At 41.9% G+C, this 70546-nt stretch overlaps 6 protein-coding genes across 10 annotated transcripts in view; 2 read left to right on the top strand and 4 right to left on the bottom strand.

Annotated features, from left to right (window-relative positions):
- Positions 1–12113: 12113 nt before the first annotated feature.
- Positions 12114–15335, bottom strand: ociad2 (OCIA domain containing 2). The gene is made up of 7 exons (XM_068725505.1): positions 15155–15335; positions 14989–15073; positions 13701–13754; positions 13537–13584; positions 13181–13304; positions 12572–12646; positions 12114–12440 (listed from the first exon to the last, which is right to left on the bottom strand). Exons 1-6 carry the CDS (start codon positions 15239–15241, stop codon positions 12574–12576), a joined length of 471 nt encoding a protein of 156 aa, XP_068581606.1. The 5' UTR covers positions 15242–15335; the 3' UTR covers positions 12114–12440; positions 12572–12573.
- A 2622-nt stretch (positions 15336–17957) lies between these two features.
- dcun1d4 (DCN1, defective in cullin neddylation 1, domain containing 4 (S. cerevisiae)) lies at positions 17958–24946 on the top strand. Of its 4 annotated transcripts, none has more exons than XM_068725262.1 (11): positions 17958–18030; positions 19450–19520; positions 19685–19724; positions 19834–19921; positions 20027–20115; positions 20203–20273; positions 20840–20931; positions 21043–21151; positions 21968–22072; positions 22757–22859; positions 22976–24946. In XM_068725262.1, exons 1-11 carry the CDS (start codon positions 18012–18014, stop codon positions 23029–23031), a joined length of 843 nt encoding a protein of 280 aa, XP_068581363.1. In that variant the 5' UTR covers positions 17958–18011; the 3' UTR covers positions 23032–24946. The 4 variants fall into 4 exon arrangements, with proteins under 4 accessions (XP_068581363.1, XP_068581364.1, XP_068581366.1 ...); XM_068725265.1 differs by lacking the exon at positions 17958–18030 and adding an exon at positions 19117–19276; XM_068725263.1 differs by lacking the exon at positions 19450–19520 and having other exon boundaries at positions 18012–18030.
- Positions 24947–25058: 112 nt separating this feature from the next.
- Positions 25059–32012, bottom strand: LOC137883689 (treacle protein-like). The gene has a single exon (XM_068725261.1). It carries the CDS (start codon positions 31075–31077, stop codon positions 25390–25392), a length of 5688 nt encoding a protein of 1895 aa, XP_068581362.1. The 5' UTR covers positions 31078–32012; the 3' UTR covers positions 25059–25389.
- Positions 32013–37375: 5363 nt separating this feature from the next.
- Positions 37376–43644, bottom strand: sgcb (sarcoglycan, beta (dystrophin-associated glycoprotein)). The gene is made up of 6 exons (XM_068725474.1): positions 43563–43644; positions 42005–42214; positions 41685–41870; positions 41341–41532; positions 39886–40017; positions 37376–39751 (listed from the first exon to the last, which is right to left on the bottom strand). Exons 1-6 carry the CDS (start codon positions 43575–43577, stop codon positions 39551–39553), a joined length of 936 nt encoding a protein of 311 aa, XP_068581575.1. The 5' UTR covers positions 43578–43644; the 3' UTR covers positions 37376–39550.
- A 1347-nt stretch (positions 43645–44991) lies between these two features.
- Positions 44992–52626, top strand: spata18 (spermatogenesis associated 18). The gene is made up of 12 exons (XM_068725391.1): positions 44992–45078; positions 45997–46102; positions 46660–46775; positions 47002–47108; positions 47379–47474; positions 48101–48235; positions 48330–48561; positions 48910–49068; positions 49199–49374; positions 50224–50347; positions 50569–50637; positions 50839–52626. Exons 1-12 carry the CDS (start codon positions 44992–44994, stop codon positions 50893–50895), a joined length of 1464 nt encoding a protein of 487 aa, XP_068581492.1. The 3' UTR covers positions 50896–52626.
- Positions 52627–64604: 11978 nt separating this feature from the next.
- usp46 (ubiquitin specific peptidase 46) overlaps positions 64605–70546 on the bottom strand; it is a 12040-nt gene continuing 6098 nt past the window's right edge. Inside the window, exons 6-10 of one of the 2 annotated variants that reach the window (XR_011104604.1) lie at positions 70527–70546; positions 70217–70414; positions 69707–69785; positions 65653–69589; positions 64605–65460 (exon numbers count right to left, since the gene is read on the bottom strand). The exon at positions 70527–70546 is cut by the window's right edge and continues 64 nt beyond it. Coding sequence is in view for 1 of the 2 variants with exons in the window: in XM_068725400.1 (XP_068581501.1) it covers positions 69488–69589; positions 69707–69785; positions 70217–70414; positions 70527–70546 (399 nt within the window). In the remaining variant the exon portion in view is untranslated. Of the gene's footprint in view, positions 69590–69706; positions 69786–70216; positions 70415–70526 lie in introns of both variants that reach the window. The other variant, XM_068725400.1, reaches the window with a different exon arrangement.

The following is a 70546-nucleotide window of genomic DNA, read 5'->3' on the forward strand; positions in this document are numbered from 1 at the left end:
TTTCTGACGCTGCAACTTTTACCTGTCTGCTCACCCTGGAAGCAAAAACAGACGTGCCACTTTTTTTTTTTTTTTTTGTCATGATGTCATCGGGAGTGTGAGGGGGGGGCGTGGCGTACTTTTTTTTTTCAGTGCCAAGCACACTATCTTGGGGTGGAACTAAGAAACATGTTCCACAGGAGATAACACAAGTCCGGGGCACTCGGCCAATCACAACAGAGACGAGGCGGAGGGGGCCACACCCTGCCGAGAAGGAGGAGGAGGAGGAGGAGGAGGAAGATTGACAGGCGGTGAAGGAAGTGGGGAAAGCTCTGGCTCGCCTGTGTTTACCGATAGCCTCTTATCGTCACCGCGGTGTCGTTACCAGTTTAGCGTTCACGCAAACACAAACGCTCCTTTGCCTTCTCGCTCACTCCCTCCTACAACACAAGAGCTCCACTCCCCTCGCTGTTACTTCTTCTGTTGTGAGGAGAAGCAGAATAATCAAAAGCGGCCTGAGATACGAGGTGATGACAGACTGCTGCGCTCTACTCGGCTGCACAGCTTCTACCTGCAGCAAACTCAAACCCTTCCAAGTATCCCGAGCGAGCTGGACTGCGCCGTGCTGACGCTGCCTGAAGAAATCATTACCGCTACAGCACCAACACAACCGGTCCTCAACAGCAACACAACGGCGTAACACTCCGCTAAAACCAAAAAGAGGACTGAAGCAGCGGCGTGCGGCAAACATCCTTTGAGATAAAAAAAGCCGTTTCTGCAGAGTTATTGTTACCGATGCACCAGAATAACAATAAAAAAAAAAAAAAACAGCACAATACTTGTTCTATCTGGCTCCAATTAACACTCCATTAAACATTTTTTTGTATTAATATTGAACCGAGTGGCTGTAAAGGGGACGTCAGTGCTGCAGAATGAAAGGAAAGCTTTTAAGCACTATTGTTGGATCTGTGGGCCCCCACACACACACACACACACACACACACACACACACACAGTATGAATGTTTTAGATACCCATTAGACAATTAGATGCTGATAGTTGCATGGGGACTACAGATGAAAAAATAGGCCTCTTGGCATTTACAGGGATGTTTTATTAATGTGCGTTGTCCCTAACCAAATAAACCAATAAATGGGTTGACGTCGCTTTGCTCCACACGGTTTAAAAACCTCATAATGCAGGTTTAGAACGAAAGGAACAAAATGAAGACGTGAAGATATAGAAGTTAAAAAGTTACTTTGTGCTTTAGCTTAGCAAGTGTAGTCAACACATTATCTAAAGTGACTGTAACGTGACGCCAGATCAAAGGTCTGTCCAGTTTGTGCTTAGCTGTTGTTTATTATATTATGCATTTAAGTTGGCATGAGCAGCGTTAACAGCAGAATCTAATAAGATCTCAAAGAGAACTTTAGTCTTTAGTATTTCTGATGCACGTCGTGCATAGATGAGTATTTCTGAGTGTGAAGATACTCAGGCATTAATGCGTTGTGTGTTGGACCAGTAAGTGCGTCACGTGAAGGAGTTGCTTACAGATTCTACTGCGGCGTGTGGGGATCTCTGTGAGATGATGAAACTGTTTTCAGTATAGAAGAGCTTTTCTTTTCCTATGTGGTGTCTCAAAACACCACCCAGTCCTCGAGTCATTTCAACTGTGTGTGTGTGTGTGTGTGTGTGTGTGTGTGTGTGTGTGTGTGTGTGTGTGTGTGTTTTGCTTTTATCCAAAGCTTGCCTGCAGAGTAAGCACACATAGTGGAAGATTGCAATGATAAAATGCAGTGCAGCAGTTTTGCTAGAACTCCGCCCTCTAGAGGCCATCTGGCAGAAAGCACAGCAGGATGCACTAAGTGTTGAAATCTACTGACAAGTCCAAAATCACTGGGAAAAAAAGAAAACGCTCAGCAAGATTTGATGGCAAACCACCAGAGAGCTTGTTCAAGCTACTCTGATAACTCATAAAATGTGATTAATCTACTGTTAAATTAAGTCTAAACCTTTACAATCTACACAGAAAGTAGCTAATAAACAGGAAACAGCATTAAGCTCCAAAGAGGAGAGAGAGAGAGAGAGTCAGAGACAGAGTCAGAGAGAGAGAGAGAGAGACAGTCAGAGTGAGACAGAGAATCAGAGAGACAGAGAGTCAGAGTGAGAGAGAGTCAGAGAGAGAGAGAGAGAGAGAGTCAGAGAGAGAGAGAGAGTCAGAGTGAGAGAGAGTCAGAGAGAGAGAGTCAGAAAGAGAGTCAGAGAGAGAGAAACAGAGAGAGAGAAACAGAGAGAGAGAGTCAGAGAGAGAGAGAGAGAGAGAGAGAGAGAGAGAGAGAGAGAGTCAGAGAGAAAGAGAGTCAGAGTGAGAGAGAGAGAGTCAGAGAGACAGAGAGTCAGAGTGAGTGAGAGTCAGAATGAGAGAGTCAGAGTGAGAGAGTCAGAGAGAGAGAGAGAGAGAGAGAGAGAGTCAGAGAGACAGAGAGTCAGAGTGAGAGACTCAGAGAGAGAGTCAGAGTGAGAGAGAGTCAAAGTGAGAGAGAGTCAGAGAGAGAGTCAGAGAAAGAGAGTCAGAGAGAGTCAGAGTGAGTCAAAGTGAGAGAGTCAGAGAGAGAGAGAGAGAGAGAGTCAGAGAGCGAGAGAGAGAGAGAGAGTCAGAGTGAGAGAGAGTCAGAGAGAGAGAGTCAGAAAGAGTCAGACTGAGAGAGAGTCAGAGAGATAGAGAGTCAGAGTGAGAGAGTCAGAGAGAGAGAGTCAGAGTGAGAGAGTCAGAGAGAGAGAGTCAGAGAGAGTCAGAGTGGGAGAGAGTCAAAGTGAGAGAGTCAGAGTGAGAGAGTCAGAGAGAGAGAGTCAGAGAGAGTCAGAGTGGGAGAGAGTCAAAGTGAGAGAGTCAGAGTGAGAGAGTCAGAGTGGGAGAGAGTCAAAGTGAGAGAGTCAGAGTGAGAGAGAGTCAAAGTGAGAGAGAGTCAGAGAGAGAGAGTCAGAGAGAGTCAGAGTGAGAGAGAGTCAGAGTGAGAGAGTCAGAGAGAGAGAGTCAGAGAGAGTCAGAGTGGGAGAGAGTCAAAGTGAGAGAGTCAGAGTGAGAGAGTCAGAGAGAGAGAGTCAGAGTGAGAGAAACAGAGAGAGAGAGACGACTGATGAGGCACAGAGATAGCCATCACCCTAACCCAGCACCACAATGGTCGGTGGAGCAGCTGTGGGTTAGTGTGGTTTAGTGTGGACCAGGTCCGTCATCAGAACAATACTCCAGCACAGGAGGCCTCAGATCACAATCACACCAGGAATGTGGAAGAGGAAGCTGTGGGAACAATGTGCAGCGTTCCAGTTCCAGCACACCCGCCTGCCTCTCGCCTCGTTCTGCTTTCAAGCGGCAGAAAACAGGAAAACTCTGTTGGGCTGTGGCCCAGAAGTCAGAGTAAACAGGTCGAGGTCTGTGTCACTTAAGATGAGGATCCAAACAATGCTGCACTGCCCTCTAGTGGTGCAAACAGACATCACACTCAAGAATACTACCCTGTCTTCATGTGCATAAATGTATTTTGACTACGGCTTGCTCTCCTTAACTATTGCGCCGTCTATAAACTATAACACCTATATATTCATTATACTATGGAAACACAATTAAAAAGTCCAGTATTAATGTATTTTGTATTTGTTTTTCTTATAGTTCTGGTAGGTTTTAGAGGTTTACGTCGATAAGGTTCCAACAGTCACATGTTCACTTATGCTCACGTCAGGAACCCGTCCGTCAACATCTGTCGGCTTTCTTCTGCAAACAAAGCCGGTCCGGCTGGTTCTGGCCGGTCCTGACTGACAGTCAGCCCTGAAGAATGTGAGAATGTGACCGGACCAGAACCTCAAATCACAACTATCCTCTCGTTGGTTTTGTTGACCACGTCACCATTCTGAGACGACGGCTACCGGACGCCACAGAGAAACAGTACTTAGAGGAACACACCGGTCCAAAACCAGACGGTTCTACACATGGAAGAATATTGATTATCGTCGAAAAATAATGCTGCTAAAAATGGAATCATGCAGCTCTTCTTTATAGAGCTGCATCGACTAATCGATGAGCCGAGAATCAAATTAAGAAAAATAAAAATCGGCAACTATTTTAATGACCTTTTAAGTCATTTTAACTAATTTTTCATGCAAAATAGGCAGAAAATGTTGTTTACAGCCTCACAAATATGGACATTTTGAGTTTTTCTCTGTTTTTCTCATTATGAAGTGAATATCTAGGACTTATCTTGGACTGGAACGGACATTATTTACTATTCTATGGACCAAACGTTTAGTCTAGAAAACAATCGGCTAATCGCCCTGTGTTGTTTTTACATTCAGAACTAATATATAATATATTTTATAGAATAAACCAGCCGGAGCTCTGCCCAATCACCTGAGTCTGGGTTCACACAGAGCTCACTGATCCGACACAAACACGCTCTCTCTGCTCGCCTATAAATACACACACACACACACACACACACACACACACACACACACACACACACACACACACACACACACACACACACACACACACACACACACTGTAACAGGAATTACTTCAAAGCTTTCGGCCTCTATGGAGATTAGGGCGGTACTAGTTCACGGCTTCTTTTTTATTCATTCTCTCTGTTTAAACTCGTCATTTCTGCACAGTTGAAGAGAAAGATGAAGCTTCACTGAGTGTTTCCAACCATCATTAAGCGGAGGAGAGAGACGGGTTGAAGCGAGGATACCGCTTACAAACAGCACCAACGTTAACTGCAGAGCGTCCACATGTCAACGTTTAGAAGATAAAGATGGACGCCATCGATCCACGGCTGTCCTCAACCGAAGACGTTTTAGTCGACTGATCGATGAGTTGATTTTAAAGTCGACAGATCTAAACTTCTACCAGAGATGTGCTCCTTAATGTCCTGGAAGATTAGTACATAAAACCAGGACATTTATTGACAGAACACAAGTGAAGCCGTCTGAGCGGAGCGTCGGCACAAAAAACGCCGATACCTTTCTATTTTTGGCAAAAAGAAAAACAAAGAGATTAAATCCAACACCCTGTTCTTTCCCACACTGCTTAGCTCGCGGTCTCAGTAAAACCCTAAAGCCTCACGGCACGGCGGAACACCACCCACTTAACCCCCGTGTGACGCACCTTAAGGCCATAGAGCGATGTGGTGGGGGGGGGGGTGGGGGGGAGGGCCGCCGCTGGAAGGAGACGGGAGGGTCCTCAAAGTTCACTGCACAAGAATCTGGAAACAAGAGAGAGAGAGAGAGAAAAATAGTCTTTAACGAGAAAACAGAGAGAAAGCGCTCTTTGACCACAGAACAGCAACATAAACAATGTACCTTTCAATACATTCAGACATTTCTACATTTGTTCAGCAGTGACCGATACGACTCTTGCTCCCAGGTGATAGGTGGACGGTTGGCCTCGGACTGTGACGGGATTAAAAGCACATCCTGAGCAGAGTAATAATCTGAAGATTACCCGCTGCGTCCAAAGAGGCCGTTACGTAAACGACCAGAGCCTCCGAAACTCAACTTTCCCTCTCGTTAATCGTCACGGCGACTGGAAGAGAAGCTCCTTTTATAGTCGGGTAATCTCACATCCAGCCACGAGATCGTCTCGTTACCGTCCGTCTCGCTGCAGAATGAACATTAACTAAAAAAGGCGGTTTTATTAGCGCCGCTTTAATACCAATAAAAGTATCAGAGATGCCTCTGATACAGCACCAGGTATCAGCAGGTCTGGGAGTCTATGCACCGATCAGATATGAGCTTTTATCATTCATCAGCATATTTACGCTTCATGGGAAACAGCATCAAGATGCGTCACTTGCTACCTGATCCGTACTGTACATGTGCAAACTAGCACGACACACCTGCGATTTAAAAAAACACTCTTCAGCACAGAACCGCTCGGCTCAATAACAGAGTGACATTATGACCCGGTGAACTTATTTTGTTGTCGACGCATCGGCCGACACGCAAACTCAGAAGCGGCAACAGGAAGGACTGAACGGTGTCTGAACTTCTCTACGTAGCTTACAGAACATAAATATGATCCAGGGTCAGGATTAGACCGTCATAAATACACAAAACCGAACCGTTATCAAACTGTAGTCAAACAAAAAAGGAAGGAAGGAAGGAAGGAAGGAAGGACAAGCCACCGAGTCACACAGCAGCCGAACAGAGAAGTAGATGTGTGAGAACCTCGACTCACACCGAGGACAGACGGTGAGAAAAGGTCAGCGTCGATGAAGTCAAAACAAAACCGAACTAAAGAGAAAAGAAAGAGCTCCGCGGCGCTAAAGTCTCGACACACAGCGACTCACGTACCTTCATCCACTCACCACAAAACACAGCGGAAGATGCAAATCGCTCACTTCTCACACTGACAGACGGTGTGAATAACACATCTGGCTTCCTGTTCCAACTCAGCGACTCCAAAAAAGAAAAAAGAAAAAAAAAAAAACTGTGACCACAGCAAAAGCCAAACCCTGAGCACATCCTGAACGCTGAAGCAAATACAGCCGCATAATGAGCCGCTGCTCTATATTTAGGCTCTCAAACATACATGTCACATCTCAACGTGGATCATTTGTCCACCAAATCCATCCATTACTAGTCTGAATATTGTACATTTTTTGGTGTAACTGCAACACGGGAGACGGGCTAAAAGGTCACGGGAGCAGAAGTGATCTCATCAATGGTTAACTTGACTTCATCCAATATCACCCTGCAACTTCCAGCACACAGTGAGGATGCTGCAAACAGGAGGCCGAGAGTCCATCCAGGAAATAAGAGGCCTGACGAAAGCAGAGATTGTCCCGTGTCCCCCAGCAGCAGCCTGCCGCCGCCCTGTGACCGGTCCCCTTCACAAAAGGAACCAAAAGGGACGTCCGACGCGATGCACTCGTCCTGAAGAATCTGGAGCGGCTTAAAGTCAGAAACGGGCCCGTGCGCTTCGGTAAAGCGGACAAAAAAGGAGGGAAGAGCCTATATCTGGCTCCCTCCAACCCAAAATGACAGGCCTGGCCCGGTTCTAATCACTACCTCTGGAGCGGAAACATTACCGGCTTCTTCCGAACCGGGGAGGACAAAAAAGGGAAGTGCAGCATAACAAAAGTTTCAACAGACATTCCTCTCGTCTTCAACTCGCTGCGATTGACGTCTGCTGCACAAATAGGACAATGTGAAGCGGCATTGTCCCGTCAGCGGGATCTAAAAACGAGACGTGAAGCGCCGGAGGCTCAGCCGAGGCCGTCCTGAGGGCAAAGACGGGGTGGTTTCTTTTGGCGAAGGCAGACCCAAACATCAATTATGCTCCAAAACCTCTCTCCCAAAGCCACGGGTAATCTTCCTCAGCAGGGCTCAATTATAGGCTATTTCTAGCTCGACTCCGTCCGTATCGCGCGCTGCATTACGCCGAAGTCTTTCAACTGAATCAATGAAAACAATGCCTCAGCCGCGTACATCGGGGTGAGGTATGTCGTGCTTTAAATTACACCGCACTGGGTTAGCTTCATGAACAACCATACAACTCCTTTTAATGTCTGGAGGCATCGTGGAACGACTTCACTGCTTTCAATCATTTACCAACTCGTGAATATTCTGATCGTCACCGGTTCACGGGGAATTTCCCCAAAAAACAGAATGAAAGGCCACAGCGACGCTGCGGAATCTCAATCCTCCAGAGATTAAAAACAACGTGTGTTAAATGTTCAAAGTGACTCTTGAGATGGGTGCTGGCAAAAGGAGAAGTTGGTTGAAGAACGATATTTAAATAAAAACGGCAAAAGATTTTCAGCCAAATTGATGTTCCACTCCCTCAAAGTATTATTTGCTCAGTTGTCCAGTTAATAATTCAGCAGAGTGCACACACACACACACACACACACACACACACACACACACACACACACACACACACACACACACACACACACACACACACACACACACACACACACACACACACACTGGATCCAACTGGTCAGTCCAGATAAGAGGTCATCTTATTACTGGCCAAATAAGTGAAAGCTCAGATCCTCCGACACAGAGACCTCAGAGGCCAAACAAGGATTTCCTTTCTGAGCTTTTTTCACGTGGAACGGGGTCGACTGCTGCGGGGTCAAAGGGCGTCGAAGCAGGTGTGGATATTTCTGCTTAGTCTAAAGACCTTTTAGAGACGGACACCACCTCTCCAACTGACCCTTTAGAAGTCAGGGAGAACCAAATGTTTAGGTTAGGAAAAGGAAAGAAAATGAACATAACTAAATAAAACTGAGTGTGCAAACCGCTGGTAGTAAGACACCAAAAACCTGTCAGTTGATAAACTACAAGACCTGAAAACAATCAACAAACTGAGCTGTTTTTGTATTACATAATATGTTCGTAGTCACCACTGAAATGCTGAGTTAGCAGTTAATCCTTGCAGTGTGTGTGTGTGTGTGTGTGTGTGTGTGTGTGTGTGTGTGTGGTGGGGGGGGCTTAGTGAGGGGCCACAGTGGGGCCGTTTTACACAGCGTGGTTTTTCATCCCCCGTGCTCCTCGATGCCATTAATGTCCGACCAGATTAAACCAAACACCCTAATTCACTGGAATTATGCCCCAGATAATCTCAAATGGATAGCTATGGGGGGGGGGGGGGGGGGGGGATTCCCTCTAGTTTGAGCACAAATCAGAGAATACACTACATCTGTACTGTCATCACAGGCTTATGCTGGCTGGGACGACGACGGAGGATCAGCCAGTTGCACAGATCCGACGTTCTAGCACCACGAGGTCTTCTTGTGTGTATAAGATGCTTAAACGATGTGCTCCACCTCCAGCACTGCACATGCAGACCGACCAGATTCCTCTCCGTCTGTATCCAAAGTGCCACAGCACTGCGTCTCCACAGACAGACGAAACAGACGCCTCATTGTGTGTCAGATGCACTCCAAAACGAGGAGAATGAAGTCCTCAGAAGGAATGCTGGCTAGATGCGAGGCTTGACAGTTCTCTCACTGTTGTTCCACTGCATGAAAAAAAAAAAAAAAAAAAAACACACCACCATGCTTTGGGCATGTTATGTCTTAAAGTACCTTTAAATATATTTTAAAAAAAATACACTAAAAGTTGTCTGCTCTAGAAGATTTAAACAAATAAATAACTGCTGTTTTGTGCCCCTAGACAAATAGTGCATAAAAACAACACAAGGGTCACTGAGTTTAACGTGTTTTAACATAACGTTACAGTATTTTGTTGACGCTTTTACTGTCTGACATGACTAGTTTATATCACCAAGACACACACACACACACGCACGCACGCACGCACGCACGTACACACACACACACACACACACACACACACAGAGAACTAGCTAAAGTTAAACATATGAAGACAACCACACAACACTCAAAATCAGTGCAATATAAATACACTGTGCAATACTACAATTACTCTGTCTGTATATATAATATTGTAGTTATTGTGTATTTTGTACTATTTAATATTCTTAACTGTTTTATTACTTATTTATGATACTTGTTTTGATCTTGTTTTCTTTTACGATGCCTCTTGTTTGCACTATCCACTCTGCTGCTGTGTTCCTGTAAATCAATAAAGGATTATCTCATCTCATCTTATCTTATAACGTCCATCATGGTAGCTTTTAGCTAGCGGCTAGCCTGGTGTTGATACTGCAAATGTTGAGCAGAAGGCTAACCAGCTAGCTAGCAGCACCCAGCCAGTTGTCAACTAACTACCGTTGTAGTTCGACATGCTAAAGTATGATAGCAAGGCTAACAGCACAAGCTACGCTACTTGGCAGCGTTACAAGTATAACTGACAACAGGAATTCTGAAGCGGTAGCTAGGCGAGTAGCTTCTGTTAGCATGCTACGGCTGCTAATTTAGTTGGGAAAAAAAGCTAACGTTAACGGTAAAGTTAAATCACGCGAGCCAACGTTAACTACGTTAACTACGTTAGTTAACTACGTTAGATAGCAAACCGCCGTGTCCTCAGTTATACTTTGATATTCGCATAAAAGATGACGTTACTCACAACTTTTTTTTGTTTCCTCTCTCTCTCGCTCTCTCTCTTTCTCGCTCTCTCTCCTCTTTTTAGTTGAGCTAGGTAGCTTAGCTTAGCTTGCAGACGTTTCTTTTCATTTTGCCGAACAAGCTTGATGAACGTCCTGGTCCTAGTCCTCCTCCATGGGAAGGATTTTGCGTAGTGGTGACGTTTTTTTTTTTTTTGTTTTTTTTTCTCTCTCTCTCTCTCTCTCTCTCTCTCTCTCTCTCTCTCTCTCTCTCTCTCTCTCGCTCAGTGTGTAGTATGGAAGCCCTGTGAGGACAAAATAAAGATCCTGTAAGTCATTATAATGAGACACTATCTCAAAATAATGACTTAGCATCTCATTATTATGACTTACTATCTCATAATAATGAGATGCTAAGTCAGTATTATGAGATGCTAAGTCATTATTATGAGATGCTAAGTCAGTATTATGAGATACTAAGTCATTATTATGAGATGCTAAGTCAGTATTATGAGATGCTAAGTCATTATTATGAGATGCTAAGTCAGTATTATGAGATGCTAAGTCATTATTATGAGATGCTAAGTCAGTATTATGAGATGCTAAGTCAGTATTATGAGATGCTAAGTCATAATTATGAGATGCTAAGTCATTATTTTGAGATACTAAGTCATTATTTTGAGTTACCAAGTCATAATTATGAGATACTAAGTCATAATAATGAAATACAGGATCTTTATTTTTTCCTCACAGTGCACTAATGGGCTTCCATACTTCGGTGTTGAGGAGAAGCTAGTCCCGCCTCCTTTTCGTTGTGATTGGCTCTAAGGGTGTACGCCCATATAAAACACAGCTTTCTATTCAGCATAGAAGTGCCAATCAAAAGGGACACACGACCTGTTGATTGGATGACGTCTTGGCCCCTCCCCCCCCTTCCCGCCCCCAACAGTGACGTTCACAAAGGGTGCGCTTTTTTATCCTGACAAGCGTACACCGGAACATGTACTAGGGAGGCGGGTACTCGGAGGTAAGAGCTAAATCCGCCTTAGAGAGAAAAACATGGCGGATATAAGGACTTTTATTAAGTAAACATTATTTAAGCACCACTTATAAACTGCGGAGGACTAAAGCTGACATAAATAATAAATGAATAAATAAATAACTCAATAAATAGATAAACTAACAACGAAAGAAAGGTAGAAATAAAAACCTAAATTATAAAAAATAAATATACTTAATTTAAAAATGAATAAATATGCACAGAAACAGAATAAATAAATAAAATGTGTTTATTTGAATACATAAGGGAATGAATAAATAGCAAAGAGAAAATATTTAATTGGAGAATAATTAAATATAGAAATAAATTATTCCAAAAATAAGTAATTTGTCAAATAAATAAATACACTTTATTATTATTATTTCTATTTCTGGGCATATTTATTTCTTTTAAAATCAACCTGCACATTTATTTGATAATTAAGGCTTTTATTTCTACATTCAATTTATTTACTTAAATTTAATCACGTATCTATTATACTGTCAACTTTAGTCCTCCATAATAAACACTACATTGTTAAAAATGCTAAAAGTGTTGAAAAACAAAAGTTTTGAGAATAAATACTTCATCTACACACATTATTACACCTTATTATAATGTATGACTTATTATTATCGCTTTCAAATAAATTGTCATGAAGGAACGTATGTCTAAATAAGACCTATAGAAACCAGGTCAATACAAATATTAATATTCAGGCTGCTCTTCTGTCAAATCACAAACCCAGTATGTTCAAACATAGATCTGTTGTGTCATATCTTAGGGCTAACAAAGCTTCTTAATATTTGTTAGTTGGATGATTCGACACCTAAAAAGAAACGTGTTCCCTAAGAAGACGTTAAACATATGAGAATAGAATCATATGTTAAGTCTCCATCACTGAAACAGAGATGGTGATCCTGGTTAAACACATATGCTTTTGATTTCTTCATTAGTCACTATAAGCAAATATGAGAAAACATAGAATGATTGTAATTTCCTACGTTTTTATGTTGGTTTGGCAGGTAAACAAAACAAAACAAAACAAACTGCTTAAAATGTAAAAGGCAAAATTTATTGTGTTTGGTCGTTGTTGCAAAAGTATATTGAAGCTGATGATGAAACCAAATGTCCTTGATTCCCTTTGCTCCACTTCATTTAAGAGACTTTGTATTCCTGCAGATGAAACCGGATCTCTGACTGAAAGGAAAGTAGCTCCCCCTAGTGGACATGTTGTGCATGGTTTCTCCTGGATGAATATGATGTGCAATATATCAAAATATACTTTGGACTAATTATAAGCATTATTTAAAAAGACACAGAAAAGCTGCAGCTGACGGATCCACGCTGACCGTCGGTCCTTCGGTGTTTCTGATGAGACTGAAACATGAAGGGGAATAAACACAGAGCACATCCAGGTGACTTTAACACGATTATGTCAATAAACAAAAACAATCAGAGCTCACATGTATCCGTTTGTAAATCGCTCCGTCAGCATGTGATCAGCTCACCTTTAGCTTGTCACTTCTTCTGCAGGTGCAGCTGGAGCTTTCTTCTTGCATTCTTCACACACGTGGTGACAGGACCTGTTGGGACGACGTTCTGCTCAGTGATCCAGAGTCATTGTAAATGATGAGCACAAACACGACACACGACGCTTATTTATCGTTTGTGTTTTATTTTTTGTGTCTCATTTTACTTCATTTTGTTTGTCGGTTTGATGCCTCGAGTAAAAATAAAAAATAAAAAATAAATAATAAATGTTTTTCTGTTCTTTTGTGTATAAAATGTTTTTATTTATGTGAAAACTAATAAACAAAGTGGAAAGAAAATTCATATATCTGGTCAAATGTGAGTAAACTCTGTACAAATTTATGTTGTATTAAAGTCATGTATCTGTACATAGTACTACATGTAGTACATGTACTACTATGTAGCACAAAACTACTTTTAAAAAAAAAAAAACTGCACGCCTCTTTCATATGAATTCAGATATATTGTGAATATTTGAATTGTAGTTTTATGTGTGCGTTTAATGATTGTTTGTATTTGTTTTACCTGCAGTGAAGCGGACTGTGACTGTGATTTTCTGGGCGTCTTAGTGTCAGTGTGTTCTGTACCTGTGTCCAGGACGAGACCAGGGACCAAATCCTGGTCGGTCCTCAAGACCGAGACCCTGAAACTTGCTCCGACAAGTTCCAACGTACGAAGCTTTCCCCACCGCGTAACCAAGGATACCAGCAACTACAGCACAACAAACGTGTGATTAGAGGCCGAAGACGCTACAGGTTAAAACATATATATATCATATACACACACACACACACACACACACACACACACACACACACACACACACACACACACACACACACACACCACCATGAAACGTCACCAGCTCATCACTCACATTAAGACGGGTCTTTAGAATATACGAGTAGCATTAGAAAGTCGTTAAATACTGGATGATACACACCTGCTAGTTTTGGAAAAGGACCAAATCTCTTTGATGAATTCCAAATGCCTGCATGGAAACTAAAAGTCAAACTTAAACCAAAATGAGGATATTTATACAAAACACTGCTTTCTTTCCATGCGTCCCAACGACGCGACGGGAGACCTGGGTTTGATCGTCTTCACCTTTGTAGAGGAGCCCACCGGTGACGGCCATGCTGCCCGCAGAGAGAGGAAGAGCTGAGGACAGAGGACACAAGTCACTGAGGACAGACGCCGAGCAAAGATCAAGACCAAAACGCGTTCACTTCCTGTCACCATCGATCCCGTTTGAGGTTTTAAATCTGACTGAACTTTGACCCGTGAAGTATGAAAGCTCAACATTTCGTCTGAAGGACTGTTTTGCCGCTTCATGTTTACACGACTGCTCAGTGAGAGACGTCCTGCAGCAGCTGCACGGCGGACGAAGCTCAAACAATTAAGTGCTGACAAAAAGACGTGAATCACCGACAGTCACAGTATTCCACACGTGCTGCAGCGGTGGGATTAGATCTTTGTGGGTGTGAACACAAATACTAAACCTCTTGTTGGTTTTGCAGCTCGTTGGAGCTGCAAAACTTCTCTTCTTCTTCTCTTCTTTTTTATTTTTCTGTAGACTCGGGTTGAACTCGGGACGCTCCCTGTCTCACTTAGAACTAGACCTCATCAGTGAGACACTACAGGCAAAAATATTGTTTGACATGCACTGATTATTTGACTTCCATAACTCGTCTTCTTTCAGACTAGAGGAAATAAAACATTTATTTTACTTCTTTGTTTGTTTACGTCTGTAGATTTCTACTAAATTCACCAAAAGTTACCATCACATAATGCCTCATTTGAATATTTAAACATCACATTTCAGTAAACTTGTAATACACTAAACACTGGTGTTGATGTGAGTGATGAAGTGGTGAAGTTTGATGGTGATATCTACTAGTTCATGTTGTGACCCTCTTCACCTGGAGCACTTTGACCGTCGCCATCTTGGTTTTTGACCAAGGGTCGAGCAACCAAACGCTGAATAACACGTGTTTTTAGGTGACCAAAAATATAAAAATTAACCGTCATAAAACGCTCTGGTAGAGACCTGTCAATCAGCGTGTAGCCCCGCCCCTAAAGCATCCCCTGCTTTATGGTCTGTTTGACTCTAAATGGAGCATAATGTACTAAATGAACATCATGCTGTATTGAAGAAGACTGTAAACTAGAGATTGAGACCATAAACTCATGTTTACAATGTTTACTGAGGGAATAAATCAAGAGAGAAGTAGAGTCATTTTAGACTAGACTTCTATACAACCAGAGGAGTCGCCCCCTGGTGGACACTAGAGAGAATGCACGTGGACTCCACTTTTTTACACATCTGATGGTTTGACTGTTTTTTCTACAACGATCAATAAGAAGTATTTCTGGAGATATTAAAAGAGAATACCTCTGTACCAGAAGCTTTCCTCGTGGCACTCCTTCCACACCTTTCTCAGGTCTTCTCTGTGGACGTGACGGTCCCCCGAGGGACACTGTAAAAACACACACGGGACAGGGTTCAGGTCTCATTTCGTCACGGAGGTTCAGCGATGGTCCACAGCGGTGACTCTCACCTTCCACCCTCCTTTCTCTGGACCAGCCGCCGCCACCGCCGCCGGTTCGTCTCCTCCCGTCTTCACGGTGATCGTCTCGGAGCTCATGATGCAATAAAAGCTTCCAGCTACGTTTTATTTAACCCGGACCAGAAGTGCGCAACTTTCTCTGGCTCGTATGCTTCCTGTGTCTCTCTGTCTTATCACGCTGGTTGTAATAGCTCCTCCCTTTTTTTATAAGCCGGCCCCAATAAAGAAACACACTAGAGCCTCTGGCCATTTAAAAAAAAAACAACTTCTAAAATATAGAATTTTGCAGAAAAAATGCACAATATTTACAATTTAAAGGGAAAGTGAAAAACAGTGACGCACAAAGATGTTTTCTTTGTCCCATCATGAAGCTGCAGCGTTCAGGTCAGGTTCAGCTCTGTACAGCCTCCCACACCTGCAGTCAGACACACCTGTGTTTGTGGAGGTGATTCCTTTGTGTTGTTTCACTGAGTATGTGGAGTATAGTATCATAAACAACATTCCACTCTACCTGTGCAAACAAGCGTGACCGTGACATTAGAATCAGTCAGTCACTGTGGAAATGTTTATTGTAACACGTCCTGTAGTTTACTGTACTTGCAAACGTAAATATTTGATCTAGTTACATTAAATAACAATTAAATGAAATATAAAAGTGCGTAATAGACATGTAATCGTTGTAGCTAAGAGGACAAAGGAGTGCTGAATATGTTACTTCATTAGAAGTTTATTCCCAGGAGATAAAGGTCAGGTTATTAGACGTTAGATCAAAGAAAGGTTTATCACCACTGATAAAAACATGATATCAGAAACACATTACATAATCATTGATTTGATCATTTCAGCAGGACTACTCTTCTTTCACTAAATGTAGAAATTCCACTTTCATGTTAAGTATTAAATATTAATTACATTTTTTTCTTTTATATCAAAAAAACAGTAAGAAGTATGAACATGTAGTCAAAGCTCCGCCTCTTTAAATCAGGTTAAAGAACGACTTATTGATAATTATAACAACAATAACAACACCACTGCTTTTACTACTTCTTCTACTACGTCTAATAAAAATAATAATAATCTTTATTCATACGGAACTTTGTGCAAAGTTACAAAGTGCTTTACATGACCGACATAAAATACGTAATAAATATAAATAGTGTGATATAAAAAATAAAAAAGCAATAACATTAAGAAATAAGATATGTTGGAAATAAACTGATGTGCTTGCTTTAATAAAAACTTAAAAAATTATATAAGAGAAGTGATTTTATATAATCACTAGATATAATTTAACTATATATATATATGTATATATACATTTATTTTTACTATTAACACTTTAAAAATATAATTATAATGTATAATATAAATATATATATATATACTTTTTAAATAAATTAAATGTAAACCACATTTTGATGTTTCATTTTTACCTGTTTTACTTAAGATTTCATTAAACTTTTATATTTTTTCTTTTTGCAAAATGAACCAAAACACTGACAGCGAGGAAGATCTTTGGTAGATAATAATGAGAATAAATATGAAACAAAAATGAAATCAAACCCTCGAAACAAAAAATAAATCTGGTTTAATATAACACTATATATATATATATATATATATATATATATATATATATATATATATAACACTATTACTAAACTTGTTTACAGGATATTTAGTCAATATATATCTACAGAGGAAACCAGGAAGCAACAACTCTGAATATAAATACTATTGACTACAGATACAAATGCAGTATAAAGTATTATATTTCCCTCTGAGATGTAGTAGAGTACAAGTATCAACTAAGTTTAAATACAAGTAGTACATTCCACCACTTTAAATCAACTGCTGCTGCTATTATTATTATTATTATTATTATTGTAAAAATAAACGGTGGCTCTGATCAGTTATTGCGGCGATATTCTCAGGAGGCGGTTTGTCCGGATCCACCTTGAAGGCAACACGAGTGAAAACGGTTGCGTTCAGGGCCTTTTTTTCATAAGCTCGTCAATTTATGTTCTTAGTCAAATATTAAAAACAATATTACAATATAATATTGTATTATATAATATATATGTATTTTATATATAATAATACAATATTATAAATATATCATAAATATATATAGTATATAATAATTAATTATATTAGTTAAACAATATTATAATTCATCTTAATGTTTCTGATATTTAAAAGCAAAACAAACGTATCTGCAGCTGAAAGTGTCCGTTTGATTTGAGTCATATCACGGATGTCTAGTCACCTGACAAGCGAGTGTTCACGGCGGATAAACTTTAAAGCTTTTTGGGGGACAGGACCAACTGAACACATCGCAGACGTCTCATCAACCTTTGGTTGGGCAACGTTGCTCCCCACATCGTCACGAAACGAAACGTAACTCACGTTAAATCAAACGCACCGCCACTAACCTCCGCCCGGCTGAGTTGACACTGAACGAACCCAAACAGCGGGTTCACAAGGGGGCGGTTACCCTCGTGACTGAAGGGACCAATCAGATTCCATCGTGGGCTGGGTTTCCAGCTTGCACGAGGAAACTCTGGTGTGTTACGTGTTCGTAAAAAAAAACCCCCTCTCTACACCAATCAAAAACGGAGCTCGCGCAGCCTGTTTGGGGAGCTCCGACCAATCAGACGCTCGTATGGGAGGGGCTTATCCTCCTGTCTTCCGCCTCCTCGTGACACGACAGCTCGAGTAGCCAATCGACGGCAACTGGAGGCGGAGACCGCGTGCAATCGTCGTCAGTGGGCGTGGTTTACGCGCGCAAGGCCCGCCTATTGGCCGGTCTCTGGACTTCCCACAGACAGTTGTATGTTTCATAAAAATGCACTCTGATGCGGCAAGTAAGTAGTAACCTTACAGAGGCTTGTTGTTTTTTTTTTACTGCATTAAATTGCGAAAAACCCTCGCGGACGCTACAGAGCTTTAACCGGAGAGACAAACAAGCCGCGTGGTTATTTCCTCAAACCTACTTTCTGCAGCATTTAGGAGGAGAAGCGGATGAATTCCGTGCTGGTTTAGTGGCCCCCTTTGTATTTGCCAGTGCTTTTTCTTGGGCGACAACAAAGGGAGGATAGCGGGTGTAAATCCAGCTGTTTTTTTGCACATGCAGGAGGTTTTGTTTGACTCGTTATTTATTGTGTTTGTGCAGCGTTAGCGGTGCACTAGTGCACTAGTTAAACCCACAAGGGCTCCTTTTTGTTTAATGCTAATCGGCCGCGTTGTGGTGTTTATATTCATCACCACTGAGGACGCACTGTGCGGGTTTCCACTCCAACTTTAAAGGACGAGCGGAATGTTGCTGCATATCGGGGACATTTTCCTGGTCAGCTGCGGACTGTTACAGAGATTGAGAATTGTGACGCAGTTGTGTAAAAACATCTTTCAGTGCTGCATCGCTGTCGGGCTTTGCGGCACCAACTCCAAGCTGCTGCTGCACACTAAAAAGGCGTCTGCGCAACGGGTTGTGCGCCAGCAGCCATATGATGATAGATTTTTTTTTTAAAGACGATGTAAAATGCATTCAATCAGTTGGAGTAAAAAAAAAAAAAAAAAAAATGTTGCTACAAAATAGTTGTTTTGTCAAAAGCTTGGGAGTTGTAGTCCAGCTTCCAACCGGAGCTCAGGCTTCAGCGGGCTCTTCTTTAGCGGAAGTGGACTACAACTCCCACACGCCCAACTCTCCAGATACTTTGTAAACTCTGTGCAAGTTGCGCGTCTGCACGGCTATTTTAGGTATGCAGCTCGTGCTATCTGCTCAGCTGCGCGCGTGTGTGTGTATATGTGTGTGTGTGTGTGTGTGTGTGTGTGTGTGTGTGTGTGTGTGTGTGTGTGTGTGTGTGTGTGTGTGTATGTTGTTTTTCCTAGAAATAAATAGAAAGCATCGGGATTTGATGACAGCTCTCGAGGAGGAGATGGGAGAGTGGGGGGGGGGATGCATAGATGACATTTGACGACCAAGGTAGCACGCGCGTCCACGTATGCTCGAGCTCGCGTGTCTTTTCTAGGAATGCAGAGAGTCACTCCCTCATTTTTTATTTTTTCCTGTCGGTAATTTTTTCTCTCTCTTAAAGTAGAAATCACACTGAAGTAAGTTGGAAGAGTGGATTATTGATTACTGGCACATTAAAATAATAAAAACTCCTAGGGTTCTTGACGATGATGTCACCTCCTTCTCCTTCTTGTTGTTGGGAGTCTTAAGTGGGAGCAGCAGGCTGTGAGTTGTGCTGTAGTTTGATTATTTCTCTCTCTTGTGGAAATAGATTTACAGCTGAATTCCCACTTGACCACACTGGCCAGCATCCATAAGATCCACCACACCTTGCACAGGCTGGTAAATACACACTGGCAGCTTGTGTATTTTATATATATAAATATATATATATAAATATATATATATATATATATATATATATACATCTATGTGTGTGTGTGTGTGTGTTTTAGATGCGAGTGTGTACGCGTGTGTCCTGCTCATGTGGCTTCTTGTTTTGATAGAACCTGACGGAAGACGTTGGACAGGATAGCCACCCCTCAGGTAACGTCAGGACTTTGTCTTTTCTGTATATTTATATCTATAGATGTATATTTGTGTATATATATATATATATATATTTATGCATGTATTGCTTCTAATTCTTCCCCAGCGTGTTGCTCCAGAGCCATGCCTCCGAGGAAAAAGAGGAGACCCTCTGCAGGAGATGACATGTCGGCCAAGAAAAGTCGCCAAGACAGGTGTGACTGTTTTTAAATTATTAAAGAGGTTAAATGTGTGCGTGAATACTTGCAAAGACATAGTAGTACATTTAAAAAAAAAAAACCTCTCTTCTTCCTCTGCAGTGTTTTCAGGAAACACGAAACGCCACAAATCCGCGAGGAGGAGACGTTTGCCAGTAAAAGATGCCTGGAGTGGTTCTATGAATACGCAGGTGAGAGGGTGTTTTAAAGGCGTCGTGATACGTCGTGATACGTCGTGATACGTCGACGTGTCGTCACACCTGTGTCGTCTGAAACAGGCTGCGATGACGTGGTGGGTCCAGAGGGGATGGAGAAGTTCTGTGAGGACATCGGAGTGGAGCCGGAGAACGTGAGCACGTCTATCTCTTCTATCTCTATTCATTTAAACATCCTTTTTTTTGGGGGGGGGTGGGGGGGGAGTGGCTTTTCTCATCACTTAGTTTTTATAATTAATAATCAGGTCACTACTTATTTAACCGTCTGCTCTCTCACTGGAGCCAGTGTGAAGTTTGTCCACTCTGGGCTTCTGTAGAAACTAGGGGCGAGTGTCATTAGGGTCTTATCGATACTAGTACTCTTATTGGTTCTTTTTTTTATTATATTCGTGAGGAAAAAAAGACAATTAAGAACAACGTTTCCTTCTCTCTGATCATGATGTGAGTCTCATGCTGTACTGAGAGGAGACAAAGACACAAAGAGACAGACGAGGACGTCTCACTCTGGAACTAAAAGTACCGACAGCAGAACCGATAACTTAATCACTACTAACGGGTTTTTACTGGTTTTAGCTCAGAGTTCCAGGGACTCCCTTTGTAGATGTAAATGTTTTTTTCTAAATAAAACACTGAGATCCTTAGTCTCAGGTGACTAAAACACCGTTGTGAATATTCTATGTATTATATGTGTGTGTACCAGGTGGTGATGCTGGTTCTGGCCTGGAAGCTGGATGCTCAGAGTATGGGCTACTTCACCCTGCAGGAGTGGCTGAGAGGAATGGGCTCGCTGCAGTACGTCGCACGCCGACTCGATCGAAAAGGAATTCTTCGTTTGCGTGAGTTTTTTGTTTTTTCATAGCGAAGTGTAGATTCTGTCTGAAGCGTCTTCTCTGCTGTCGTCAGGTGCGACTCCACCGAGAGGCTGAGGAACTCGCTCGACTACCTGAGGTCTGTCCTGAACGACAGCACCAGTTTTAAGCTCATCTATAGATACGCCTTTGACTTCGCTCGGGTGAGTCGAGCTAAGACTCTCTCTCTCTCAATCTCTCAATCTCTCACTCACTCACACACAGTTATGAAACATTGGGATTGGGTATTGGCGAGTCTTACTGATCCGTTATCACGTTATCGTGTCTTTTAGCAGCTCGTTCACGCTACACAAGTGTCTCTAGCTACCCGATCCGAACGTCCTGAGCGGTACCGAGCGTGAAGACTCTCACCAGAGATTGACGCACTCGTTAGCCACTTCCATCATCGGCCGTGGACTGACCGAACGCAGAGTTAGCCAAGAGCTAGCAACACGTCAGCAAGCCGGCAATATTTTACGCTGGAATATCTCACCAAAAAGCCTCCAAATCACAAATTTGCCTTTTTTTTTTTAAAGGGCTTTACAATCTGTCAAACATACGACCTCCTCTGTTCCCGTTGGAGGAAAAACTCCTTTTTTTTAACGAGGAGGAATAAAAGTTTACGGCTGATAAAGGAAGGTCATCCAAACTAGAAAACCCAGCCAGTGTTTCAGACTCTTTACCAACGAAAGAAGCTAACGAAAGAAGCTAACGAAAGAAGCTAACGAAAGAGTTTCAGTCAGCAACAGGTCTCCCTCCAAAGCTCTTGATCTAATGAGGTCAAGAACATTTGGAACGCTCTTATCAACAGTCCACAGTGACTGAAGAACAGCAGCTCTGTTGTAGTGAATGAAAACATATTTTAGTAACGGTAGCGGTGTGTGTTTTTTTTTGAGGGGGGGTTAACGTAGAAGGTCATGATGTCACTAGACTGGTCGACGAGTTTTCATGACGCTGTGGACGTTTTTTTGATCGGACAGGAAAAGGATCAGAGGAGTTTGGACTTGAACACCGCCAAGTGCATGCTGGGTCTTCTTCTGGGGAAGACGTGGCCTCTGTTTCCTGTGTTTAATCAGTTTCTAGAGGTAAGAGTCTCATGTGTGGTCGTGTGTAGAAACACATTGTTTTAGGGGAAGTTTACTTGTCGCTATTTTTGCGACCTTAACATTTTTTTTTTTTTTTGTGAATGTAGACACGCAGACGACGGCGCTTTACGGTGCTGGAAATCCAAAATACGCCCCAAAGCACCTTGAATAAATTAATGAAACAACGGCTGCTGGCATTTTCCACGCATTTCTTTTTTTAGACTAAGCCCCGCCCCCTCGCTGCTACTCCGTCAAGCTGTCAGAGCTACGTTACCATGGAGCCCACACTGTAACTAACTGAAAAAACGTCTTTTTGTGAAAAGGATTTTCAGAGAGCAGCAGACACAGAGTCACAAGTAGAATCATTTTCCCATGGACGTCTATACAATCTGACTTCTTTTAGCAACCAGAGGAGTCGCCTCCTGCTGGCCAGCAGAGAGAATGCACGTTTTAAGACGCTTCCTCATCGGGTTCACATTTTTATCTAAAGACTAAATCTAAAATAGCTGCTAAAATGAACACCGCTATGGAGCAGAACCGAATAGTTGTCTGATGCTACGCTATGATTGGCTAGTCGGCGTTCGAGGGGCGGGACATGACGCGAAGGGGTGGATTCCTATTGGATCAGGGTAGTTGAAACTAAAAAGGTTATTTACGTAATTCATTTGTTTTACTGTTCCTCAGCAATCCAAGTACAAAGTCATCAACAAGGACCAATGGTGCAATGTTTTAGAGTTCAGCAGGACAATCAACCTGGACCTCAGCAACTACGACGAGGACGGTGCCTGTGAGTGCGCACGCACGCACACACACACACACACACACACACACACACACACACACACACACACACACACACACACACACACACAGTTTTCTAATGTGGTCTCGTTCTTCCGTCAGGGCCAGTTTTGTTGGACGAGTTTGTGGAATGGTACAAGGAGAGACAGATGTCATAGGTCCAGAGAGGAAAAACAACAACGACGAAAAACACAACTGTGACAACAAACGACTATGAGAATCAACAACCAACAAGTAAACAATACAACAATGGTAAAGCAGTGACTGTGGGCGCTTCCTGGTTGAGGGGGGGTGCATGCCGCCCAGAGCGCGGAGGCGGAGTCATGTCCCCTACCGAAGTTGCATAGAAGCTTGCAGCAATCATCCCCCCCCTTCGGGTGGCATTGCTCTCTCTCACTGTGACTTGTCATATTGCTGTGTGTGTTTGGATAACATGAGAGGGAGGAGGGAGGAGGGAGGGGGGGGGGGGGGGGACCGACCAGTCCTCACCCCGTTAGAAAAAAAAACAAAAAACATTCATGCAGTGGGTGGGGGAGGGGGGGGGGGGGGGGGGTCACTTTGACTCCGGGCACATTTTGAATAATATGAATGATGGACGTGGAACTTTTTTTTTTTTTTTTTTTGGACAGATGGTCGTATGTTTAAGTTCTTCGAGAAGCACACTGTGTCAAATAGCGGTTGATCGCAGGTTCTCTGGTTGCCTGCGCTGTTTACTTTAACTTGTGCCAGTGATTCGTTCTATTTTCTCCCCCTCCTGCTGTTTTCTGCTCCAGCTAATGCTAACAGTTTGCTAACCCCCCCCCCCTCCCTCCTCCTCCAGACCTCATAACACCAAACAAATCAGCATTGCTGCTTACTAACTCTTATCACAGTACAGCGGTGAGCCACTCGCGCTCCGGTCAGCGTTTATTGGCCTCGTGCGTCTACGTTGTGTAGGTAAGAGTATTATTGTGCCTCGAAACATGGAAGTCACTTTGTGTGTCCCACACACGTACCAACAAACCCAAATGTGTATATAAATATATCTATATACACACTCACACAACATACACACTGAAGTGGTCAGGGATTATTTCAGGATGAACTCAGACTTTGGGCTGTGTAATGAGTCGATTTAGAGCTTGTTGGTGTCTGTTTTGTCCTTTAGTCCACCGATAGTTTCTTACTAGTAGCATCTCTCCCCACCCCCCCCCCCCCCCCTACCCCCCCGACAGTGTTATTAATAATAACGACAGTGGAAGACCGGTGACCCTTCTCAGGACGAGGTCCTTTAAAGGCTTGAGTAGAAAGGTAGGTTTGCTTTCGTTGGGATCTAAATCGGTTCCACTCTGACGGTTTGGAACTGCGTGACGATGCTACGCCGTTCTTTTCGCCTAGTATAATGTTCTCGTAACACATGTATAAATTCTTTGTCTTTGGCCGTGGTGTGATGCTGAATCGTCGAGATTTAATATTTGCATGCATGCTCCGACAGAGCCTTTTGTGAATGGATGAGATTCTTTTCATTTTTTCCATTTTTCAGATGCGTTTTTGTTTTTGTACAAGAGTTTTGTGCTTGATTTTTTGATATTCACGATCATGTTCTCTTCATTCTGATGGACGACATGATTGTGTCTATTGAGACCTGGAACACACCTGTAACCTCACGGTGGAGCAGGAGTTCCCTCCTGCATTCAGCCCATCTTAAGGCATCCTCACACGGCTTCAGGTGGCTGCAGCCGGGATCTAATTTTATTTATTTTTTATTTACACGATGCGCATAAAAACACACACATTGAAAATGTATGCTGTGAAGATGAAATGCAGTGAAATCCACTGCAGCTGAAACTGTTTGAACGCCTCTGATGTCGTTAACGATGCGAATCGTCAGCGTCGCGTCTCGAGATAGTTGTTGGTTTGCTTACCAAATACTGTGTAGAGATCAATGTTTTAGTATTTCTCCCATGACAATGCAGGAGGATGAACACCCTTGTCCCAACTGTATATATGTATGTAAACTATGTAAGTGTCTATATGTCTGTTTTCACTATAACCTAATGTCTATATACATAAATAAAAGGGTTTATTAACTTACTGGCTTTTATTTGGGTTCTTAAGTTAATACGTTTTTCCATTACAAATTACCCACCATTTTTTTTTTTATTTTTTTTTTTTTAGATGCACTTATTTCCACAAATGAAAGCTCTATCGTTCAGAGATCTAGTTTTATTAAGGTGCATTAATAATACATGACCATTAGGTTCACATGGATTTTTGTTGCAGAAATCGATCACAGGGAGACATCTCTGTGATGGATGATTTTTACAAAAGCAATTTACACAAATGAGGCAAATCATGAAGATAAAATAGTGCCTTCAACAGTTGCACACAAATTATAAGTATTTCCATTTCATTACCAGCATAACACTTGTATAATAGAATGTAATTCACAATATTTGTGTTTTTCAATTTAAGAAACATTGCCAATCATTAACTTTTCTTGTAAGTGTTTTTTGGATGCCTGTGGCTTTTTATAATCAAACTTCACTAATGTTTGAGAAATCAGAATATGCTGCCAGGTTTTGTGGCGTAAGTGAGGAACGGACAGATTCCTCCGTGTTGCTGCTCCGTGGAGACCTCCATGTCCGCCCTACGGCCTTGTACGGTGGTGGTGGTGTTGCAGGAATAGGAGGTGGAGCCCACTGCGGTGGTCCAGTACCTCCAATGTCGTGCCTCCTGTAGCGGGGTATACCGTACGACAGATCTGTAGCTCTTGAAGTTGATGACCTGACCTCCTTCTCAGACTTGCGATAGTCAAACCTGGCGTCACTTTGTGGACCGTAGTCATCAAATAGAGGAGATGCACTCTTAGCTAAAGTTTCGTCCGTCGTGTCCCACTTGCGTCTCTCTGACGACATGGCTTTTAGGGCACCGAGTCCTTTCCTTTCATTCCTGACCTCAGATGCAGTCTTCAATGTGTCAAACGTGTCAAGAAAAACACTACGGGCACCAAGAGATGAGTGTTTCTGCATCAGTGACACTTCTGCCCTCCCTTTGTCTTCTTTTGTGTTATCATCACTTTCACTACTGGAGGAGTTGGAGGAGTCAGGTGGGGGGAGTTCCGGCTCTACAGGTGGAGACGATAAGCCAACATCCCGGTGTCTCCTCGGACTCGGGATGGAAAGGTCCGACAGCTGACGACCGACGCCGGTCCACCGTATCTCGGGTAGCACGACCACACCTGTGGTGCTTCTGGGCTGCTCGGTCCTTCTCTTCACCACATCAAAGCTCATACTAGGAACTCTCTTTGGGGTGAAGGATGGACCTGCAGAATTGCTTGGTAGCGATGATGTTTTGAGAATGACACGCTTATAAGTGATTAGAGAGTCATTGTCTGACATGTTTGATGCAGGTCTGCTTTGGTTTGCGGTGTATCCCGTCACCTCATTTTCGCTCTCGCTGCAAGAAGATGGGGAATTACTTGGTAGTGGTCCCTTGACATCCAGACGCCTCTTTACGCGTGGGACACCGAGGCTCAGGTCAACAACACTGAGGCCTATCGTCTCATCCTCACTACTGCTGCTGGAGGATGATTCCCTCTGTGTTCTGATATCCAAAGCCTTCACCTTGATATCCAGGTACCTCCTTAAATGTGGAATACCAAAACCAGTCAACGTAGTATCTGGATTCCCCTCAGTTCCCTCACTTAATCTTAATCTCTCTGTACCCTCTACAGTGTTGTCACCTTGACCCTTGAAACTGAGAGATACATTCACTGGTATGGTTTCTGGGGTTAAAGATGATTCTGTCTGTATTTTTCCTTGCATCCCAACCCCCCTTTTCTTTCGTCTTGTTCCGCTGCTTTTACTGCCAGTCCCACTCTCACTGCTGGAAGAGGAGGGGGAGTCAGGTGGAGGTGATGAGGGCAGATTTGGTGGTTCATGTGTTTGCGATGTGATTTCAAGGCGCTTTCTGAAGCGGGAGATACCCAAGTTCATCGTGGCCCAACGTGACTGAAGTTCTGGGTTTATCTCTGGTGTTGTGCTGATGTTGCCACTTGTTTTGTCCCCCACTTCATCTTTAATACTTGTATACTTTTCTAATTTTATATTGTGGTCTGTCTTTGGACTGCGAGATGTGTTCAACACTGGGGTCTTTGGCAATCTAATTAAGTCCTTTTCAGTGGCCTTTGAAATGGCAGATACTCCCAATCCTAGTTTAGCATTTTCCCCGTCACTTCCGGAAGAGTTTAATTCGGATTGTCGAGAGCCTGGAGACACATTACTAAGCACCGGATCTGGTTGTAGTGATGGTGCTTTGAAATCCAGACGTCTGTTGATGTAGGGGATACCCGGACTCAGCTTATGCAACTGTGTCTGATGCTCATGATCCGTGATTACCACATATCCTTTGTCCCTCTCATGTTTCACTGTGTGGCTTGAAAGTTTGCTTTCATCGTCACTGCTGGAAGAGCAGGAGTCCGTTGGTTGAGATGGTCCTTTGATATTCAAACGTTTCTTGACAAGGGGGACACTCACTTTAATGCCAGACAACCCTCGTCCTGGTTGATAACCTGTAATCCCTACATCAGTTTCGTCCTTCTCCACTTTCATAGGTAGATTTGTAATCCCACCTTCACTATCATGATCACTGCTGGAAGAGGACTCAGGAGGAGGTGAACGTGCCTTGATATCCAGGTGCCTTTTAACATGGAAGGCACTGCTAAGGTCCAGTCCAGGCCATCTTGTCTCTGGTTCTGTTGTTTGAGGGTATCTTAAATATTTCACACCCTCCTCTTGCTCATCTGAGCTGCTTGATGAGTGACAGGAACTAATTTTGATAGCGTCCGCTGTCTTTATTCCCACTGTGTGGTTCGTACTCCCACCATTTAATAATGAATCAAGAGGTGGTGATGGGGCTTTGAAGTCTAGACGCCTCTTGACACAAGTAATTTGCTCTAGATCTAGGAGAGGCCAATGTGTTTGTGGATCATGACTTACTGTTTCTTGAAATGGCCACCCTGCAACTCCCACCACCCCTGGCCTCTCTTTCTTTGGGGGGTTTGTGTTTTCGACCTCACTGTCACTACTAGATGATGAATCAGGAGGTGGCGATCTTGCTTTGATATCTAGACGCCTCTTGATGTGGGTAGTGGCCTTTAGATCAAGGACAGGCCACTGTGTTTGTGGGTCAGAACTTACAGTTGGAGATACTTTACTTGGAAGCCTTGCCATGGACATCTCTTGCTTCTGTTTCTTTCGTTGGTCTGTTTCATCCTCACTGTCACTACTAGACGATGAATCAGGAGGTGGTGATGGTGCTTTGATATCTAGATGCCTCTTGATGCGTGTAGTAGCCTTTAGATCAAGGACAGGCCACTGTGTTTGTGAGTCAGAACTTACAGTTGGAGATACTTTACTAGGAAGCCTTGCCATGGACATCTCTGGCTTCTGTTTCTTTGTTTGGTCTGTTGTTTCATCCTCACTGTCACTACTGGATGATGAATCAGGAGGTGGTGATGGTGCTTTGATATCTAGATGCCTCTTGATGCGTGTAGTAGCCTTTAGATCAAGGACAGGCCACTGTGTTTGTGGGTCAGAACTTACAGTTGGAGATACTTTACTAGGAAGCCTTGCCATGGACATCTCCTCTTGCTTCTGTTTCTTTGTTTGGTCTGTTGTTTCATCCTCACTGTCACTACTGGATGATGAATCAGGAGGTGGTGATGGTGCTTTGATATCTAGATGCCTCTTGATGCGTGTAGTAGCCTTTAGATCAAGGACAGGCCACTGTGTTTGTGGGTCAGAACTTACAGTTGGAGATACTTTACTAGGAAGCCTTGCCATGGACGTCTCCTCTTGCTTCTGTTTCTTTCGTTGGTCTGTTGTTTCATCCTCACTGTCACTACTAGATGATGAATCAGGAGGTGGTGATGGTGCTTTGATATCTAGGCGCCTCTTGATGCGTGTAGTAGCCTCAAGATCAAGGACAGGCCACTGTGTTTGTGGGTCAGAACTTACAGTTGGAGATACTTTACTAGGAAGCCTTGCCATGGGCATCTCCTCTTGCTTCTGTTTCTTTGTTTGGTCTGTTGTTTCATCCTCACTGTCACTACTGGATGATGAATCAGGAGGTGGTGATGGTGCTTTGATATCTAGATGCCTCTTGATGCGTGTAGTAGCCTTTAGATCAAGGACAGGCCACTGTGTTTGTGGGTCAGAACTTACAGTTGGAGATACTTTACTAGGAAGCCTTGCCATGGACATCTCCTCTTGCTTCTGTTTCTTTCGTTGGTCTGTTGTTTCATCCTCACTGTCACTACTGGATGATGAATCAGGAGGTGGTGAATGTGCTTTGATATCTAGACGCCTCTTGATGCGTGTAGTAGCCTTTAGATCAAGGACAGGCCACTGTGTTTGTGGGTCAGAACTTACAGTTGGAGATACTTTACTAGGAAGCCTTGCCATGGACGTCTCCTCTTGCTTCTGTTTCTTTCGTTGGTCTGTTTCATCCTCACTGTCACTACTAGATGATGAATCAGGAGGTGGTGATGGTGCTTTGATATCTAGGCGCCTCTTGATGCGTGTAGTATCCTCAAGATCAAGGACAGGCCACTGTGTTTGTGGGTCAGAACTTACAGTTGGAGATACTTTACTAGGAAGCCTTGCCATGGACATCTCCTCTTGCTTCTGTTTCTTTCGTTGGTCTGTTGTTTCATCCTCACTGTCACTACTGGATGATGAATCAGGAGGTGGTGAATGTGCTTTGATATCTAGACGCCTCTTGATGCGTGTAGTAGCCTTTAGATCAAGGACAGGCCACTGTGTTTGTGGGTCAGAACTTACAGTTGGAGATACTGCACTAGGAAGCCTTGCCATGGACATCTCCTCTTGCTTCTGTTTCTTTCGTTGGTCTGTTGTTTCATCCTCACTGTCACTACTGGATGATGAATCAGGAGGTGGTGAATGTGCTTTGATATCTAGACGCCTCTTGATGCGTGTAGTAGCCTTTAGATCAAGGACAGGCCACTGTGTTTGTGGGTCAGAACTTACAGTTGGAGATACTGCACTAGGAAGCCTTGCCATGGACATCTCCTCTTGCTTCTGTTTCTTTCGTTGGTCTGTTGTTTCATCCTCACTGTCACTACTGGATGATGAATCAGGAGGTGGTGAATGTGCTTTGATATCTAGACGCCTCTTGATGCGTGTAGTAGCCTTTAGATCAAGGACAGGCCACTGTGTTTGTGGGTCAGAACTTACAGTTGGAGATACTTTACTAGGAAGCCTTGCCATGGACGTCTCCTCTTGCTTCTGTTTCTTTCGTTGGTCTGTTGTTTCATCCTCACTGTCACTACTAGATGATGAATCAGGAGGTGGTGATGGTGCTTTGATATCTAGACGCCTCTTGATGCGTGTAGTATCCTCAAGATCAAGGACAGGCCAACTTGTGTCATGACTTCCTGTTTGAGATACTCCAATTGGAAGCCTCTTCACGCTCGTCTCTCCTTGCTTCTGCATGTGGTCCATTGTTTTATCTGCACCCTCAACTCTAGAATAAGAATCAGTAGGTGGTGATGGTGCACGTCTCTTGATGGGCTTTGTATGGACAAGATCTGGAGCTGACCATTGTGGCTTCGTGATATAATTTCTTACAGACTGATACTCTGTAATTGGAAGCCCCACCATGTCCACCTCTCCTTGCCCCTGCTTCTTTGTGTATTTTGTCGTTTCAGCTATACTCTCATCACTTGAAGATGAATCAGACGCCGGTAAGGGGGCGTTGCTATCCACACGCCTCTTGATTTGGGGGATATATTGGGGATCCAGGTCAGTATTGTGTTCTGCTTCACTCTCACTGCTTGAAGTGGATGAATAAGCTGCAGGGGATGAAGTTGCTCCAGTGTTGAGACTCTTACCGTGACTGGTAACGGCCAAACTGGGTACTCGCCCTTTTTTGACTGTGTACCTCTCGCCATCACTGTCACTGAAAAGAGAGGAAAAGGAGTCCTGTGGTCTCACCGCAGGCCTTTGTGTGTCATATTTGTAATCACCCTGATTAAATTGCACTGAAGGCCTGATAGCGTCTTCACCGTGGATCTGCTGTTCAAAGTTAGCATCCTGTTTAAGGTGTCTTTCTAAATCCTTCTCCACCTGGTCTGAGTTCACAGTGTATTGTGTCAGCTCATCCTCACTGACGTGTGAGCTGGAGCTGGACGAATCATCCATCTTCTGTTTATTAAAAGTGGGTACCGCAATCGGTTTCAAATCATTAAAAGAACTGTTCGCAGAGGTACTTCGAACAGAATCGCTGAATTCAAATTGTTCTTCATTCTCCTGCCACAGATCAGGGTCCGTTAGGTTGGTGTTATTTGTATGTGGTGACCAATCGGCAAAAGGCTCTGTAGAAAAGGCAGAAAGTCCACTTGTGCCCTCTATGGAAATTTCTGGCACCTCTACTTTTGTAGCTGTTGAGGAATCAGCTCTCTGCTGAACAGAGTCCTCTGCCAGCTGACGAGACTTTGGTGTTGAGTGGTCTCCCCAGGTCACTTTGTCAGATAGTGAAGAATCTGAGCATGAAGACAAGGTTCTCCTCTGCTCAACAGGATCTGGGATGTGTTCAAACTCTATTTCACGTGTGCGGCCTTCATCAGTGAAGCCTGAGAGGTCTCTCTGGCTATCCTCTGGACTACTCTGTCGCAAACTGTTTTCACTTCCTGAATCTCCAGCTCTATTTGTATCTCTCTCAGCCTCAGTTGCTTCACATTCAACCACTGCATCATTTCTGATGCGTTCCTGATTGCGTACTACTACGGTATCATAATATTTTACATTGCTGTCTTCTCTAAAGTCTACAGTGCTGAATGAAACCCTCCTCTCCCTGTGAGTTCCTATGTGTTCTGGTTCCTCACCGATGGAGTAGGCCTCATTGTCATATTGTCTTTGTTCTACAGATGAGGCAGAGTTGGTTGCAGAGGAGCTTTTCTTCGTGGTGACACTTCTCCAAAGAACATCAATACAAGGTCTTGCTAGGACTCCCAGGATAAAGGCTATCAGAAACGTGATGAAAACAGACAAACACACAGCCAGAGCCAATTCAGACTGTGTCGCTCTCTGATTCCTTTCTTGGCCTGTCCTGTTTGGGGTTCCTTGTGGGATTATTTGTGGGCTGCTTCCGGGTAAACTTCTAGTTTTTCTTCTCGCACCTCCTACTTTACTGATTTGGAGGTTAAAAACAGACACAACTTTGTGTTTTTCAGACACACACACATATAGTCCTGTGTCTGTTTCCTTGATGTCACTGATGACCAGACCAGCCTGAGGTTTACTCACAGATGCTTCACCACTGGGCGTCCACCACACCGAATCTTCAACAAATACATATACATATTTACAGTTAGACTGACACTGACCTACATTGTTTTCAAACCGCCAGAAAAATTGTTGGCATTGTACGTTTTTGCAAACCACAGGATACATTGAATGTAATTGTTTCTGATCCAAAAATATGTTTAAATTTTATTTATTTTTTTCATATCAGCCTAGTGGTTAATGTTTTGAAACGACTGGTTAGGTTTAGGCATCAAAACTACTTTGTTAAGGAACATCAACGTTACAATGTTACATACTTCATTAGCGAAACAAGGTAGCGAAACAAGGTAGCGAAACAAGGTAGCGAAACAAGGTAGCGAAACAAGGTAGCGAAACAACGTAACTTAATTAGTGTCAATAAATGACCACCCTTGGTGGACATATTTAAGCAATGTTGCGTAACAAGCGTTAAGTCAACATTGACGAACAATTGTCACCTGGATGACAGTCCTGTGTTTGTTCAACCCATCCACCAAACCTCCCTTAGAGGACTTTCTCGCTTGTTATACCTTTTTAAACTTTCAATAACAGTTGCTATAATATACTACGTCACTTGCGCTGCTTGATTTACTATAATACTTGCTTTGACCGAATGCAAAAAATGTCCACATTCAAAATATCTGTGGTTTGCAGAAAGACACCAACGTTGTTTTACACGTTTAAGTTATTGTACACTTGTGACTGTGTTACCTTGTGGAGCACAAGACAGCAGTATCTCAGAGCCCCTGTAGACCGTCACATCTCGGTGGAGCTCTGGCCCATTTTCAGTACTGAGACAGTTGAGGTCGTCCTCCTCCAGCTGCAGCAGGTCTCTGCCTGAGAGGACGGAGGGGGAGGCACACACCAGGCTCCAGGCCTGCAGGCCTCTGCTGCCATCAAAGGCCATCCTCCTTCTTAGACCGCGCATACTGCAATCACACTGCCACCTGTTGCCACCCAGCCTGACGTCTGCCCCAATGTTACGCAGAGAAAGGTACGTCAAAGGATGGAGGCTGGTCAGCATGTTGAAGCTCAGATCAAGGACCTTTGAGGGGGACACAATATGGACACACTAGAGGTTGACACACGTAATGTGATCGCTTAAACAATTAAGTTAAAAATGTTCTAATTAAGAGCTGCATCATCTTTTAATTGGAGGATTTTCTGAAAATGGCAGATGAACAAAGAATACGTGGCATCACTGAGGTTATTGTTGGAAAATGTAATACTTTGTGCATGTTTTCAATAAGTGAGATTAAAAGATCAGTGTTACCCGGAGCTGCGCTAAATCCTGGAACATCTGTGGATGGAGACTTGAGATGAGGTTGTGTTGGAGGTGTAGCTCTTTGAGCTGGCGGAGGTGGCGAAGGTCTTCTGGTCGTAGAGTTGAGATCCTGTTGAAGGAGAGCTGCAGAACCTGCAGGGACCCGCTGCCGTCCAGCCCTGGAAGACAGAAAACAAGTAGATAAATAAAATATTAGGAAAGAGATGTAGAAATATTCATTTATCAAATAAATGTGCTGGTTAATTTGAAAATAAATATGCACATAAATAAATAAATTAAGATTAACCTTTATTGATGCGGTTGTTGCAAAAGTACACAGACAGAAATAAATAGACAAGTATAGAAAGTAACAGAAATGAATGTTTGTATAAAAAAATAGAAATTATACATTTGAAGACAAAGCAGCAGTCAACACATCTACGTAAACACAAGGCTATTATATGGTATAATTAGATAAAATGTATTTATTCATGTGAATAAATAAGGAAATTAATAAAAAGGCAAATAAATAAAATATAAAAATTTAAAATATGAAAATAAATTAATACAAAAATAAGTAATTTGTCAAACAAATAAATGCATTTTGTTTGTTATTCCTTTTTCTAATTCTGTGCATATTTATTTTTTAAATTGACCTGCACATTTATTTGATAGGTGAGGCTTTTATTTCTACATTTCTTTCTTTTATTTCTTTATTTGTTATAATGTCACTTTTAGTCCTCCATAATAAACCTTATGTTATAGGCCTCTCTCTCTCCCTCTCTGTCTCTCTCCATCTCTGGACTTCCAGATAGTTAATAGTGTAAAAGGTCTGAATAAATGGAACACGCCTCCACTGCAATATGAATCCAAATACTTGTGGTTTATTTCCACTGTGAAACGCTCTCTACAGGATCGTATCTTCTGCGCCGTTCATTCCTCTTCCTCAGCAGCCCGAGACAATCTCCCTGAGACTGCTGGGCTGGAGTACAGCGCTGTGGGTCTGTGCTTCATTAGAGAGGCACTGTGAGCGGAATACCAAGAAGGAAAGAAGTGTATGACTGTCAACTCTTGCTCAGTAAATGGGCCGTCCGTCCACACACACACACACACACACACACACACACACACAAGCCTTTCAAAAAGGCTCGACGGTGAATGCATTTCTTTTGAAACACACACATGTTCAATCGAGCAGCAGGAATTCTACGTAATAACATGAAACTTTGAAGTTGTTTACACCTTTATGTGAGCCACTGGAATGTCAATAAAAGCTGTGCCTGAAGGGTGAACAGTGTCACTATCTAGAGAGGTTAATCATTTCTGAGTACTAAAGATAAAGCGTGTGGTTTGTTTATATGTGAGAATCAAACTAGAGGACAGTAAGCAGCTCAAAGTCTTATTCTACCATCTGGACCAATGAGTGAACTTCAGACCATCTTTTCTTTCAGGCAGAACTCGGTAAACAACATACCTCTCAGGTGTGACTCACAGAACATTTCTCAACGACACCACGGAGCTTCACTATCGGATGCATCATCTTTTAACCACACACACACACACACACACACACACACACACAAAGGAAAAAAAAGGCTATTTAATCAAATTCACAAGATGGTAAATGTGACAGAAGAACCCCCCCAAAAAAAGTTCTGATACACAAAGTTAAAGTCATCTTCATGCCCCTATTGTTCGCTTTTGTTTGTATGTAATAAAAATAAAAATAAAATATTGGATGGATTCTTTTTAAAGGCCTGGGACTTCATTTTGAAAGGAGCAGTGTGTGGGATTTAGTGGCCTCTAGTGGTGAGCTCGCACACAACTAACCACCCCATCTGAACACACCTCCTCCCTCTCAGAGTGTGTTGGAGAACTATGCTGTCTTCAGAGAACTAAAGACAGTAAGAAGTCTCCCTCTAGAGTCAGCGTGTGGTTTTGTCCCTTCTGGGCTACGGTAGAAACATGGCGGACTCCGCCTCCCGAAGGGCTGATGATACACCAAAGAAAACATAGTTACGAATGTTATATTCCATATCTGCCAATAGATCTCCCTAAATCCGACACACTGGCCCTTTAAGGGGTTCAAGGTTGAGTTTACTGAAGTGTGTTTATCTCCTGTTTGTACACCCGAGTGACGCAACGGCACACGTTTATAGCGGGAACACACCCAGACGACACACACACACACACACACACACACACACACACACACACACACACACACACACACACACACACACACACACACACACACACTACATGCAACTATTTATCCTCAGAGCATGTTGGGAGCGGTCTACAGGTCGATATGAGATACTGCGCAGATTGATTTCTACAATAATCCGAATGGAAGAATCCCATTGGCTGTTTTGTGGAGGGAACCAGTGTGAGGCTAACTTCCTGTTGGACTACAAGAATCATTACATCGTTGAATTTAAGAAAATGTCTAAAAAATATATTGTTTTAAAGATCAGTAATTTAAATTAGCTCCAGCTTCACCAACTACAGCATTAAAGTGATCACTAATAATGACTTAATAACATGAAGAAGTGCTTTTACTTTTGATTTGACTTTGTTAAAGGTCCTGCCGCTCATGTGTTTTATGGTTCACATTGTCTCAGTGACTCACCCTGTGGGAGTTGCTGCAGCTGATTCCTCTCAACAGATAGCAGCTGCAGGGCGGGGGCCCAGGACTCACACCCCCGTCCTCTCCAGGTCCTCGATCCACGGAAGAGTCTCCGTCCGCGGTCTGTCTCCACGCAGAGAGACAAGCGCGCGATGCCGTTGTCGGCCAGCCAAACGTCCCTGAGGTGACGGTGCGGCCGCTCGAGGCTCACGGAGGTCAGGAGGTTACGAGACAAGTCCAGCTCGGCCACGGAGTCCCGGAGGAGTCGGGGTGCGGAGGAAAGGCCGGTGGAGGAGCAGTTCAACAGGGGAGCTCTCGGACAGGTGCAGGAGTCTGGACAGGCGGAGGAGCGGTGAAGTCCAGAGGAGACGAGGAGCAGCACAGCGGCCAGGAACGTCCCCGGTGTCCCCGCCATCGCAACCCGGTCCTGAGAGGGACGGACCGCAGAGTCACTCAAAAAATGTAGACAATAACATCCATCTGTGTATCATTAAAGTACAACAATAAAAAACAGCAAACTCACCTGTGTGTCCACTCCGTCAAGTTGACAGAAAAAAAAACTCTCTTGACTTGTGTCTTCACGCCCAGAGCGTCTCCGTCTCCGTCTCCGTCAGGTTCTGATCAAAGTCTGAGGAGTGTTTCTGCTGCGTCGAGCTTAACGCGCAGCGACCTCGAAGACGCCGTTCAGTGATTCACTCAATCATTTACACGAGGAGTTAATGTCTTACTGCCGTCAGGTTTCTTCCTCTGCATGTCAGACCGATAATGTTTACAGCAACGCATTCTGACAGATAATAAAACTGTGCTTTATGGTTTGAAATGACCATTTAAACACGTGAGGCATTTCCTGAAACCAATGATAAGACGTTTCACGTAGCAACATGTTGCTTTATTGACACAAACGGCAATGAAATGTTGGACAACTAAGTACTTTCAGGTAAACCAAGTAGTACTTTTGTTGCCTGAACATAAAGTCCTTTAGTTGCCTGGACTAAACCAAGTAGTACTTTTGTTGCCTTAACATACCCAAGTAGTACTTTTGTTGCCTTAACATACCCAAGTAGTACTTTTGTTGCCTAAAGTAAACCAAGTAGTACTTTTGTTGCCTTAACATACCCAAGTAGTACTTTTGTCGCCTTAACATACCCAAGTAGTACTTTTGTTTCCTAAAGTAAACCAAGTACTTTTGTTGCTGAAACACAAGTACTTTTAGATAATACAAGTGTACTTTGTGGTTTTAAATGTAAACACTGGAGACATTTCCTGAAACCAAAGAGAAGAAGTTTCATGTAGCAACATGTTTATTGAAACAAACAGCAATGAAAAGTTGGACAATCCTGTTATTTTCATGGAGTTGATCTCACAACAGCCTCGTCTCCTAAAAACTACATTCTCATACAAATACACTGACTCGTGAGTTTTGTTTCAAGGGAAACAGATTTTGTCCTTGATTCAGTTAAACATAAAGTACTTTATGCCTAAATATAAGTACTTCTGTTACCTAAACATAGCCAACTAGTACTTTTGGTACCTAAGCATAGCCAAGTACTTTTGTTGCCGAAACATAAAGTACTTTTGTAGCCTAAACATAAAGTACTTTTGTAGCCTAAACATAAAGTACTTTTGTAGCATAAACATAAAGTACTTTTGTAGCATAAACATAAAGTACTTTTGTAGCCTAAACATAAAGTACTTTTGTTGCATAAACATAAAGTACTTTTGTAGCCTAAACATAAAGTACTTTTGTAGCCTAAACATAAAGTACTTTTGTAGCCTAAACATAAAGTACTTTTGTTGCATAAACATAAAGTACTTTTGTAGCCTAAACATAAAGTACTTTTGTAGCATAAACATAAAGTACTTTTGTAGCATAAACATGAAGTACTTTTGTAGCATAAACATAAAGTACTTTTGTAGCATAAACATAAAGTACTTTTGTAGCATAAACATGAAGTACTTTTGTAGCATAAACATAAAGTACTTTTGTAGCATAAACATAAAGTACTTTTGTGGCCTAAACATAAAGTACTTTTGTAGCCTAAACATGAAGTACTTTTGTAGCATAAACATAAAGTACTTTTGTAGCATAAACATAAAGTACTTTTGTAGCATAAACATAAAGTACTTTTGTAGCCTAAACATGAAGTACTTTTGTAGCATAAACATAAAGTACTTTTGTAGCATAAACATAAAGTACTTTTGTAGCATAAACATAAAGTACTTTTGTAGCCTAAACATAAAGTACTTTTGTTGCATAAACATAAAGTACTTTTGTAGCCTAAACATAAAGTACTTTTGTAGCATAAACAAGTTCTTTTGTTTACATTTTGTAGTCATTTCAAGCTAAACCTCGATGTTTTCTTGAATCCTAACAGAGTACTTTATATGACTTTATGTGTTGTTTTAATTTAAAACGAAGCCACACATGTTTAAACTGTTTCCTGAATCCAGGAGGAAGTTCCCCTCTAAACATAATCCAGAGAGCAGTTCAGTCGTGAGGGAACTTTATTTTGTAGGAGACGTGGTCATCAGGTCTGAGAACAAACTGCTTCATGAGATTTCTCAACATCAGCACATTTATAAAAACACACAAAACAATCCAAAGCGAGATGAAATTCAAATCTTTTTTTTTTTTTTTTTTTTACTATATTGCACAAAATTCAAACCACTCAATAAAAGCTTCAAACCAAACGACTGATTTAAACTTTCCTGACATTCGTCAACATTTAAAGAGAATTAATCTGTAGTGTAACTTAGTGCACACACGCTCCTCCTGTTTTTCAATACTGTATTATTGTTGCCGTAAAGATCTGATTATTACATATATATATATATATATATATTATATTCTTCATCATCCCTTGTAAATCCATTGGCACGTGCACGATAGACAGTCTAAGAAAGAGACTTTAACATGACTGGATGGCTTATGATATATCTTTTTGTTTTACAGTTTATCCTACAATGTAGTGTAACACAAACATTATAATCATGTAGTGTTTAGAATAAAGAAAATGTCAAACAAAGCTGCCAGCAACAATGAGCAAATAGAATCTCTTCAAGGTGTTGTGTATCAGTAATACTGGACGGTAAGGCAAAAAGTAAATACTGCAGCTTGTGACTGCTATCGATGGGCAGTAAACCCCGGTGAGACGCTGAATGTGGGAGCGTCACGGCATTACACATTTTTTAGATAACGTCGGCACACCTGCAGTAAAAATAATAATAAAAATACTGCAGCACTAACAAGTTAGTTCATATCTTTGGCCGAGTGGCAACGACCTGTAACAACTATTCCTGTTTGGCAAACACAAAATGAGGAATACTGAATTTGACGGTTGTACTGCAGGAGGTCATCGTTGATAAATTCACTATACACGCAAAATTTGCGATCTGACCTCAGTGGTGACGGACCGGATGTAAAAAAAAAAAAGAAAAGAAAAGAAAAAGCAGACGTCTTAGTGAGCTTTTCTACACGGGTTCTCTGAGGTCTGGCAGCCCATGTTGGGATATTTGACCTGCACACGGAACAGAGTCCCGTCTGCACACATGCACAGCTTGTACCTCTCCATGCCCTCATCGAAGTACACGTCTCCTGCCGAGTTAGGGATGCGCGACGCGTTGAACATGACGGATCCATTCAGGACGATGCTGTTCTCCTGCAAAAGAGAGGACATGACACCGTCTGTCCTCTCGTCTTTGGAACGTGAACATTTATTTTGAAAGACAAACATTTTCAGGGGTTTTTGGTACCAAAGAAATCGCGTTAATAAGATTAAAAGTCCATGCTTACGGCCCGGAGCTCGATGCCTCCTCCCATCTTGAACTCTACGGTTCGGCCCATGATGTTGACGCCCTCGTTTCCTCTGATGATGGCTTTGCTGTCCCCTTTGATGTTCAGGTCAGACGCAGCGCTGCTGGTGATCTACAATCAGACACATGAGATTTGACACGGGAGAAAGTCTCTCAATGTTTTGAGAAAGTTTGTCATTGTTTTGAGAAAGTTTGTCATTATTTTGAGAAAGTTTGTCATTGTTTTGAGAACGTTTGTCATTGTTTTGAGAACATTTCTCGATATTTTGAGAAAGTTTGTCATTGTTTTGAGAAAGTTTGTCATTGTTTTGAGAAGGTTTGTCATTGTTTTGAGAAAGTTTGTCGTTGTTTTGAGAAAGTTTCTAAATTTTTTTAGAAAGTTTGTCATTGTTTTGAGAAAGTTTGTCATCAAAAGTTTGTCATTATTTTGAGAAAGTTTGTCATTGTTTTGAGAACGTTTCTCAATATTTTGAGAAAGTTTGTCATTGTTTTGAGAAAGTTTGTCATTGTTTTGAGAAAGTCTCTCAATGTTTTGAGAAAGTTTGTCATTGTTTTGAGAAGGTTTGTCATTGTTTTGAGAAAGTTTGTTGTTGTTTTGAGAAAGTTTCTAATTTTTTTTAGAAAGTTTGTCATTGTTTTGAGAAAGTTTGTCATTGTTTTGCGAAAGTGTGTCATTGTTTTGAGAAAGTGTTTGAGAAAGTTTGTCATTGTTTTGAGAAAGTTTCTCAATATTTTGACAAAGTTTGTCATTGTTTTGAGAAAGTTTGTCATTGTTTTGAGAAAGTTTCTCAATATTTTGAGAAAGTTTGTCATTGTTTTGAGAAAGTTTCTCAATATTTTGAGAAAGTTTGTCATTGTTTTGAGAACGTTTCTCAATATTTTGAGAAAGTTTGTCATTGTTTTGAGAACGTTTCTCAATATTTTGAGAAAGTTTGTCATTGTTTTGAGAAAGTTTGTCATTATTTTGAGAAAGTTTGTCATTATTTTGAGAACGTTTCTCAATATCTTTAGAAAGTTTGTCATTGTTTTGAGAAAGTTTGTCATTATTTTGAGAAAGTTTGTCATTATTTTGAGAACGTTTCTCAATATCTTTAGAAAGTTTGTCATTGTTTTGAGAAAGTTTATCATTATTAAGATAAAGTCTCATCAACCTCTGTTAGAGAACACAGAGGTAAGAGATTTATATTCATCAGCTTTGAACTCTCTGATTGTTGAACAGCAGACTTCTCGTCTCTCTGGCTGCTCGTCCCCTCAGAGACAGTTCAGCGTGTTCTTTTGGACTATTTAATGCTTTATTTATTAATTTGCGAAACGTCTAAAAAGGACATTTCACATGACCATTATGTGTTAATGTGTACCGATTGTGCACTGGGTTGTAAAACTCTAATACATTAACTAATTTTTATAATCAAGACGTTATTAGCGTCTCACGCACCCTCTCTGTGGAAGCCTTCTTGACGCTGAGAACTTTGACTCCTTTGGGCAGATGGAACTCGTGGTTTTCAAAGTCCGTGCTGAAGAACGTGGTCTGTGTGCGAGGGTCTGTGAAGGAAATGCCAACGTCGCTGACGACCGAGGTCTTGTCCTTCTCCACGCTCAGCTTAGTGGTGCCTTGCTGGAACACAACCTGGACCGACACACATAAAATGTTAAAGAGAAGAGTGTTAAAAAGTGTACACACACACATATATATACACACACACACACACACACACACACACACACACACACACACACACACTGTGTCATGTCCCTCAGCGTCCTCTGTGCGTTTCTCACCGGATTATTGTTGCCGACGAGGACCAGGTCCTGGTCCTTGCGGCCTCCCACGGTGCTCTTGTGCAGCGGGTGAACGATGCCCATGTCCGCCTTCTGCTTGAAGCGCAGCAGACCGGTCTCATGGAACTCCATGCTGTCGCAGCCGTTCGGACCGATGCGGATCACCGTCCATATCACCAGAGTGATCTGAGGGACGGTGGAGGTATTGCAGATATGAGTGGAGATAGTTTTGATGTTTGTGTGAGGTTCTCCTCCACGGTCAGTGTTCTACTACAGTAGATGAGTTCATAGAAACGGACGTAGCGTTCACTTAAACTCACAATGAGGTTAATTAAGGCGAGGAGGAAGAGGAGGATGACGATGCAAACGGCCATGTTTCCCTTGCGTCCTCTCAGCCCCGTCTTGTGGAGACGTTCTTCTTCTATGGGTACGTAGCCGGCTTTGAAGTTGCTGTTGTGTTCCTTGTTGATGCCGCGTCTTTCTATGGCCTTCTCTCGCATGGACTTCTTCACGGGCCCGTTGGAGCTCTCCTGGAAGGCAAAAAACGATCTCTGAGGCGTGACGACGCTAAACATCTGTTGTCGTAAACCTCAGTTACTGTGAAACCTCGTGGTTCATCAGTGACTAAACCCCTAGAGAGGTTGAGCAGTCACGCAGTACAAATATGGGACAAAAGGCCGAGACAGCGTCACAAGCAACGAAGGTCAGACGGTAGCCGGAAGCCGATGCTTCACGTGTTAAAGCTGCATTCTCTCTAGTGTCCACCAGGGGGCGACTCCTCTGGTTGTATAGAAGTCTAGTCTAAAATGACTCTACTTCTCTCTTGATTTATTCCCTCAGTAAACATTGTAAACATGAGTTTATGGTCTCAATCTCTAGTTTACAGTCTTCTTCAAAACAGCATGATGTTCATTTAGTACATTATGCTCCATTTAGAGTCAGACAGACCATAAAGCAGGGGATGCTTTAGGGGCGGGGCTACACAGTGATTGACAGGTCTCTACCAGAGACGTATACGGCGTCTCTACGTCACTGTCTTCCGTCTTTTCGGTTCCGCCACGTTCACCTGATTAACTGAGGTAAATGTTTGCATCTAGTAATCAATGCAGCTCCAGTAGGTGTTCTAAATGGCGGCGACATCTAGTGGTAATAAATGCAACGTACAAACAAGAAACTAAATAATAAAGGAAATAAGCTCATGCCATGTTCTAGTTTATCTTTAAATAATTCACTATGGGTCCTTTTGAAAAAGGGTCAGCAGACCACAGTTTGGTCACCAATGTTCTGAGCTAACACACAACAATTGTTTAGTTTCAGGTGATTGTACACACATTTTAACATAGTTATGAATATCATATTCCATTTTTGCTAAGATCCCTATAAATCATGCACACTGGCCCTTTAAATCAAGTGAAATAATTCATTTTTTAAATGATAGAATCAGCCTACAAATACAAAAACAACCATTTCCTTACATATGCTTAGTTTAATAGGCTGATAACACCCAGACCCGAGTTAACGTTCCCCCTCTATAGTGTCACAGTCTAATTGTACATACTGAGATGTTTTAAGCTCCTATTTGTGCTCTGCTCTGGAATGTATCTTCACTTAAATGACCCACAGACTGCCCGTCTAAAAATAAACCGCACTCATTATAGCAGCAGCACAGAAAACACAGTCGACAGCCTCATTGTCGTGCAGCCTTTTTATGCTCTTCCGAAGCGGAGGCCGGTGTTTACGACACGTCGAGCCGACCACAGAGCACAGTACGTTAGCATGTATTACTCCAGGTTACTCGGGAACATAACGCATTACATTACTGGCAAAAAAAACGAGGTAAAAACGGAAGAAAAACGACAGATATTGAACATAACGGACCTGTTCGGACGCCATGTTGACTCCTGCCTCCAGACAGAGTGACAGCGAACGAACCACTTGTCACCGTCGAAGGGGAGAAATTAAATATATATAGGTTATGTCGTGAGATATTGACTAGAATATACTTAATTATAAATACACATATGGTATTAAGACGAAGAACAAACGTGATGTGTTTTTATTTGGACGAAACGTGCTGACAAAAAGAGACGTTCTTCTAGGACTATAGAAGATGGTACAGTCCAAGTTCAGCGAGCCAATGACAGAAGGATCCTAAAATAGAAGAAAAAAACGTGTCCATTCATATTTTCCACAGTTAAACTGACAAGCTCTCCTTAATAATTAACAATTAAATATAAATAGTTTTTGATAAAATAAATACAAAAAATAAAGCAAAAGTCAACGACCCTTCATATCTATATAGATAAATTAAATTATTAATGATAAAACAGATATAAATAGCAATATATTAATATTGAGTGTGGCAGCTGTAGATCAGGACATAAATGGAGTTAAATGATAAAACAGCTATTCATGATTAACTTTTATAACAAAAAAAGAAAAAAAAAGGTTTTGGTCTTACCCTTTATTTTTATTTTTAAACATTTATTTTGTTTTTTCCGTAAACATTACGCTGTTAAATATTTCTAACCATTGAGTAAGTTTGTTTAACCATTATTAACATTACTATTATCATAGTGCAGCAATGTAAATGTTACATCCATGTATGGTATTTATTTTTTTACAATATATATATATATATAAAAAAATATATATATATATATATAAAATAAATAAATATATATATATATATATATATATATATATATATATATATATATATATATATATATATATATATGCTGCCAAACCCATTGTTGTTGTTTAACATGCAATAAAAATAAAGCATCTTATCTTACTATTTTAATATAAATATGTGATCATATAATTTTATATTTTTATTAAATGTTCTTTTAAAGAACATAGATTAACAAAAGTAATACACACTTAAAAAACAACTTGTAAATAAAACAGACAGCATGGTGAGGGTCGATCATTAGCACAGTTTAAACCCATGACAACACGTCTCTGCAAGCAGTGATTCTGCTCTAGTCATTATATTATAATCGGATTTATTGCAGCACACAGGCGGACAGACATCAGTAGATATACATCTGTTACCGAGCTGGTGTCGTTTGACAGCGTGACGTTACAATCGGTGTTTACACCCACCGGGAAGACAGAGACCTGCAGAGCACAGAGACGGACTCGTCGGTTGCCACAACTGAGGCATTGCTCGTCATCCGCGTCGTATACAGAGTGGAGGTTTTACTGCAACCCCACGGTCTCCTCCTCCTCCTCCTCCTCCTCCTCCTCCTCCTCCTCCTGCTGGGGGTTACTTTAGAAAGAGTATTAGTGGACAGGGATCATGGCCGACACGTTGAGGAGACTGACCAATACCTCCTCCTTCAGCGTCTTGCAGGACAAGCTGGAGAGCTGGCACAAAGACTACCATGTAAGTTCATCCATAAGTAATTAATGAGCCGAGCTAAATCTGACCCGAGTCAGACTTCATATCTGTCGTCACGGGGGTCATTAGTGGCTTAAAGTTACATTTGTGTACACTTTAAATCTACGTTTTATTCCTGCAGCAATGACTTGCTTCGTTTACATATTCCTGACTATTTTTCACAATTTTATTTTATTTTTTTACCTGTTTCTTTTAGATAATCATTCCCTTGAAATGTAAGTTGTATTCCTGCAGACATGATTAATTGACTTGTGATTATTTTTCACTATTTTAATTTTATTTTTTTTACACGTTTGTTATTTGAATTATGTATGATTAAATCGAGGCATGGTGTTTTTTTCTAAATGATGCATGAACACCACAGTGAAGGAATTCACTCGTTCAGATTACATTGATTTCTCCGGTTGAGTTTGGTTGCTATGGACGCCAGTCGCCGTGGTTACCGGTTGGACTGTTCCAAAAGATCTTTTTTACTGCCGAGATGGTTCATTCCGGTTACTTCCGGTAGAAGTGCGATGGGGAGGGACCGGAAGTGAAGTGTCTAAACTTAAAAAAATGTTCGTTGTTGTTTTTGCAGGTCAATGTAAACAAATATGACACTTTATTTTGTTGTAGTGTGTTGCAACAAAAGTGAGATAAAAACAATACTGGTTAAATACCATTTAAACAGTTAAATACTATTTAAATATATATATTGATTAAATCACAACAGTATTGCACAAACAAAATAGATTATAAACATGTAAAAACCAGAGTGTGTTGCGGCGTGTCTTCATGATGATGATTACAAGGCTAAAGACAAGAGATGGGTCTATAGACGGGTTTTAAATGTGTCACTAGAGGAGGAAGATCTCATTGAAAGAAATTAAAAGATTTGTCCCATTTCTCACATTTACCCTCCAGATTATTTCCTGCGACCAGAATCTAAATAGATGTTGTGAGCTGATTGAGCTCACCGCCAAGATCCAGGGCCAACTGTTCGCCATCCTCAACCTCACGGCTGCTGAAGGTGAGCTCACTCGGTTCTGCCGAGTGAAGCTGATGCTGAAGTGTCTTAAAGCTGCATTCTCTCTAGTGTCCACCAGGGGGCGACTCCTCTGGTTGTATGGAAGTCTAGTCTAAAATGACTCTACTTCTCTCTTGATTTATTTCCTCAGTAAACATTGTAAACATGAGTTTATGGTCTCAATCTCTAGTTTACAGTCTTCTTCAATACAGCATGATGTTCATTTAGTACATTATGCTCCATTTAGAGTCAAACACACCATAAAGCAGGGGATGCTTTAGGGGCGGGGCTACACGGTGATTGACAGGTCTCTACCAGAGACGTATACGGCGTCTCTACGTCACTCCTCCTCAGTCCAGATATGGTTACTTCCTGTTAATTGGCGGCAAAAAAAAACAATCATGGCGACGGCGAAATCCCGACCATGAGGCTTTAAAAACGTCAGTCCACAAACCAATGGGTGACATCACGACGACTATGTCCACTTCTTATATACAGTCTATGTTACAAAAGGTCACACACACACACACACACACTCTGTTTCTACTCCCCTGACTCAGGTGGACACTATGCTGGAGTGGACACTCTCAAAACGCGCCTGCTGCCGTGGCTTGGGACCTGTTTCTCAATGGCGAGGACCTCGGTCACCGACGACACCAGTCTGCAGCTCATCCAGGTGATATATAGATATATAGATAGATTAGATAGATAAGATAGATAAGACACACACACACACACACACACACACACACCTTATTAATAAATCGATCAAAGTCAACACTACGCCATATAGATGGAATTTACATAAAAACGCCTCCAACCAATTAAAATCCTTCCCCCTCTTTTCTGGCACATCTGGTTTTTGTGGTTACTGCGCATCACCGATCGTCGTTTGTCACCAGGACTCGGTGGAGAAGGACAGGAGGATCAGGGAGCTCTCGGCCTCCCATGACAGCGACATGCAGAGGCTGAGCTCCACTCGCCTGCAGCTGGACTCCACCAGAGCAGAGTGAGTCTTTTCAGACCAAAACGGGGATAATTGGTCGTAATAAATCACACTTAGTGCTGGACGATACGGCCCAAAATCTCAGTACAGGTCATTTCATACCTCTATAACGATGTATATCATGTTTTCTGGTAATTCAATCAATACACAAGTTCTGTATTTGGTGCATAGGCTCAGAGATATAGATTTTTTTCTAACTGGAGTGCTGTTAGAGCTGGGCGATCATATCGTATATGAACTTTGCTTGCACGTGTTCTTTCCATTTATTAACAGACTGGTCGATGCTCAGAAGGAACTGGATGAGACGAAGAGCAAATCAGCAACCACTCTGCTGGCCTCCGAAGACGAAATACTGCAACTGAGAGCAGAGTGGGTGATCCAGTCAAATACCGCAGAAATACAGACGTCCCGATTATGTCACGCTGTCAGCATCCGACCATAGGAAAACAGGAATCACCTCAGATTAGTGTTAAAGTTAAACATTGAAATACGTCAAATTTTACAAGCTACGATATCTGCGAAATGTTTCGGAGGTAGAGAAAAAAAAAACTGTTGGTGATAAATCTTTAGCCACGGCTGCTCGACTGCAGCAAGTTGCTAATAGGCTAAACTACAGAGAGAAATGTAGCTAATAGATTAGCCTTCTGCTAACCGTAGCTGTGAGCCTTTGGCTGCAGTTAGCATAAGCTAAACTATTAGCAACATTTTCTCTCCACCTTTGGAAACGCTTTTGCAGATATTATAAGACTCTTTTTGACTGAATTTCCTGGGTTGTGACTGTACATATTTAGAGAAACGTATATTTTCTTTAGCCACCGTTAAAAACCAACACAACAAAACATGCTAGCCAGCGCTAGTTCACGCGTTCAGACAACGTGTTCACACCGTCACCGCGTTCACTACCGGAAGAAAAAAGAAAAAGGTCTTTATTCGTTTTCAAATGCACCGTAAAGTCTGTGCTCCTCTGTTGATGGGAGACGTGTCTTGTGTTTCAGTTTGCGATCCGCACTCGAGCAGGTGGAGGTCTACAAGAGGAAGCTGGAGGCTCTCGACGAGTACGAGCGGCAGATTCGCCTGCTGAGGGACGAGGTGTCCTACCTGAGCACAGAGAAGGCCATGATGCAGGAGAGGTATACCTGCACAGACAGACAGACACACAGACAGACAACGTCTCAAACGACGTGTCTCTCTCTCTCTCTCTCTCTCTCTCTCTCTCTCTCTCAGGTTGTCGAGGAGTCGCTCTCCGAGCCCGTTGCCGAGGCTCAGTCGCTCCTCCAGCCCCACGAGGAGCGAGTCGCCCACCAGAGCCCAGCTCACCAGCTCCTCTCGCTACGCCCGCCTCGTGTCCCGCTTCAGCGACCTGTACGCCGTGGAGCGTCTGGAGGCCCAGAGCGTGCTGCGGCGCTACATCGTCGACCTGGAGATGGTCCAGAAAATCATCTTCATCGCAGTCGTGGTACGACTCACGCGCTTTCAGAGCAATCGGAAGAAGCGCACGCAGGGAAAACGAGCGGCAAATCGGTTATTCTGACGGCCAAGTTTGTTTGGCTGGTCTCAGGGCTGGGCGGCCTAAAGTTTAAAGCACAGTATAGTTTTAAAGCACAGACGGCAACTCTGACATCATTTCAACCATCCTAAAGTCAATGTAAAGAGATGATAATTGTAAATGTGATTACTTGAGTTGCTAAGGTTTGTTCCTCCACGGCTTATTTTGGACTTTTGTAAACTTCATAACCTGTCTTCTTCACTTGCAGTAGACTTTAAGATGATCTTCTTTTTTCTCCTCCATGTTATCACGCGTCAGGAATCCTTTCAGGCAGCAAAACTGGCGTACCGTCAGTTCAAGCTGCGCGTGAGGAAGACGTTGTCTCCGTCCCGATTCGGGCTCGAGAGCCTGGAGGACGCAGCCGTGGACTACATCGTCAGAAACCTGGACCTCTTTGACATTCAGACCAGCATCGATGTAGGACTCCAACACTCCTCCCGTGTGTCCTCTGCAGCATCCACGATCTACACGGCTGCGGCTTTGTTTGACGCTGAATAAGTTCAGGGCTTCCGTCTTGTGCGTTTTTTTTTTTTTTTTATCTCCACAGGATGTGATCAACGCCATGAACGTCAACCCTCGGATCTCTTTCCCGCCAGAGGTTGACTTCGTCCTCATCAGCACCCTGATCAGGGAGACCTGCAGGGCGGCGTTCGCCATGCAGACGTTGGAGCCACCGCTCGACTTGGCCTTCGCAAGTGACGGGGAACTTTACGACGACAGAAGGTCAGTCCTTTGTTCATTACCGCGTCGGTAACCGGGCGGGCTTTTACAGTCGAGAGAGTTAAAGTTAATGTTCCAAATAATCCAGCGGTGTTCCTGAATGGAGAACTATGAGCCCGCCCCCAAATTTCCTCCAGCTGAATGACTGCATTATGAAATTACACCGTTGCTCTTTCAAAATAAATGTGCAGCATAGTAACATCTTTGCCACCACAGTAAAAAACCCAGAAAAACAATCACTAAAGAAAACTAAATATTACGCGCGGTCATTATTAGTCTATTCTTAATTTTACTGCGATTACTTAACGATTTACTGTCTGTTTACTCTGGTGAAATGTAAGGAAATAAAGTAGTTTATTACTTTTTAGAGCCTATTTAATCACATTTTTTTTCCAACTTAATGAATACAAAAAGTTTATCCGTAGAACAAAATAATCAAAATTAATGATTTAAAAAGAAGGATAGGCTCTCTTCTAAAAGTGTGTCAGAAAGGATTACTTAAAATACAATTATTTAGTTTTTAATTCATTTTGAAATGAGTCAAAACCAGGAGATTTGATTATTTATGTATCTATTTATCATCAGGGACAGTGCATACAAATATTCAACATTTCAGGTTCCACTTCGATGTCTCTGGTCAGTTTACCTTAGATCTACTTTTGTGTTAATAATCATTTTCCAGCAGAATCAAACTGCTGTAGAAGATATTTAGGGTTTATTTGAAGTCTCAAACAGCTTATGCTCGTGCATCATGTGACGATATTTCAGTAAACTTTAGGAACGATTTATTCCTGGGACCACGACAGAAACTCACAGATGGACATTTAATGTCCCCTGCCTCTCTGTCTGCAGGTACCGTCGCAGCTACGACTCGGAGCTGTCGGCTCCTCTGGTGATGTACCACGTGTGGCCGGCTCTGGTGGAAGGAGCCGCTGTGGTGGTGAAGGGCGAGGCTGTGACCCGACGGGGCGCCGTGGTACCGACTCTAAAACGCTACAAAGCGGATTATGATTAACTACGTTTACATGCATATTCAGAATATCCAAACAGAACGTGACGTTTACACGAACCATACCATATTAGGAATATTGTCATATTCAGAATAATAGTAGAATACGAGCGTGTAAACGTAGTCATTAAAAGGCTCGTGTGTTTGCTGGTGATGAGTCTGTTGTTTTTGTGTGTTTTTTTCTGCAGTGGAGTAGAAGTCAGAGCAGGAACGTCAGCCCGGTGCGCTCTCGCTCTCTCAGCCCGACTCGCACTCTTGTAAGTTTCTATAATATTTGACACACGTAAAGACCTTTTTCTCCGGTTTAATATCGGCCACTCAAAACGATTCTTTCCACTTAACAACATGCATGCACACCCATGGGCTTACGGGTACGTACGTCAACATCTACACTTTATTTCTTTGGATTTGTTGTCTTTTAATTAGTCAAAAATTGTCTCTTTTTTTCTGTCTTTTAGGCATTCAACAGCAAGAGAAGTCTGTCTCCTGAACGTCTCAGGGCGAGTCACCTGTGAACTCCGGACTACACCTCATGTCAGTGAAATAATGTTTGATTTAATATGTTTAAACGTATGCTTTCACCAAATAAAGCAATTCAAACCGTAGACACTGCACCGCCCAACGGCTGCTCAGAGTTTACATTGTTGGAGGGCAGTTTAATGGGACAGTAACTACAGCACGTTACACAACGTAACGACGTAAACACGTCGCCGTCACTGTGCGGCCGTTTGAATGCAAGCTGTCCTCAAACGTGCGCAATTTACATACTTTTACTTTCTCTGTGACGTTACCGTTAACAACGATGTCGAGGCGTTCAGGAAGAACCTAAACGGTTCTCTGCTGCCGAAGCAAGTTAGGTCAGCGAAGTCAACACTGCTAAGCTACGGTAGCTAATGTTAGCAGGCTAGAGACGCCAGTTAATAAGGATAACTGAGTGGTTGTCTTAGTTTACTATATTTACTCTGAGATAGATAAACAGTGTTTTAGTGATCTTTTTTCCTAATTGCTAACTAAACATATTCAACCTTTACTCCTCTCTTTACCTAAAGTCTACGTAGCAGAAGGTGTTAGCATGTTAGCGTGTTAGCTGCTAGCTTCTAGAGCAGTTCACAGCAAAGACAAACAGTTAAAGTGATCTGTTGACAGAATATTGACGTCATACCAGCAACATTACCACAGTTTAAATGTCTATTTGTAGAACATGTTACACACATTTAAAAAAAAGTTAATTATTAAACACTTCCTGTTTACTTTTAAAATAGAAACCCTCTAGCGTCTTTCGTGGGACAGAATCCCTTCAAGGCTTTTATTCTGAAATATTTGTGTTGTGAAAAATGCCTTGCAATGGCTCCTTAAATTGAAGCTAGCGCAAATAATCTTGAGAAACTAGCAAGAGTACGCTAGGTTTTAAATATCATACAACCAAAAGAAAACAGCATAGTGTTGCTAGCTCCAATTAAAGTAGCGCTACAATAGTCACTAAATCGAGAAAGTCACCGAGGATTTATTCTCTTTTTTTGTCAGAGCATTTGATTCATTGATTGCTTTCAGGATGTGACGAGAAATAAATTTTAAGAAGATTACTAACCCTAGCTTTAAATTGTAGAATGTTATATTTTCAAATGAGCTCACGCTTCTTCACCTTTTTCTCTCCAAAATAAATATAAATAGATTAAAGGCAAAAACAAACAATGTGGTGCTAACGATCGGTGCTAACGATCGGTGCTAACAATCAGTGCTAACGATCGGTGCTAACGATCAGTGCTAACGATCAATGCTATCTTCAGCTCCTACAGAACTTGACTGACCGATATCGGTCGCTGTTTTTTTTAAACCTGTTTATTTCTGGTGCTGTTGTTTTATATTCTGGACATTTCTTTGAGACAAAATAAGGTTTAAGAACATTTAACATAACATGATTTTGCTTTTTATGTTTAATATATATATATATTTTTAAATCAGATTTTAGTGTTAGTTATTGTGTATAAGGATAGAACCGGTAGATTGTTACTTTGCAGAAATGCCTCTATGCATTTAATATAAAAATTGTTTCCTCATTTACAATTTACTCTGTTCAATATTACTGTACATACTTTGCTCTTCAATGGCTTGAATTACATAATTATATAGTCAGTGCCGTAGGATGAATTCACTTTGATTTGATTTGTGTGATGAATATATACTCCAACTGTGCCTTTTATGGTTGTTTTTTTTAAAGAATAAATAGCAAACCTCTAGTTTTCTGCAACTCCAAGTTGAGTGTTTTACTTTTTGTGGATGATTTCTTTCTGAATTATGATCTTTTCTTTGAGACACCGTTTAGAACGGCTGCTTCAACTGCTAAACATAGACCATGAATGTCTGTTTGCCATATAATAGTCTATGTAAATCCAATGTTGGACTGACATGCTAATGCAATTAGACTGATGTTATTGAACACATTTATAGCAGACCTGTTTTTGTATTTTTCCTTTCTCTTGTATTTTGGGCTCTCAAAGGATTCCACTGTCGTTCATTTTCCACAATAGACTCAATAATTCTCCTCAATTTACATTTTGTGATGTGACGGCATTACTATGACCCTGTTTGACCAATAGGTGGAGCTGCTGCTCCGTCATGAAAGTCAGACCAAGAGCTGAAAACACTGCAGAGGACGAAGGACAGAGTCTCTGGAATTAAAATGTATGAAAGTGTCAGTTTTCAAACATTTGCCACATCCCACATAGTATATATATATATATATATATATATATATATATATATATATATATATATATATATATATATATATATATATATATATATATATTATTAAAAAATTAAAAATAATATATATTTATATATATAAATTATGTATATATATATATAAATATATATATATATAAATATATATATATATATATATATATATTTTATTAAAAAATTAAAAATAATATATATATATATATATATATATATATAAAAATATAAATAGATATACATTCATAAAAAAGTATATAACAAGACATCTACGCAAAACCAAAAGATTGGTTATAACATTGTAGGTATTTCTGTGCCCTTTTAAACTGATTATACACTGAAAAACATGCTACAAAAAGTTACCAAAAGTTGATCCTGATAGTGGACTTTTTAAAAATATTTGTGAATAGCCATCATTGTGCATCATCCATGTGTACAAGTGCAACAGTTTACATCTGGATGGAATCTTTGAGGGAATCCCTGCAGCAGCATCTCAGTGGTGATGCCTTCACAAGTTGTGTCAGTATTGTCAGCCATTCTAATTATCTCTCCAGGCTTCGCCCCCCCCCCCCCAAAACCCAATTACACCGCCGGCTCTTCAAAAACCATATCTAATATCTGAAGTCAGACATTCGCTCTGCAGAGCAGAAAGCGAGCTCCAGCACGCCTCCAGGACCTCAGAGTCCTGAAGAACCATCTCAACGGATTCACTTCTTCTGTGGCCTGTGAATGAGGAATGAACGTCATGATTACTGGAGGCAAACACAAATCACCGCAGAGCAGCGGGCTTTAAGTGGCACATTGATAACGTCATCTTGTTTGGTCGTTGGCTGCCAGGATCGAATGAGGTTTTAATGGCTCCAACTTGAAATGTTAACGCAAACAAATAAATCCTTTGTAAAGCCTTTGAATTAGGAATGCTGGGAGACTTGGGAGAATATAATTGGAAAAAGAAACGTGTAGAATATGCAGAAGTCCATGTCATGGAAGCTTCCGGCGTGCCTCCTCATCACATTTGCACACAATGAGCTTCTTGTCTGATGTGCAGCAGCTCACAGAGGTCCCGGCTCTGGGGACACGGGCCAGGACCTGCTACTGTGATTTAAGTGGGAGGGAGCCTGTAGGGGGGGGGGGGGGGGGGGGGGTATTTACTCAGGTGTGTGTTGTGGTCAACTGTGGTCATCATGGACAGAGTGGTGGGTGGCTCTTTGGATAGAGCGGGTCGTCTTTTAACCACAAGGTTGGCGGTTTGACAAGTTGAAGTTGCTACCCGGCTGTTTTACAGCAGCTCACTGCTCCTGATGCTTAGCATGGGTTAAATACCGAGGTCAGGTTTCACACATGTGTATTTGTGTTGTTGTTTTTTTTAAATGTGGATGGATGGAGATGTTCCAAAATGGTTGTACCGTGTATCTTCTATGCTTCTATGGGCCGTAATGCAACAAAAGCTGTTGATGCTGAGAAGCAACCGTTCCTTCAAATCAACCTCATGAAGTTAGCGTAGATGCTACGCTAGCATCAGTTCAAAAAGAAGACCAAAGAACAACACTGAAGGCGTTTCTCGATGACTGGCTTAGTTAAGATGGTTCATCCAATCACCTGCTGCGTATTTTCTAAACGGTTTCCAATGAAGGCTTCTCAGATGGTTCTGTGGAACAAACACAGAACCATCAGCAGGTGGTCCAAGTGAAACCTTAAATCTATGGAGCAGTAGCTCAATCTAAACAGATTCAAGATCTGCAACTCCACCTAAAGTTTCCAGTTTGGTGGCAGGAGCCGGACTCGACGCCGCTGGACCGTGTGATGTTTCCTCTGGCCGTTGTTAATGCTGGCAATTTTCTGGTAGCTCGAGCGTGATGAGTACCCGCCCCTGATCCCACAGCCGGACCAGAGGGGGGAAAATATTAATGGGGGTGTATATCACAGCACACGATGACACGGCTATGGGCGACCCGGCTGCAGTGCATAAATCAAAAAGGCAATATTAAAAATTGTGGGGGGGAATGAAGGAAAATGACTCAAAACCACAGCTGAGAATGCACAACATAATAAAAACAGCCGTAAACATGAACACTTGTTAGCAGCCACTTGTGGATCTTTCTTCTGATGGAGCCACAATTTAACAGACAAGCATCTCTGTATCTCCGAGAGAGGCGGGGCTTGTCTGCGGCCCAGAGAGGCCGTTAAAACACATCTGGAACGGAGCAGGATGCAGTTTTCTGCAACGGGAGGACCTCACGATTTATGACGGGAGGGACGACGCGGAGGTAGACGGACGAGACCGTGGCTTCCCTACAATTCGTGCAAAGTTAAAATGTGACCGATTTGCAGAGGAGCACCGCACGGACAACACACCCTCTTTACTCCCCAGGGTCAGGAACGCAACCCGAGGGCGATTTCCTTAACGAGACCGTGAGGTCATAGCGAGGAACTGGCCCACGGGCATCAGGCCCAACGGGGCATGACAGCCGGTCCTCTCGGTTCCAGTGAGATCAGATGTCGAGTGGCCGAATCCTCCTGGCAGAGATACCACGGATAAACACTTCCTTCCCTTTCTCTATGACGACCACCATATCAAATAAAGAGAAGAACGACTCTTTTTTCCCCCAACGCACACATTCGTCCAAACGGTTTCCTGTTTGCACATCTGGGCTCTCACGAGCATCAGCCGGTCGATTGAGAATATTTGTAAGATGAGTGATTTGAAGTGTTTTAAATCAGAATAGTGTTGCTTTCTCACTAGAGGTTGATGTGTAAATGAACTTCCCTGACATCAGCAGACATTAAGGGTTAGATTAAAGCAGTGGTTTCCAGAACACGGTCTGGGTAAAAGTTGCCAAAAATCACAGGGGTTGCTCTTGAGTAAATCAGAATTAGATTTGCTAGATTGACACTTGAGACCCCCCCGCCCTGAAAGCCTCAATAGCTACATTTCGGCGGTCTCTAATATTATTCGTCACTGGTATACTGCCACTAAAATGTCTTTTAATTAAACCGCCTTGGACGAGGAGGTTGGTTTATGGTGTTTTGCCAATTACACCTACAGTCTGTGAGCAAATCTATGAGTTTACACTCTTTGACCTTTTGATTCCTCACAGTTCATTTTGTTTGTACGTAGAATAATGCAGCTTATAGAGTATAAAAAAAGCTTTACTTCTCTTCAACAATTCACGGTAACACGCGGTGAGTAATGGACACACAATGGTCATTTTTGTGGGTGAAGTCTCCCTTTAGAGGCTCAGTTGCAGTGCAGAAACCATCCAGCTCTGGTCCAGCGGTAATAATCATCTGAGGAGCCGTGCAGACATGGCTCTGTAATCATGGCGTCCGGCCTCTTCGTGATCTTCAAAGAGCGGCGACACAAAAACCCAGCAGAGCCCAGAGAAAAAGGTGACTCCGGTTCACCGTTTTTTCCACAGAGTTGTTTTTAACACGTCATAAAAGCCTCGGAGGCCATCGTGACCTTTCGGTTGAGGAAGGAGGGGAGATCAAACTACATGTCGATGGGCTTTTAAAAAGGCTTTGCTCTGCTTGGCAAAGAGAAATCCATTTAGATTTCAAATCTCACAGCTGCTCAGTAGAGATGTCACTCTGCGCTTCGATTACATGCTTTGCTTTGTTAGGAGGAGCACCGCGGTGAACTCGACCTGCTCCCTCGTCCTGGATGCTGGAATTGTCCATGTAAAAAACACACACACATCTGGATGATGTGATTGATGCGAATAACAGGCGTTTCCTTTTACAGTACGGAGCAGCGCTGGCAGGGCAGAGCTGCCGTGGATGCAGGTGCGAGTTTCGAGGGGTTACTGCTCCGCCGGGCCTCGTTACACTTAGGCTTACATTTGATACTCTCACGGAAAAACAGGCGATCAAACCTGGCGCCAATGTCGCGTGCGACTGGCCAAAAAGGGATGGAGGAAATTAGGAGGGAGAGAGAGAGAGAAAAACGTAAGGAAAGATTGGAGAGCTGGAATAACAAAAGGCCTCACAGAGAAAATGCACCGCTAAATATGTGGAAACTTTCTTGTGGCTGAGGTTTGACCTCTTTACAGCTTCACTTCACACCGACTGAACACACTGAACATGTCTTTTGTCTTTTGTCTATTTCTGTCTCTCGTGAACAGATGTGTGGACGTGAAACCGGTCAAACAGATTATTCACGAATAGAGAATTTAGTGGCGGTTGCGTAGGATTGCTTTCCACTCGTGTGATTCAAACATCTCCAATAACTCCAGAGCTTTGTGAAGTTCAACACTTCATTTATGTTGATTATGTCGGATTCATTAAAGAAAGTTGATTTAACAAAAACAGAGTAACTAATACGCTACATCACTTTATTCAAATTGAGGATTTTGTAAATGGATTTGTAATTACTTTTCTTAGAATACAGAATTCTGGAACAATCAGAACTACTTTATAAGACAGAACTATATTATCCTGAAGGAAACTCAAAAGTTTTTCTCACACTTGCAAAAGAAGTGTGAGAAAAACCAATGGAGACGAAATTTGTACACATAGGAACAATAGAGTAAGAAGTATTTACGTGTATAAGAAGTAATACTGACACCAGAGCCTGAATTGAATAGGAGAGTAATATTGTGCATGATTTTGAGAGTAATATTGGTATTGAACAATAACAAAAAACAAATAAAAAGGTCACATTTCACATAATATGTTGAATATTGATTGATGAATAATTGTATTTGTTTGTGTCATCATAAATGATCAAATGTGAGAACGTCTGACTCAACCTCTTCTTCTCTACAGTAATGAAATGTCACCACTAGGTGGCAGTTCAACACCATCATGTACTTCAGTATAGTGGAACTCTTACAGTAAAATGCTGCACAGTGATAGAAGTAGTCAGACTATTTAGTTAATAGCAGTAAAACAAAGCAACTTGTACTTAAAGCATCACATATAAGAGTACTCTTAGAGGGTTAGTGTATAAAAATATAATATTGGATTCATAACATATAACCATTATAAATACTTTATATATTGTTTGGTATGTGGTATTTTATATGTCAAAAGTAACTGTTAAATGTAGTGCAATGGAGCAGAAGTGGAATTTAAATACTCAAGTTGGCAAAAGTGACTTAAAAAATTGCACTTAAAAACATAATACTTTGAGAAAATGGACTTTCCACCACTGGAGACAGCATGGTCATGTCCATATATCGATGATTTTCACATCATCAACTTATGAAATGTTGATATGTGGACAGGACCTCGATCATTTTTACGTCATCGATTCATCGTGCAATAATGATGAGGATTGAGCTCCCGCATGCAGGGATATTGTGGCTTCACTTCTGTACAGTGGGAGGAAGTGAAGACGCGTTGTCAATCTTTACGATAGAAAAGAAGTGGCCCAAGAACTGGACCCTGGGGGACACCTTTGTTAAAACGCACAAGCTTTGGTTATCAAATCAACTGGCTGCTCACATTTATGCACAATATGAACGCATGTTTGTTAAAGTTACTGTGAAGCCATGTTTCCAACATGACCAAGTGGCTTTTTTTCAGTTTACAGTTTCCCTGCAAAGCAATTCATCACATTTCCTGAAACTCTGACTCAAAACACACAACATTGTGTAAAAGTAAAAGAGAGTCAAAGTTCTCAGGAAGGCCTTGGATGTTTACAGTAATAGCATTACAAGTCTCAAATGCTTATTGATGTTTGTTCAGCCGGATTTGTTTTGATGGAAACTCAGAGTCCACTGGAATAAGACGGCCTTTTGAGTGAAAACGAATACATTCACAACTGGTTCACCAAGTGAGTGATGAAAGGCGGCCACACTTTAAAGAAATGTCCTTCGACCCATAAATAGTAAACCTCATTCTCTCTGAATTCAAGATCAAAGTATCCCTGATCCCATGTTTAAATGTTGGGGGGGATTCCTTCCAATTTAACAGGATTAATATTCTTGCTAGAACAAAACATTTTTGATTGGCTTTTTGGAAGAGGGTTATCTTCAGGTTGGATACCAAAAAGTGCTGTTAAAGGGTCGGAAGCTTTTCCAAATAGTTGAGTAAATACTCTGAATATGGAACTCCAGAAACATGAGAACTTGGGATAGAACCATTTAGGGCAATTTATTTTGAATGCAGACATTTGAAATGGTAGCTGCCTGTGTGTTTCCAACTGGCTAGCTATTGAGCTAATTGCCGGTGCACTGCACAGCGCTGATACAGCGGTTACCGTAGCGTCCCACCATCCAGTTCCCCAGCAGGTTGACACTTTTAGGCTCCGTCAGCACTGTTGCAGTTGTTAGCACTGCTAGATTCTAGCTGCTAGCAGCGCTAACAACTGGCTAGCTATTGAGCTAATTGCCGGCGCACTGCATAGCGCTGATATAGCGGTTACCATAGCGTCCCACCATTCAGTTCCCCAGCAGGTTGACACTTTTAGGCTCCATCAGCACTGGTGCAGTTGTTAGCGCTGCTAGTTACTAGCTGCGCTAACAACTGCAACAGTGCTCAATAGCTAGCCAGTTTGAAACTGCAACAGTGGTGACGTCTGAGCTAGCTGCTAGCTGCTAGCTCAGACGTCACCGTGTTAAGAATGTCTTGTAGCTGCTGCGTTAGTGGGCCAATCATATGTCGCATTAACTTCCTGTTTTCTAGATCTGGGCACTTAAAGGATCGATTGCAGGTATAGTTTGACTGGAGTAGATTAGATACTACTTGGTACTGGGTTATTTCGGATGATATCTTAAAAAAAAGAGTACCGATACCCAGTCCTATCTGGAACTCATTGCAGGCTTATGCACAAGAAATGTTGAAGTTATGTCTGCATGAAGTCAGACATCTGCAGCTCATAACTAAGCTGTGATAAAGACGTTAGTTTACATAAATAACGTTCGCTGCAGATTGAAGTTCTGTCTGAAACTAAAGATTGTGACTGTTATTGCCAAGTACTCTGCTTGGCTCTGACCTATTGTTGTGTTTAATACAAGTACTGATGTCATGAAATGTCTTTTGTAAGATATCGAAGGTGTTACGGACAGAAACAACAGCTCCTAGAAACCAGTTCAAGCTGGTTGCCCTCCTCTCTCTAACTTTGCAAAGGAATTTACATCAAACATCTATTTTTAAGAGCACCGGTCTCCGGTAATTAGTTAGAGACGGCAGGTTTATTTTGGACTTTTCCGATACAGCTGTAGCCAAAATATTCATGACTCAAGATAGCGCTGCATGGTTTTATTTGGTACGACATGATGGAAATAGTCGGTTGTAAAACGCTCTTCATTTCTCTGGAACTGAAGTGCAAATAAGGGAGGATACTGTAAGCTCTGCTGAATAACAGTCCACTTACAGTCCATCTAAAAAACCTCAAAATAGGGGGGCAGTTTAGCATGAATAAATGTTTCCTTCTGCCTTTGTGCGTTTCATTATTGCATCAGTTAATAAACTTACTCTGCTTTCATGCCTTTTAATAACACACAGCGTGTGTCATGAAATTAGCACCGTTATGTCCTGAATACTCAATTTTAAATCAAATTATGAGAAACCGAAAGAGTCACACCCCCACTCAAAACCAAACACAATGAGACAGACAAGATGAATTATGATGATGTGAAACAGCAACACTAAGATAAGACAACTGGAGATTGCACAAATAAAATAAAATAAAGGAATTATAAAACTACATATCTGTAAAACAGAGCCGATAAAAGTGATTTTTCAAACTGGGGTTAAAACAGATTTAGTTGCTTTAATGTGACGAAGAGAGCTGAGCCTGTGTCCACAATATTACATTTTTATTTGATAGTTTTTACCACGTAAAGTGCCTTTGAGTACTTTTTTAAAGCACTATACAAATACAATTTAGTATTATTATTATCCCCCAAAAGAAAAAGTGAATTAATTGTGGTGCTTTTTCAAATTTAAACAAGTCCATTTAAAAAACAGAACTTTTGGAGCGATACTGTGACTAAAAATGTCCTCGTTCTTCTTCAGAACATTTCTGGAAACCACAATAATAAAAGCATTGCACTGATTTAAAAGTCTGCTGGTTGTACAAAAATAGAACTGACCAAATTACACATTGTCTCATTGTTGTTCACAAAGAGTTTTGTGTTGCTTCACGTCATATCTGTAGTTTCTGGGAAGAAGAAGAAGAAGAAGAAGAAGAAGAAGAAGAAGTTCTCCCTAAATGTGCTGATAACCATGACTGTCAGTGTTTCTTTATTTCTTTATAAATGGTGTGTGTGTGTGTGTGTGTGTGTGTGTGTGTGTGTGTGTTTATCCTCTGAGCAGCTCTCTGTGGGAGATGAAGTGTTTCTGAGAAGAGTCGGGGATCTTTCCGTAGAAACGGAACGAGGAGTCGGTATCATGTCCGCGACCACCCGTCGGGTTTTCATTTCTAAATCTTACAACAAATTACCGGGAAAGACAAAACACCCTCGCTCACCTCTCGCCGTGTTGTGCCACAACAGTTTGACCACCGGAAAAAAAATAAAAAAATAAAAATCATACTGAGAAAGCCTGTGATCAACACAGTCCCATCAACAACGTGATTTTACAGGCGGTTGGTGTCGAATTTATAATACAGGAGACAATCCAGTCAGTGTGAACATCAAGGGTGTAGGCAGGCGACAACCACCGATGCTTCATGTGTTAAAGCTGCATTCTCTCTAGTGTCCACCAGGGGGCGACTCCTCTGGTTGTATAGAAGTCTAGTCTAAAATGACTCTACTTCTCTCTTGATTTATTCCCTCAGTAAACATTGTAAACATGAGTTTATGGTCTCAATCTCTAGTTTACAGTCTTCTTCAATACAGCATGATGTTCATTTAGTACATTATGCTCCATTTAGAGTCAAACACACCATAAAGAGGGGATGCTTTAGGGGCGGGGCTACACGCTGATTGACAGGTCGCTACCAGAGACGTATACGGCGTCTCTACGTCACTCCTCCTCAGTCCAGATATGGTCACTTCCTGATCACTGGCTGCAAAAAAATAACAAGATGGCGACGGACGTAATCCAAGACGGCGACGGTGAAATTACTGAACTCAAAGCTTTAAAACGTCAGTCCACAAATCAATGGGTGACATCACGATGACCACGTCCACTTCTTCTATACAGTCTATGGGCGTAGGTTTGCATATGAACTGCAACCTCAAAATCAAAGATGCATTGGCCAAATATTGCAGGTTACATTTGTAAATCAACCTGTAGGGATACATGTGCATGACAAATCATAAAGTCAGCACCAATGAATAAATAGAAACCTCCATAAAAAAAACACAGCAACGCTTCTTCTTTTACTGCCATTAAAATTACTGAAAATTAGGTGAATTACTTCTAAAGGTAATCTCGATCAAACCAGCATTATATGCACACACGTGCACCACAACACACACACACCACCATGCTGCCGTGCACACTTAAAAGTCGGCAAATCACTTATTTTATACAGTCAGAAGACAAACTATGTTCAAATGTGTTATAGAGCAGAACACGATAGGTTGGGCTCACAACAGTAAAACCATCATCGACTAATAATACTTACCGGTCCATCACAGCCTCAACGTCCAGATCTTTAATGGAGCCGGTTGCTGGTTCTTACGTCACCTCTCCTGTAGCTCAGGTGTGTCTATGATCAGGTGTGTCTTCTTCTTCTTCTTCTTCTTCTTCTTCTTCTTCTTCTTCTTTTTTGAGGTTTATTGGCAGTTGGCAAACAGTGAATTGGTGCATTACCGCCACCAACTGGTATGGAGTGTGGATCAGGACGTCGAGTACTTATAGTAATAAAATAAAATAAAATAAAATAAAACAGCTGTTAAAGCTCCAGTGACTTACTAAATATCTTCCTCACTAATAATACTGTACCAATAAATACCTGCTAGAACAACACAACATCTACACAAATAATACAGTAGTTTATATATAAATAAATTCAAATAACAGTGAGCAGTTGTCTGGGAACATTTCCATATTCAAACAAATATATTTTAATTAGGCATGCATGAAGTTGGTGTCACTTCTTATTGAATGTATTTTTTCCTCTTTCATAACAAAGATGTGTTGGACAATTTCCAGACATTTCTCCAGTTTCGGAATGTTTACAATGAAGCCAATTCCTGGTGACGGCTTTCTTGCTCGCCGCAAAAGTAAAACTTTAATCAAGCAGACGTCCCGAGAATGTTCCCATCACAGGGCAGGTGTTCGGGATCTCATGTCCCAAAAATATTTTTAACAACGACATTAACATTTTTCCATTACAGCCTTATTGTTTGTACAATATGCGATCGGTCGGCCTCCGACATTGTCGTTGTGCAGCGAGTTGCCTGCTTTTTTATTTTAGGTGTTGTGAAAAAGGTGAGTTAAGTTCTTCCAGCAGAATTCCCTCCATACTGGTGAGTTTGTTGATGTACATTTGAAACCGTTCTTCCTGTTATTAGAATCTTTACCTCACAGTGGAAATAACACCACAGATATCTTAATGTTTATTCGCTCTTTCATTAAGACCTAAATGTGTGTGTGTGTGGTTTATGACTCCTCACCTGAATGCTATAATGGACTCCCGTGTTTCCTCCACGGATGCAGGCAGAGCTGAAAACAAGGGGGGATGAAGAGCTGGAAGCATCAACACACAGTAGAGACTGGACCAGACTGCCGGCTCCTGGGGGATTAGCTGAGGTTTCAGGGTGACTGAGAGGACACAGAGCCGATAGCTGTAAAGATGGACGGGCTGTCTAACTCTCTGTGAAAACCAAAAACAAACAGTAAAGTTTCTTTTTTAGTCTCAGCTTTCTGGACAGACTTGGATGCCGGAGAGGTGACGAGGAGTCTTGATAATGTTTCTTTCTCTTCTTTCTGAGAAATCGGTGGAACAATATTAATGGTCTCCGGGGAACATCCTCCTTTTTCAAAGTTGTTGTTATGGTTCTCAGTCATCACACTAATAATTGACCAAATAAAGTAGATATATATTTTTTTAAAAACAGTACGCTTGACTTTTTGAATGTGTTGTTGATGCACACTATTCCCCCACAATGCAATGCACAGTGGAAATGGAAGAGCTGATCAAAGCTGGAAAAATTAAAACAAATTTAAAACAATTTTCACCCATCAAATCTTTGCCATTACATAATCCCTCATTAAAACGTATTTTTTAGAAATAAATGTAAAAACATTTGACTCTAAAATGTCAACATGAAACAAGAATTTTGAACCTGGTTTTATCTAATGTTCACATTGTTCTGAAAACATATGCAAAATAGCAAATTTTGAATAAGATAATGCCTCATTTGCATATTTAAACATAAAATGTCATAAAACTTGTAATACAAAAAATAACTGTCTTAATGTCAGTGTTCAACTCACAAAGTTTCATGGTGATATCCATTAGTTAAAATATTTACCCTATTCACCTGTAGTGCCTCCCTGCTCTGAGTTGTCATGAGTTGAGATAATAATCAATAATGATGATATTTAGCAGCGGGGAAATAACAACAAACACTCCAGCAAGTTAGTCGAGAGTCATTTTATTGAACAGAGGAAGAAAAGAACTCAAAATGAGTGCGTTAAAACTGTGGTTCTTCATGTTGAAGCTCGTCACTATTAAAGTGCACTTTCAGTTTACAGCCTCTTTCCTCGGTGGAACACCGTCACAGTGAGACGCATCAGACCAAGTGCAACGACTGAGCATCTCAGTGAGGGAGAGTGCATAAGTGTTAATGGAAGATCAACGTCCCGGGTCTAAAACTAGTCCTGCTACCGTTTCCTATCCTGGCTCAGTTCAACCCAGAAATAATAAAACAAAAAACAAAAAGCTAAACATATGACCGATGGTGACGAATCTGATCATGTAGTCGAGTGATTGTAAAACAGCACAGTATTTCTGAGCAGGGTTTCAATAACGGTCGGCGTTAAGCTTAAAGTCTTTGCCACGAATGTCTTTAAAATTTTAAGATCTTCACTTTAAAAAAATATTTCCAGAAGTGTTTTTCTTTCCTTACATACTATTTATGTACAGTTGCATCTTTACAAAGAAAAATAATGTTCTGTTAAAGTCGGTATTGACTCCGTGTTTTGGCACGTTATTCCTCGTGACTTCACCAACAGCAACAGACTAAATGGAACAGACGACATTCAAAACTATTCCTGAATCCTGTAGAGGTTAAGCCCCGCCCCTTTAAGTGGACCACCATGGGACCCTATTTCAGAACAAATATCTACGGTACTCAATGGTGAGACATTATTTTTTTAATCCCATTTGAATTGTGTCATGAATGACACATATGAAGTTTATTAAAAAGATAATTTTGCATGTCAAGAAAGTCGCAGTTTGTCGTAAAACTGCGACTTTGAAAAGTGACGTCTCTCTCTGAAGCTACGATGCGTTTGGTACCAGGAGGTTCTGACATCAACAACGGGGTCTCACTCGTTCTTTCTCTTCCCGTCTGATAAAAAGAGTCGCTGGATTAAAAAAAACACGCATCGGGTAAGAAAATGTTAAATTTGTGCGTAGAACATAGCTACGTTAGCTAGCTAGCAAACCAAGCCGAGCTAACAGCCGTGCTGGTGACGTACATTATGTAGTTCAGTGATCGGTTTCACGCAAAACTAAACGATACTATGCTAAATCTATGACGTCACGTACACCACGTTTGAGTCTAATTATCGATTTTCAGGGTTTTTTTTCTTCTTTTTCTTTTTCTTGACGTGCAAAATTCTGAAACAAATGCATGCAAAAGAAATTCTGAAATTGATAATCATATGTGTAATTCATTACACAATTCAAACAGGATTAAAAAAAATAAAATAATAAAAAATTGTCTTTCGCCATTGACTACCGTACATATTTTTCCAAAAATAATGTCCCATTGGGGACTTCGGAAGGGGCGGGACTTCTCTTACTCCTAGCACTTATTTTATAATGAGATGCATTTGAAATGGTAATCCAAACAGGAATGTCTTACACATGAAAACAAGTTGTTTGATGTGAAACTATTCTACAGGGAACGGCCACGAAAACCCCCCCGAGGATGAAGAGGAAAAAAACCCCACACATCTACAGTACAAGAGATATCGTATGAACCAACACCGGAGCTCAAATTTAGGATTCCAATGAGTTACATAAGACACACAAACACACACAAGTTTACATCATCAAAGTCAGAGGCAAACCAAGAGAAAACTAAAAAGCTGCAGTTCAACACGGGGATGGAAAAAATAAAAAGGACATTGCCGGGTGAGGTCACAAAAAAAGATGAAAGAACGCTGGAGCTTAGATCCCAGCAGGTAGTGTGTATTACACCTGGTGTGGAGGGGGGGGGGGGGGGTACTTTGATATCACAAACACACAAACAACTGGGGAAAAGATAATAAACACATCTACTGCTAACATTTAAATGTACCTTATATTAGTGTCACTGAAAACTTCACCTCTTATTGCACGGTTTTCACTTTTTCATGTCAATCGAAACATTGGGCAGGTCTGTCTCACTCGTTAAAGAGCCAGTGTGAAGGATTTAGTTGGAGCAGAAAGGGAATATAATATTCATAACCATGTTTTCATTAGTGTGTAATCACCTGAAACTAAGAATCGTTGTGTTTTCGGAAGGGTTAGAATGAGTTCTTCATATATCTACGTAGGGAGCGAGAGGCGGAGTCCGCCATGTTTCTACGGCAGCCCAGAAGGGACAAACCAGAGTCTCTTTGTTTTGTTTTTGTTCCCTGAAGGCCACCGTAGTTCTCCGACACGCTTGTGAAACGGCGGTAACGTGAGCCTTAAGAGCGCTAAACCTGTAATACGGCCAGCCGCCATCTCACTTATGTAGCTCTTAAAAGTAGTGTTATTATGGTATGGATGCCGTTACTCCATTACCATGGTTTTGTACTCGGCGGCTCATGTTGCCAAAGTCTCGAAGAGGGAGGAGTGAGCACTAGATGGCACCAAATCCTGCACACTGTCCCTTTAATCTTTATATTTGACATGCAAACTACAAAATTAAAGTGATACAACCATTTTATTTCTTTCTTTTAGCCTTCCTTTTAAGGTGTGTATTACACACACCATGTCCTTCGGCTTAGACATCAGGGTCTTAACTAGGGCTGGGTGTCGGTACAATAAACCAGTGCCAACCAAGAAGTATCCAAACTTCTCCAGTCAGAGGATATACCTGCTTTTTGTACCCAGATCTAGAAAAAAACAGAAACACTATTAGCGTAATTTTGCTAACCGTCAATCATCGCAGGAGTTCTTTGATTTAATGCGATTGGCCGATCACTGACATAGCTACAGGCCATACAGTCTTGGTTTTGGGTACTGGTATTGTAATTGTTAAAACCATACCCAGCCCTAGTCCTGACATACAAACGCTCTCAAAAGAGCCATATTACACACACACACACACACACACACACACACACACACACACACACACACACACACACACACACACACACACACACACACACACACACACCTTCATTATCCATCTGCATTACAAATAACAGTAATAAATATGTTAAGTACAATAAATATGGGTTTTCTATTTGAATAAAAATAAAGATTCAGCTGGTTTTGAATGGAGATCCATTACGACAGAGGAAACAGCAGGACTTCCCGTCATGTGACGCGTTAAGAGCATTTGGCTCGGCTGGATTAAAGAGTTGATCACGTGAGGTTAGACTGACGTGAGCGGTCACAGACAGACGGACGGACGGACGGCTCACAGTGGTTCTCTACGGGACACAAACCACCTTCATACTGTCAACAGATACAGTTAAAGTTCAGGTAGTTTTCAGCTTGTGACTTCTCTCTCATTAATGCTCAGATATTGCTTCAAAAAAACAATGGATGAAATCTCTCTCTATGCCTTATTATACAGTGTTTGTTTCCAACGTCATCCACCTCTCATGCATCATCCACCGGGGACATGAACAGATCAAAGGATTTAAAAGGGCCAGTGTGTAGGAGTGGCAGAAACGGAATATATTTGTCATAACTATGTTTTTCGTTAGCGTATAACAACCTGAAACTAAGAATCATTGTGTTTCCACTGAGTAGAATTCGTAGACCGAGCCCTTCGTGTTTATGCAGGTAGTGAAAGGCGGAGTCCGCCATGTTTCTACAGCGGCCCAGAACAAGACACACCAAACACTGGCTCTAGACTCTAGAGCCAGTGAACGGCTCTCTCTAGACTCTAGAGCCAGTGAACGGCTCTCTCTAGACTCTAGAGCCAGTGAACGGCTCTCTCTAGACTCTAGAGCCAGTGAACGGCTCTCTAGACTCTAGAGCCAGTGAACGGCTCTCTCTAGAGTCTAGAGCCAGTGAACGGCTCTCTCTAGACTCTAGAGCCAGTGAACGGCTCTCTCTAGACTCTAGAGCCAGTGAACGGCTCTCTAGACTCTAGAGCCAGTGAACGGCTCTCTAGACTCTAGAGCCAGTGAACGGCTCTCTCTAGACTCTAGAGCCAGTGAACGGCTCTCTCTAGACTCTAGAGAGAGCCGTTCACGGTTTTTTTAATGTTCCCTGAAGGCCACCGTAGTTCTCTACTTGTTTGTAAAGTGAGCGGAGGGGTAACAAAGACGACGCATTACGAGCAGCGCCAATGGTATGAAATGGCACACGCTTCCTGCCTCCTAAGTGGGCGTGGTCTAATGCATTTATATTTTTTTTCATATTTAGCATTACAAAAAATAAGTAGGCTAGGGCGTTTCAAACACGTTAAAAGCCTTAACATGAAGAGAACATCTATAAATTACTATAACAAAGTAAAAGTATTTAGTATTTCTGATGGTTTACTGACTTCAGACCAGTTCAAATGATTTTTGGGACAATGGCAAATGAGTCCAGAGTCTTGTAGACCAGCTGCTATAATCTATCAACAAAGGGATCTGTATCTGTTCCTATGGATCATCAACGGTCTCTAAAAAGGTGTATTGGCTCCCCTTTTTCTTTTGCGCTGATCCGAACCGTGAGTATCATGATCCGTTGCACCTTTACCGCGGGACGCCACTAAATCCTACACACCGGTCCTTTAACGAGGGACATCATGGAAGAAGACCTCACCTACACGACAAACAACAACAGACTGTGCACCAGACCCTTCTCCTCCCATCACCTTCCTGGGTAGTCAATCATCTCTGCAGGCTTCTGTTCCGGTCTTTTTTTTTTTTTTTTTTTGCTTTTGATTTTAAAGTGCAGTCCAGATGCAGGTGACTAAAAGGCAAGAAGCAAAATTACAGAGAGAAGGAGAGAGAGAGAGAGAGATGGGAGGGAGGATTGGCACATCAGAGAGGTCTTAGAGGATGAGATGGAGTCTGTTAGGCTGAAGGTAAAAACAACTAAACAAGGTCTCATCCTATTTAGTCTTCCCCTGTGTCACCAGATTCCGGCTCCAGTCACTCCCTGGACTGGTAGAAGAGGATGTATCCTGACTCAGAGTTCTTGGAGATGTCTGAGGTAAGCCCGTAAAACTCCTCGATGGCCTGGGCGTCAATTTTCTGAACGACACAAGAACAGACGACGTGTTACTGGAAAAAAAAAGAAACAACAAGAGCAAATGTACAAACGGATGAGTCAAGGAGCGTCGCCGGAGGCTGAGAGCGAGAGTGACGCACCTCCACGATGTCGTCGTCGAACAGCAGCCAGAAGCCGTGACTCTTCACGATGGTGATGTAATGGCCTCTGTTGGGGCCACTGAGGAGACGGAGACAAACAGTGACTCTCCAACGCACACAAACACTCCCACACTGCCCTGCATCCTTCTCAACATCCTGCAGGAGCAGAAGAAGAAGTCATCTGCACATCATCGATGTTCACTTTACAGAGGAAACGTCGGCCCCTTGCATAAATTTATATTTTAATGCGTTTTGCAACCAAAATGTGAAGTTTTTCCACAATCCATTTACTCCGTTTCCCTGGAAACCCTGAGGGTTTGCTAATACCTGGAACGTCGTTAGCATCCCATTAGGTTCTTATGCAATGGAAAGCAGCCAATCAGAATTGAGTATTCACCCAGACCATGAAATAGCTAGAATCAAGGACCACCAGCTGTTTCTTCTCCTCAACACGTGTGAAGTCCTACGATATGCCTAGTTGGTACAACTCATATTCGGGCCTCTTAATACCTGCCACAGTGAACCACCACAGCCACGAGGTCGTACATGCGGTCCAGGTTGACGGCATCCCCGGACGTGTTGAACAGACGGAGTTCTAGGGGGAAAACCACTCGGTAGGACAGCTTGGTGTAGCGGTGCAGCTGCTCCATGTACTTAAACCTCTTCAGGTGAAGCGCCAGGATCATAGGAAGCTTCTTCACGCGCATCCTGCAGAGAAGCGCACATGCTCAGAGAAGTGCACGATGATATATACATACATATATATATATACACACACACACACACACTGCAGTGTTATTGAGCTCGGTGCTTTACTGACCGCTTCTGAGCTTCCTGCTT

The sequence above is a fragment of the Cebidichthys violaceus genome, unplaced genomic scaffold (assembly GCF_023349555.1).
Source record: "Cebidichthys violaceus isolate CVI_PGR_0920_01 unplaced genomic scaffold, fCebVio1.0.p SCAF_35, whole genome shotgun sequence".
Classification (NCBI taxonomy): domain Eukaryota; kingdom Metazoa; phylum Chordata; class Actinopteri; order Perciformes; family Stichaeidae; genus Cebidichthys; species Cebidichthys violaceus.

What these genes read in the sequence shown, in the direction of transcription:
- ociad2 (XM_068725505.1), bottom strand. Translation starts at nt 15,241, where the DNA reads ATGAGCTCCGAGACGATCACCGTGAAGACGGGAGGAGACGAACCGGCG. An exon ending in CGGTGGGCTCCTCTACAAAG is followed by an intron (nt 13,585 to 13,700) that starts GTGAAGACGATC and finishes GTTTCCATGCAG; the next exon opens with GCATTTGGAATTCATCAAAG. An exon ending in TCCTTTTCCAAAACTAGCAG is followed by an intron (nt 13,305 to 13,536) that starts GTGTGTATCATC and finishes GTTGTGCTGTAG; the next exon opens with TTGCTGGTATCCTTGGTTAC.
- dcun1d4 (XM_068725262.1), top strand. An exon ending in AAGAAAAGTCGCCAAGACAG is followed by an intron (nt 19,922 to 20,026) that starts GTGTGACTGTTT and finishes CTTCCTCTGCAG; the next exon opens with TGTTTTCAGGAAACACGAAA. An exon ending in AGAGGAATGGGCTCGCTGCA is followed by an intron (nt 20,932 to 21,042) that starts GTACGTCGCACG and finishes TGCTGTCGTCAG; the next exon opens with GTGCGACTCCACCGAGAGGC.
- LOC137883689 (XM_068725261.1), bottom strand. Translation starts at nt 31,077, where the DNA reads ATGGATGATTCGTCCAGCTCCAGCTCACACGTCAGTGAGGATGAGCTG.
- sgcb (XM_068725474.1), bottom strand. An exon ending in TCGCCTTAATTAACCTCATT is followed by an intron (nt 41,871 to 42,004) that starts GTGAGTTTAAGT and finishes ACCGTCCCTCAG; the next exon opens with ATCACTCTGGTGATATGGAC. An exon ending in AGAAGGCTTCCACAGAGAGG is followed by an intron (nt 40,018 to 41,340) that starts GTGCGTGAGACG and finishes GTCTGATTGTAG; the next exon opens with ATCACCAGCAGCGCTGCGTC.
- spata18 (XM_068725391.1), top strand. Translation starts at nt 44,992, where the DNA reads ATGGCCGACACGTTGAGGAGACTGACCAATACCTCCTCCTTCAGCGTC. An exon ending in AAGGCCATGATGCAGGAGAG is followed by an intron (nt 48,236 to 48,329) that starts GTATACCTGCAC and finishes TCTCTCTCTCAG; the next exon opens with GTTGTCGAGGAGTCGCTCTC. An exon ending in TGACCCGACGGGGCGCCGTG is followed by an intron (nt 50,348 to 50,568) that starts GTACCGACTCTA and finishes TTTTTTCTGCAG; the next exon opens with TGGAGTAGAAGTCAGAGCAG.